We start from the raw sequence: 69,658 nt of genomic DNA on the forward strand, positions 1-69,658 counted from the left end.
AGCCACAGAATTACAAGGTATAGGGCAGAGTAAATCCCCTCAACAAAGTTCTAGTTTTTTACAATGGGAAGATAAAGAAGGTCATTCTGGATTTTTTCAGCCTTATGTGCTCCCTGGATTGCCAGTTAATTTGTGGGGTAGAGATGTTTTGAAAAATATGGGGGCATTGCTTGTCAGTCCTAATAGTTTAGTTAGCACTCAAATGCTTGATCAGGGATTTTTGCCCACTAAGGGTCTAGGGAAAGAACAGCGAGGAATTCTCACCCCCATAGAAGTGGCACCCAATACCAGAAGGCATGGATTAGGATATCAAAATTTTGCATAGGGGCCTTGGTAGCTCCTGCTACCCCAATAATGCACTGTGCAGACCCAATTACTTGGAAATCAGATAATCCTGTATGGGTAGACCAATGGACCCTTTCTCAGGAGAAACTTAGGGCAGCTGCTCAATTGGTACAGGAACAGCTACAGCTTGGGCACATTGAACCATCTAATAGTCCATGGAATACGCCTATATTTGTCATTAAAAAGAAATCAGGAAACTGGAGGCTATTACAAGATTTGAGAGCAATAAATAAGACTATGGAAATTATGGGTCCTCTCCAGCTAGGACTTCCTTCTCCTACTGCCATTCCATGGAACTATCACCTTATAGTTGTTGATTTGAAGGATTGCTTTTTTACTATTCCTTTAAGCCCTCATGATTGCAAGTGTTTTGCATTCAGTGTTCCTTCACTTAATTTTCAGGCTCCCATGGAGCGATACCAGTGGAGAGTTTTGCCTCAAGGTATGGCTAATAGTCCTACCTTGTGCCAAAAATATGTTGCTCAAGCCATCTCTCCAGTACGAAGGCAACACCCTAAGGCATACATAATTCATTATATGGATGATATTCTTATTGCTCATCCAGATAAAGACACTGTGTTGACCATTTTGCAACAACTAGAATATTCTCTGAAAAAATCAGGACTTTATATAGCTCCTGAAAAGGTACAGCAATCTTTACCTTTTTCTTATTTAGGACAAATTATTGAGGGACAACAAATTCGCCCACAGAAAATAGAAATCAGGACAGATCATTTGCAAACTTTAAACGATTTCCAGAAACTGTTAGGAGACATTAATTGGCTTAGACCTTCCTTGAAATTAACTACTGGAGAACTGAAGCCACTTTTTGATATTCTTAGAGGCTCAGCTGAACCAGCTTCTCCTCGGCTACTTACACCTGCGGGACAACAAGCTTTAAAGCTTGTAGAAAAGGCCTTGCAGCAAGCACAACTAAAACGCATAAATCCTGAGGAATCAATTGCCCTACTAATATGTCCCTCAAGTTACACTCCAACAGGACTACTGTGGCAAGCTTCAGGTCCTATTGAATGGATTCATTTAGCTGTTACTCCTAAGAAAGTTTTATCTCCATATTTTGATCTTGTTGCCTCCTTGATTATCAAGGGGCGTAGGCGACTCTTGCAGCTTATAGGTTTTGAGCCACAGACTATTGTTGTTCCTTTTTCAAAGGATCAACAACAATGGCTCTGGGAAACTTCCGCAAAATGGCAAATGGCTTTTGCAAATTTTACAGGCCAAATTGATTCTCACTACCCAGCTGATAAAATAGTTCGATTTTCATTAATTACTACCTTTATATTTCCTAAGACAATTGTTAATGAGCCCATTCCTGAAGCACCTACAATCTTTACTGACGGATCCAGCTCAGGAATAGCAGGCTTAATAATCAATGGACAGCTTTATACTGAAACAGTCACCTTAAAATCAGCCCAAAGAGTAGAATTACACGCCATTATCATGGCTTTTCAGCATTTGCCATACTCCTCCTTTAATTTATATACAGACAGCAGATATTTACTTATGGTTGTTTCCACTATAGAGACTGCTGTCTTAGGGACAACTGCTGATGAGGAACTATTTCAGCAGTTCCTCCTTCTTCAAAGACTTGTACGTCAACATACAGCTCCGTGTTTTATAGGACATATTCGAGCTCACTCCATGCTCCCTAGAGCTTTAGCGCAAGGGAATGCCCTTGTTGATCAAGCTACCCAAAAGAAAATTATTGGAGCAACCATGACAGATCAAGCAATTCAGTCTCATACTATCCATCACCAGAACGCTGCAGCCCTGCGTAAACAGTTTCAACTTTCTTGGGAAGCAGCACGGCAGATTGTTAAATCTTGTCCAAGGTGCCCTATATTACAATCTGTCCCTTCGTTTGGAATTAACCCTCGAGGACTCCTACCGGGACAACTTTGGCAAATGGATGTTACTCATATACCTTCATTTGGCAAACAATCCTTTGTCCATGTTACAGTAGATACTTATTCTGGATTTATAGTAGCCTCTGCCAGAACAGGAGAGGCTGCTAAACATGTTATAGCTCATTGCTTATATGCATTTTCTATTATTGGACTTCCTAAACTGATTAAAACTGACAACGCTCCTGCATATGTAGGAAAAGCATTTACTACATTTTGTCAGACTTTTGGACTTGACCTAAGGATGGGAATTCCTTACAATCCCCAGGGTCAAGGCATTGTAGAGCGTGCACATCAAACACTTAAAAACCAATTGGAAAAAATTAAAAAAGGGGAATTATACCCTCAAACTCCTGCAAATCTTCTTTGTCATGCTCTTTTCACTTTAAATTTTTTGAATACTGATGTACAGGGTCATTCAGCAGCAGAGAGACTCTGGAACCCTGCAAGGAAAGCCTTCCCTGAAGTGCGATGGAGGGACCCACTCACAGGAATCTGGCAAGGGCCAGACTCTGTTCTCTTATGGGGCCGAGGATATGTGTGTGTTTTTCCTAGGTCTGCTGAAGCTCCTCGGTGGATCCCTGAACGACTGGTGAGAGACACCATGAGTCTAGATGAGAGACTCACTTTACAAGAGCAGTTGCATAAGACTTACTATGCTCTCTTCCCTTTCTCAATTATTATCTAATTTTTTTAATGTTTTAGATCATTTTATTTTCCTGCTCCATTGCTTGAAAAGAGGGGGAAAGGGGGGCCTGATTTGGGTATTGCTGAATAGAAATCTCATACGGCCGTCTTGAGATTTTTCGAGAGAGATCTCTGTTTAGTATATATCCTCATTACATTCCTATTAAGGTAGCCCTACTTAAGATCAAGCAGGCCATAGTTCAATCTCTAAAACCCCGGGTTTCACTCTTGATTTGTGTGATTGTATGTGAAGTCTTTGTATAATGTCTAAGTGCTTTTGTTTATAAGGCCTGAATTAAGTCCTTACATGAAAAGTAATGATGATAATAGTTTTGGAAGTGCCGGCTGTAGTATTGAAAACAAAATGGGAATAATTTCATTTCCCTATATAAATATAATTTTGTTTGGAATAAGTAGAGCATGCTCATTTTGGATCCAAAAGACTTGCTGGTTTGGCCAGGCTGCTCCAGGCCACAAGTGAAAGGCTTGAAGCAGCATAGATTTACATAATAAAGGTGTAAAGATTTTTTTGCTGTAAAAGAATAATGAAGATCACAATGGGATTTTTCAGTTTTGATATGTACTCTCTAAAGTGCCTGTTAATTAATGTTAAGGGGGTGTTTTGATAAGTGTGGGAATGTTGTTTGGAGGTGCTTTTACTCTATTTTTGTTAAAAGTTAACAAAGTCAAGAATTTCTTGCAATATTAGAAGTCAAAATATTGTAAAGTGTGATTCAATTATAAATAATATAAAAAGAAAGGGGGGGGGGAGTCATGTCCTGGAGCTCCTGCAGGTCTACCCTGTTATGCTTTTTACTTCAAACAGTTTATCTTGAATGCTGATGTACAAGAGATGCCCAAATTTTTGTCCTGCAAACTACTACCCTTTTTTTTTACTTTTATTTGATTCCAGCTAATGACACTGTTTTGTTCTATTCTGAATAGCTCCAGATATATAGGCAGATAGGGACCCTCAAGCCCCTCAGCGAGATCTTCTGAGCATGGCTTTTAAGGTACCAAGAGGCCGAAAAAGCCCAAAGGAGATCAGGTAAAATACTAGCTCTTGGCATACGCCCTCAGAGGCTCCAACGCTCCAACTGGAACTTCATCAGGGCCCTGCTTCAATAGTGGAAAGGATGGTCATTTAAGCCAAAGCCTGCCAGGCTTACATGCCTTTGCTGTGAGGAAGAAGGGACACACTGGAAGGTAGGCTTCCCCCTCACTCCTCTAAGGGAGGGTTCAGTCTCTTCCAGCCCTGCTCCAGCCACCTGTGACCTAACCTTGCCCAGAATACTGGGATTTGCCACTGAAGGCTAAAAGGTGCCCAGGGCCGTCAGCCCCATCTACGACACTGTGGACGAGCCTGGGGTATTTCTTCCAAGTAGCTGGTAGACTGGTCTCATTTACACAAGGGTCATTTAACTAGGTCTTGCCTGAATATTCAGGTTTTTTATTCTTCCCTCGAAGATCTCTGTTGTGGGTATTGATAGTCCTGTTTTCTGCTGCTTTGATTAATATACAGTCTTTCTTTTATTCCTCCTGCCTCAATGCCCCACTCATAGTTTAGGCTAGGACCTACTCCTAATTCAGAGCTCCTTTTTTCCTTTTTTGCCAATTTACAAAATTACCTCTGCCACCCAGCTTAGTGTATCCCAAGGTTCTCCTCACCACTCCATGGCTGTAAAGCTCCAGTATAGGATCCCTGGGTTCATCTTTCCAGTTTAAAGAAAACGGAAGCTCCGTCTTCATGCGTGCTGCAGATGGCTTTTCCAGTCTACCTGGGTCATTGCCAGCTGGGAAGCAGCGGTCATTGGGACTTTGATGCTAGCTGCAGAGTGTGGAAGTGTGACAGCAATTCCAGTGCCATGTGGACTTCTCCTGAAAGTGGACTTTTCCTGGACTCCTGCTCCTGTGACAGTTTTTGATGGACTGAACTGGGGTTGGGTTGCATTTGCAGAGATTTGGAATGGTGTTGGTGCCAACTTGGACTTGGTGAACACTTTAAGGACATTACTCTTTTATAGATTCTTATTGTATTATTAGCTTAAAGAGTTTGCTTAAAGGCTTTAATTACTGTGATGTATTAGTATACTTGTTTTGGGTATCTGTTAGCATTGGCTATACTAATTTTGTGTTTATTCTGTATTTTCTCCATCTGCCTCCAAATTAGAAAATCAGATGAGTGCAAATCTCCGCACACAAATTAAAAAGAAAAGGGGGATATGTTGTGGACCGGTAATGGCAAAAAGCCATTATAGATTCAAGGCTTGGCAGGGGGCTTAAGTTCTACCCCCTCCATCTCCATATTTGGCTTTGATGCTCTGTGTTTGCACCCACTCCACTTCCTTCCTTGGGTTGCAGGAAGCAATATACATACCCTTCCTCTGACTCTTTGTTTTCAGATGTTTGTAAAATTCACTAATGTATACTGTTTTTGCCTTGGGAGAGTTCCTGTCTTAGCCTTTGATGTGCAACTTTGTATCAGGGTCCTTGATATGCATAGGTCCATATAATAAAGCGAACTGAGGCTGTGAGGCACTCAGATACTGCCAGGCAGTTTGAAGAGTCCTCCCGGTCCCATCGGTTTTGTTCTGACAAAGTGTGTTTCCTTAATTCCGCACCGTTATTTGGAAGCTGCGCTGGTCCGCGGCACAAATGGCCAACAGATATATGAAAAGATGCTCATCTTCTTTAGCTATTAGAGAAATGCAAATCAAAACGGCAATGAGATACCACCTCACACCTGTTCGATTAGCTATTATTAGCAAGACAGGTAATAGCAAATGTTGGAGAGGCTGTGGAGAAAAAGGAACCCTCATACACTGTTGGTGGGAATGTAAAGTAGTACAACCATTATGGAAGAAAGTATGGTGGTTCCTCAAAAAACTGAAAATAGAACTACCTTATGACCCAGCAATCCCTCTACTGGGTATATATCCCAAAAACTCAGAAACATTGATACGTAAAGACACATGCAGCCCCATGTTTATTGCAGCATTGTTCACAGTGGCCAGGACATGGAAACAACCAAAAATCCCATCAATAGATGACTGGATAAAGAAGATGTGGCACATATACACTATGGAATACTACTCAGCCATAAGAAATGATGACATCGGAACATTTACAGCAAAATGGTGGGATCTTGATAACATGATATGAAGCGAAATAAGTAAATCAGAAAAAACCAGGAACTGTATTATTCCATACGTAGGTGGGACATAAAAGTGAAACTAAGAGACATTGATAAGAGTGTGGTGGTTACGGGGGGGAGGGGGGAATGGGAGAGGGAAAGGGGCTGGGGAGGGGCACAAAGAAAACAAGATAGAAGGTGGCAGAGGACAATCTGACTTTGGGTGGTGGGTATGCAACATAATTGAACGACAAGATAACCTAGACTTGTTATCTTTGGATATATGTATCCTGATTTATTGATGTCACCCCATTAAAAAATAAAATTATTAAAAAAAAAAAGAAAAAAAAAAAAAAAAAGAATACAGTGTCCTGACCTGTGGTGGCGCAGTGTATAAAGCAGCAACCTGGAACGCTGAAGTCGCCAGTTCAAAAGGGTTTGCCCAAACAAGGAACACATGAGAAGCAACTACTCCTAGGAGTTGATGCTTCCTGCTCCTCTTACATGTTCTCTTTCTCTCTCCCTCCCCCACTCCTCTCTTTAAAATCAATAAATAAAATGTTAAAAAAAAAATCACATCTTTCCATGTATTTAAGTTTATTTTCTGATGATTTTTCATTTTCTTTCTGAGCAGCCTCATTATCATGGTTACTCATGGAATTTGTTGGATTCCTTCTCTCTCTGAGCCTCTATGGGAAAGATCTTTCCATTTTAATAAATAAGGGTGGCACATCACTACCTAGTTAATGACAACTCTACATTTTGTTTTCCAGTAGATGTCGTTGAGCATAGGTTTTTGAAAAAATTTCCCTTGCATTGCTCTGCCCCCTGGAATCTCTTCCTGGCAGTGGAAATTGCTCTGTATTCCCTGGGAAGGTGTTGTCGTCTCCTCTGTGACCAGGTCACCTCATTCTAAGTGCATCGCTCCCATGGGGGAATGTGGTGAAGTGAGGAGCCCATGAAATCCCAGCCTTGTCCCCTGCAACCAGACACTACCTGCAGTGCAGCTTTGATGTGTGGGGTCCAGGTCACCTGGGAGAAGCCAGCTGGTGCTTTTGTGACTATTCTTCCCCCAAACATGGCGACCACCAGGTCTGTGCTGTCTCAGCTCTGTATCCCCACCCCATCACCAGATCAGCTGCAGTAAGCCTTCTGCTCAGAGGAAAAATGCATACATTGCTCTGCCTTTCAGGGTTACAGACAGTGGTGGGATTCAGCTGGTTCACACTGGTTTGGCAGAACCGATACCTTTTTCTTGTTGAGTTTGGCGAACTGGTTGATAAAATGGCGCTTGTAATCGGGGTTCTCTCTAAGGTGGGCACCTAGGCAGCCGCCCAATGTGAAAATGACAAATTTATGTTCCTTATTCTTTATTATCATTCATCTGTGTAAGAGCGTATTCTAAGCACCCGTAGTAATGTTCATTTCGTCCATACGTAAAAAAAATTGCAAGTGAGGACACCAATCGAAGCAATATGAAAATATACTACGTAACAGTTTTATTGTTTTTTGTCAGGTATTATTTAATATTTTTTGTTAATATTTTAAAAGTCCTTTTTATAACAATCTAGTTTTGTGTACCTCTTTTAGATTGTTCTTATTTAAGTATTAAATGCATGAAGTAATAAGCTACCTTTCAGTATATTGTATTTTTTACTCTTAGAATGGTCATTAGGGCAGAGAATCGGTTGTTAAATTATTTGAATCCCACCGCTGGTTACAGATTACCTGTGCTGTAGCCGGCACTCACTACTACCGCCTCTTTTGTTGATCACTGCCAGCTCTCCCAGGCTGAGGGGAGGAGGCCAGGTTCCATGGCTTTTGTCTTCCTGCCTGCTGGTAGTGGCTGTGCGACAACTGAGGCTGCATCTTCGAGCGCCTTCTCTGCCCTGGTCACTGGGTTCCGCCGCAGCACGCAGGGACCACTTCAGCAGGAGTGCCCACCATGTCTCCCTGCTCCTCCTGTCTGCAGGGAGCGCGGGTGGCAACCTGACTGGCAGTGGATCACAGAGACATGCTTGTGTGTTTCGCAGGAAGTCCTTTGTTGACTGCTACTCTTCAAAGGGGAAGACCAGGAAAACTTCTAATGCTTCTTCCATTCCTCTCTTTCTTGCAATAGTTTAAAGATGTTTCTCCTCTTTTAAAAAATATTTTCTTTATTGATTTAACAGAGAGAGGAGGGGTGGGAGTGAGAAGTATCACCTCATAGCTGCTTCACTTTAGTTGTTCATTGATTGCTTGTTGTATGTGCCTTGACAGGACAAGCCCAGGGTTTCAAACCAGCGACCTCAGCACTCCAGGCTGACGCCCTATCCCCTGCACCTCCACAGGCCAGGCTGATATCATCTCTAGCTTCATTCTTTTGTGCTGAACTTTTCTCTTTGATCATTTTTAAGATGATTTTTATCATTGGTTTTCAGCAATTTGATCATGATTATGAAGTAAATCAGGACTCATGGAGTTAAAACTCACAATAAAAAAGACAAATAAATCAACTTGAAAATGGGCAAAGCATTTGAATTGACGTTTCTCTGAAGATATCCAAAGAGCCAATAACCCATGAAAAGATGCTCAACATCATTAGTTATGAGGGAACCACAACTCAAAACCAAAATGCCATACCACTTCACATTCACTAGAATGGCTCCAGTTTAAAAAGAAAGACAATAGATTTCAAGAAATTGAGCCTGACCAGGCAATGGTGCAGAGGATAGAACATCAGACTGGGGTGCAGAGGACCCAAGTTCGAAATGCCGAGGTCGCTGGCTTGAGCACAGGTTCATCCGGATTGAACGTGGGCTCATCACCTTGAGTGTGGGGTCACTGCCTTGAGCGTGGGATCATAGACATGACCCATGGTCACTGGCTTGAACCCACAGGTCGCTGGCTTTAACCCAAGGTACTAGCTTAAACAAGGGGTCACTCGCTCTGCTGTAGCCCCCCCAGTCAAGGCACATATGAGAAAGTAATCAACGAACAACCAAGGAGTCGCAACGAAGAATTTAAGCTTCTCATCTCTCTCCCTTCCTCTCTGTCCCTCTCTCTGTCTCTGTCACACACACACACACACACACACACACACACCCAGAAAAAGAAATTGAAACCCACATACACTGCTGGTGGGAATGTGAAATTGTGCAGCTACTTTGAAAAATAGTTTTGCTGTTATCAGAATGTTAAATTTAGTTACTATATGATCCAACAATTCCATTCCCAGGTACATACCCAAGGAAAATGAATGTATGATGTCTACATAAAATCTTGTACATGAATGTTCATAGCAGTGTCGTTCATAGTAGACAAAACAGAGAACCCACATGTCTATCAGTTGATGGATAAACAAAATATATACACACACATATATACACACATATACACACATATATATGTATAGCTTCATAAAGAAGATACCCACTAAGAGGGTTTCCTGCTGGTGACTGAAGCTCAAATTAAAATAAATAAAAATCCAGAACCTAGCAGCCTTTTTTTTAGACACAGGAGATTCTCAGGCAAACTGTGCTTCGGGAAGACACATGCACTGAACTGCCAGCCTGCGTCTGAGGCAGCCCTTATAAAGCATTTTCTGGAATTGTAATTCAACCAGTAAGACTGAAACTTTCCTGTCCCACAGAGTGGTGCAGCTACATCCCAATCACCATCTTCCCCTACCAATCAGGTCAGCACCATTCTGACCAATCAGGACAATGCCTTTTGTGCCATTCAGACAGGGAGAGGATTTGGAGTCCTCCTTTTTTTTTTTTTTTTCTTCCATAGACAGAGAGTCAGAGAGAGGGATAGATAGGGACAGACAGACAGGAATGGAGAGAGATGAGAAGCATCAATCATTAGTTTTTCCTTGCGACACCTTAGTTGTTCATTGATTGCTTTCTAATATGTGCCTTGACCGTGGGGCTACAGCAGACCGAGTAACCCCTTGCTCAAGCCAGTGACCTTGGGTCCGAGCTGGTGAGCTTTGCTCAAATCAGATGAGCCCACGCTCAAGCTGGCAACCTCGGGGTCTCGAACCTGGGTCCTCCGCATCCCAGTCTGATGCTCTATCCACTGCGCCACCGCCTGGTCAGGCTGGAGTCCTCCTTTGCATGAGGATGGGAACAATCAGGGACCAGGTGTGGGTACTTCTCAGGTGTAGGTACCTCTCTCTATATAAGCCAGGAATGCACTTCCACTTTCCGCCAATGACTGGGGACTGCATATCTCTGGCTGAGGCTGAAACACAAGACATCCTGCCCCAGCACAGCTAGCAGATCAATTCAAGGCAGAAAGGAGTGGAGCTGTCTGGAGCATGTGGAGCTGAGCAGAACAGAGAAGAGCTGTCTAGCCAGAGGGACACTGCACCGGGGCCTCCTTGCCCCGTGGCCTCCTTAGAGCTTTGTTGTGGAACAGCAGTGCTACTTCATAAATTAGCTGTAACACTGTTCAGCTGTTGCACAGGCGTGTAGTTCTGGCACAACTGAACTGTTTGCACTGAATGAAGTTTCCTTCTTTACCTGACCCCGAACTGAATATTTCTATTGGCATTAAATCGGCATCCAGTTACCACTGGTTGACATACCCAATATTATTATAATTATCATTTAGCCATAAAAAGAAAGGAGCACAGATAAACGTCACCTGGAACCATCAAGGGCAAACTCTGAAAACATTATGCCAAGTGAAAGAAAGCAGTCACATAATACTACCTAACATATTGTACGATTTCATCTACAGGAAATGCCCATAATGGCAAACCCTTAGAGAAAATGGATCAGTGGTTGTTGGGGACTGGGGGAAAGAGGAAATGGAGAATAATTACCAAGAGGCATTATGTTTCTTTTGGAGGTGATCAAAATGTTCTGGATTGAGGCAGTTGCAATAGTTGTGAACTTTGTGAACAGACTAAAAAGCACCCATCCACATGCTCACAGGATGACTATTAAGGCATGTATGTGCATTGTATCTAACAAAGCTGATATTTTTAAAAGGGGCGGCATCTAGGTTGAAGATTTAAGGAGGCAGTCAACTTTCAGGGTCACACAAGTGCAGGGATTGGCACCTAAGAGCGCATGCCTCCTTAACTCTTGTGCCCTAGCCACCCTGCTTGCCTCGCCCTGCTCCACAAGCTAGAAGCCACCCCAGCTGTGACTGCAAGTCCTGGATCAGACTGACTTAGTGCTGTTTCTGTCACTTTGTTGGCACAAGGTAGAGCTGCCGACACATGAGCTCCAGGGTCCGGGCACCAGTAGTGGCCATGACTCTGGTACTAGAAGTTGGGACACCTGGCTTCTGTCTCTGGGTTCAGGACGTCAGAGGCATGTCTTTTATTTGTGTGATTATCTTGTCTTTATTCGAAAAGTCGTCAAAAAGTTCATTAGCAACATCAAGCATGAATGTTTTGGCATACTCCCCATCTGTGAATGGCTTTCCATTTCTCACAATGGCTATTTCAGCACCTGAGGTGAGGCCATGGAGGCATCCTCAGTGTCTGGGAATACTTGCTCCAACTGAGCCATGGCTGTGTGAGGGAAAGAGAGAGAAAGAGAGAAGGGAGAGGAGGAGGAATGGAGAAGCAAATGGTTGCTTCTCCTGTGTGCCCTCACTGGGAATCAAACCTGGGTCATCCACACACTGGGCCGAGTGGCCTGGGACCCTCTTGCTCCAGCCTCCACCTCTAGCCTCCTTGAACTCCTTTCAGTTCTGCAGAGTCTCCTGGAGACTTTGAGGACATTTGACCCCACGCCCCACCCCTCCCTTTCCCCAGGTTAACTGCTCCAGCATCTTCAGCAGGCTACTGATTCCTCCCTTGAAGAGATTTCCCTTCCCTTCCCCGCCCCAGCATGTCCCCCAGTCTTCACTGTGATTCCTCCCTCCATGATTGGGCCCCAATTAGGTGGGAGCTCATTGGGCAGAGGCTGTTTGGGAGCACTGAGCCCTCAGGAACAAGAAAGGGCTGGATAAGTTTCAGTTGCATTAATGAAAGATTAGGATAGATTAGACGCGCTTGGATTTGCAGCAGGAGACTGGTGATATTAGCAGGACAGACAAGAGGTAGGGCAGACGTCATTTTTGGGATCCCCGACACAGAGGAGAGGTGAGGAAACGGGGGGAGGGGGGTCAGGTGGGGAGGGGCTATCCATAGGGCGACAACCCGAGAAGGGGTAGGGGGACCACGCAGGGAAGAGGCACCGAGAGAGCGGACAGAAGACCCTGGAGGAGGAAGGGCAGCATCTGAGGTGTGCTCTGGAACCACGAGCGCAAGCCCTGGGACCAGTCACACCAGAGCCCGGCTGTGCCACTAACCAGCTGCGACCCAAAGAGCCTGGATTTCTGCAAACAAGGGTTCGCTTGTGCCAGGACAGCTCTCTGGTCCTCGCCCCAGTCTCTAAGTGGCTGTCGGGGCATTCTTGTGGCTCCAAAAGCCCGCCCCGCCCAGCCCCACGATGCCCGCACCTGCCACTGGCCGCACAGCCGCACTGCTCCTGTCTCCGCCCGTGGAACCTGGATCCCACGTCCCGAGGCACAGAGCGGGTCTCCGTCATGCACCGCTGGCCCCGCTGGACGGGGGCGGGGGACATTTCCACACACCCCTCTCACAGCGCTGGCCGGCGGGGGGCTGGGCGGAGTCCGAACCTTTTTTGGCCAGAGTCAGGGGCCCGCAGACCACGCCCTCCGGCGACAGCGCAGTGGACGCTCTTTCCTGGCCCCGCCTCACTCGGGGGCGGCCTGCTGGACCACAGAGACGCCCAGGTGGTCCCTGGTCCCCGAGACGCTGGCCCTGGCCCCTGTCAAAAGCGATTCTGGAACTGGAATCTGAAAAGGAAACGTTTTCAAGCTGACAGCCCCGCGCAGCTGAGCTCCAGGTGCCTCTGGTGCAACCGTTCTGCTGTCTGCTACTGAAGAACGACAAGCGGGCGGTGAGCGGTGGGCGAAGGGCTGGCCGGAGAACGTGGAAGCCTGGGACCGCTCTCTACTCCCAGGAAGCTGGGGAAATGGAGTGGCAGCCTCCTGTGTAGGGCTGCTGGGTCCTGTGCATCTTTATTCCTCCCCTTCTCGTCCCACAACTAGTGAGACGTCCTGAACCCAGAGACAGAAGCCAGGTGTCCCAACTTCTAGTACCAGAGTCATGGCCACTACTGGTGCCCGGACCCTGGAGCTCATGTGTCGGCAGCTCTACCTTGTGCCAACAAAGTGACAGAAACAGCACTAAGTCAGTCTGATCCAGGACTTGCAGTCACAGCTGGGGTGGCTTCTAGCTTGTGGAGCAGGGCGAGGCAAGCAGGGTGGCTAGGGCACAAGAGTTAAGGAGGCATGCGCTCTTAGGTGCCAATCCCTGCACTTGTGTGACCCTGAAAGTTGACTGCCTCCTTAAATCTTCAACCTAGATGCCGCCCCTTTTAAAAATATCAGCTTTGTTAGATACAATGCACATACATGCCTTAATAGTCATCCTGTGAGCATGTGGATGGGTGCTTTTTAGTCTGTTCACAAAGTTCACAACTATTGCAACTGCCTCAATCCAGAACATTTTGATCACCTCCAAAAGAAACATAATGCCTCTTGGTAATTATTCTCCATTTCCTCTTTCCCCCAGTCCCCAACAACCACTGATCCATTTTCTCTAAGGGTTTGCCATTATGGGCATTTCCTGTAGATGAAATCGTACAATATGTTAGGTAGTATTATGTGACTGCTTTCTTTCACTTGGCATAATGTTTTCAGAGTTTGCCCTTGATGGTTCCAGGTGACGTTTATCTGTGCTCCTTTCTTTTTATGGCTAAATGATAATTATAATAATATTGGGTATGTCAACCAGTGGTAACTGGATGCCGATTTAATGCCAACAGAAATATTCAGTTCGGGGTCAGGTAAAGAAGGAAACTTCATTCAGTGCAAACAGTTCAGTTGTGCCAGAACTACACGCCTGTGCAACAGCTGAACAGTGTTACAGCTAATTTATGAAGTAGCACTGCTGTTCCACAACAAAGCTCTAAGGAGGCCACGGGGCAAGGAGGCCCCGGTGCAGTGTCCCTCTGGCTAGACAGCTCTTCTCTGTTCTGCTCAGCTCCACATGCTCCAGACAGCTCCACTCCTTTCTGCCTTGAATTGATCTGCTAGCTGTGCTGGGGCAGGATGTCTTGTGTTTCAGCCTCAGCCAGAGATATGCAGTCCCCAGTCATTGGCGGAAAGTGGAAGTGCATTCCTGGCTTATATAGAGAGAGGTACCTACACCTGAGAAGTACCCACACCTGGTCCCTGATTGTTCCCATCCTCATGCAAAGGAGGACTCCAGCCTGACCAGGCGGTGGCGCAGTGGATAGAGCATCAGACTGGGATGCGGAGGACCCAGGTTCGAGACCCCGAGGTTGCCAGCTTGAGCGTGGGCTCATCTGATTTGAGCAAAGCTCACCAGCTCGGACCCAAGGTCACTGGCTTGAGCAAGGGGTTACTCGGTCTGCTGTAGCCCCACGGTCAAGGCACATATTAGAAAGCAATCAATGAACAACTAAGGTGTCGCAAGGAAAAACTAATGATTGATGCTTCTCATCTCTCTCCATTCCTGTCTGTCTGTCCCTATCTATCCCTCTCTCTGACTCTCTGTCTATGGAAGAAAAAAAAAAAAAAAAAGGAGGACTCCAAATCCTCTCCCTGTCTGAATGGCACAAAAGGCATTGTCCTGATTGGTCAGAATGGTGCTGACCTGATTGGTAGGGGAAGATGGTGATTGGGATGTAGCTGCACCACTCTGTGGGACAGGAAAGTTTCAGTCTTACTGGTTGAATTACAATTCCAGAAAATGCTTTATAAGGGCTGCCTCAGACGCAGGCTGGCAGTTCAGTGCATGTGTCTTCCCGAAGCACAGTTTGCCTGAGAATCTCCTGTGTCTAAAAAAAAGGCTGCTAGGTTCTGGATTTTTATTTATTTTAATTTGAGCTTCAGTCACCAGCAGGAAACCCTCTTAGTGGGTATCTTCTTTATGAAGCTATACATATATATGTGTGTATATGTGTGTATATATGTGTGTGTATATATTTTGTTTATCCATCAACTGATAGACATGTGGGTTCTCTGTTTTGTCTACTATGAACGACACTGCTATGAACATTCATGTACAAGATTTTATGTAGACATCATACATTCATTTTCCTTGGGTATGTACCTGGGAATGGAATTGTTGGATCATATAGTAACTAAATTTAACATTCTGATAACAGCAAAACTATTTTTCAAAGTAGCTGCACAATTTCACATTCCCACCAGCAGTGTATGTGGGTTTCAATTTCTTTTTCTGGGTGTGTGTGTGTGTGTGTGTGTGTGTGTGTGACAGAGACAGAGAGAGGGACAGAGAGGAAGGGAGAGAGATGAGAAGCTTAAATTCTTCGTTGCGACTCCTTGGTTGTTCGTTGATTACTTTCTCATATGTGCCTTGACTGGGGGGGCTACAGCAGAGCGAGTGACCCCTTGTTTAAGCTAGTACCTTGGGTTAAAGCCAGCGACCTGTGGGTTCAAGCCAGTGACCATGGGTCATGTCTATGATCCCACGCTCAAGGCAGTGACCCCACACTCAAGGTGATGAGCCCACGTTCAATCCGGATGAACCTGTGCTCAAGCCAGCGACCTCGGCATTTCGAACTTGGGTCCTCTGCACCCCAGTCTGATGTTCTATCCTCTGCACCATTGCCTGGTCAGGCTCAATTTCTTGAAATCTATTGTCTTTCTTTTTAAACTGGAGCCATTCTAGTGAATGTGAAGTGGTATGGCATTTTGGTTTTGAGTTGTGGTTCCCTCATAACTAATGATGTTGAGCATCTTTTCATGGGTTATTGGCTCTTTGGATATCTTCAGAGAAACGTCAATTCAAATGCTTTGCCCATTTTCAAGTTGATTTATTTGTCTTTTTTATTGTGAGTTTTAACTCCATGAGTCCTGATTTACTTCATAATCATGATCAAATTGCTGAAAACCAATGATAAAAATCATCTTAAAAATGATCAAAGAGAAAAGTTCAGCACAAAAGAATGAAGCTAGAGATGATATCAGCCTGGCCTGTGGAGGTGCAGGGGATAGGGCGTCAGCCTGGAGTGCTGAGGTCGCTGGTTTGAAACCCTGGGCTTGTCCTGTCAAGGCACATACAACAAGCAATCAATGAACAACTAAAGTGAAGCAGCTATGAGGTGATACTTCTCACTCCCACCCCTCCTCTCTCTGTTAAATCAATAAAGAAAATATTTTTTAAAAGAGGAGAAACATCTTTAAACTATTGCAAGAAAGAGAGGAATGGAAGAAGCATTAGAAGTTTTCCTGGTCTTCCCCTTTGAAGAGTAGCAGTCAACAAAGGACTTCCTGCGAAACACACAAGCATGTCTCTGTGATCCACTGCCAGTCAGGTTGCCACCCGCGCTCCCTGCAGACAGGAGGAGCAGGGAGACATGGTGGGCACTCCTGCTGAAGTGGTCCCTGCGTGCTGCGGCGGAACCCAGTGACCAGGGCAGAGAAGGCGCTCGAAGATGCAGCCTCAGTTGTCGCACAGCCACTACCAGCAGGCAGGAAGACAAAAGCCATGGAACCTGGCCTCCTCCCCTCAGCCTGGGAGAGCTGGCAGTGATCAACAAAAGAGGCGGTAGTAGTGAGTGCCGGCTACAGCACAGGTAATCTGTAACCAGCGGTGGGATTCAAATAATTTAACAACCGATTCTCTGCCCTAATGACCATTCTAAGAGTAAAAAATACAATATACTGAAAGGTAGCTTATTACTTCATGCATTTAATACTTAAATAAGAACAATCTAAAAGAGGTACACAAAACTAGATTGTTATAAAAAGGACTTTTAAAATATTAACAAAAAATATTAAATAATACCTGACAAAAAACAATAAAACTGTTACGTAGTATATTTTCATATTGCTTCGATTGGTGTCCTCACTTGCAATTTTTTTTACGTATGGACGAAATGAACATTACTACGGGTGCTTAGAATACGCTCTTACACAGATGAATGATAATAAAGAATAAGGAACATAAATTTGTCATTTTCACATTGGGCGGCTGCCTAGGTGCCCACCTTAGAGAGAACCCCGATTACAAGCGCCATTTTATCAACCAGTTCGCCAAACTCAACAAGAAAAAGGTATCGGTTCTGCCAAACCAGTGTGAACCAGCTGAATCCCACCACTGTCTGTAACCCTGAAAGGCAGAGCAATGTATGCATTTTTCCTCTGAGCAGAAGGCTTACTGCAGCTGATCTGGTGATGGGGTGGGGATACAGAGCTGAGACAGCACAGACCTGGTGGTCGCCATGTTTGGGGGAAGAATAGTCACAAAAGCACCAGCTGGCTTCTCCCAGGTGACCTGGACCCCACACATCAAAGCTGCACTGCAGGTAGTGTCTGGTTGCAGGGGACAAGGCTGGGATTTCATGGGCTCCTCACTTCACCACATTCCCCCATGGGAGCGATGCACTTAGAATGAGGTGACCTGGTCACAGAGGAGACGACAACACCTTCCCAGGGAATACAGAGCAATTTCCACTGCCAGGAAGAGATTCCAGGGGGGAGAGCAATGCAAGGGAAATTTTTTTAAAAAACCTGTGCTTCCAGCTTGACCTGTGGTGGTTCAGTGGAGACTGGCATCGACCTGGAATGCTGAGGTTGCAGGTTTGAAACCCTGGGCTTGCCTGATCAAGGCACATATGAGAGTTGATGCTTTCTGTCCTCCCCCTCCTCTCTCTCTCTCTCTCTCTCTCTCTGTCTCTCCCTCCCCCCCTAAAGTGAATAAAAAGGAAACAAAAAGAGAGAGAGATTAAAATAAAAAATAATAATCTGTGCTTCTGGGTCACCTACTAGAAAACAAAATAAAGACTTGTTATCAACAACATAGTGATGTGCCACCCTTATTTAAAAAAAAGAAAAAGATCTTTCCCATAGAGGCTCAGAAAGAGAAGGAAGCCATCAAATACCATGACTAACCGTGGTAATGAGGCTGCTCAGAAAGAAAATGAAAACTCCAGAAAATAAGCCTAAATATATAGAAATATGTAATTTTTTTAAAAAGATTTTATTTATTGATTTTAAAGAGGGAGCAGGGGTGGGAAGAGAAAGAGAAATGTAGGAGGAGCAGGAAGCATCAACTCCTAGTAGTAGTTGCTTCTCATGTGTGCCTTGTCTGGGCAAGCCTGGGGTTTTGAACCAGTGTCCTCAGTGTTCCAGGTCAACATTTTATCCACTGCACCACCACAGGTCAGGTCGATTTTCATTTTTTAAAATATAAGTCCCACGTAGATTTTGTTTTTCTTGTTATGGAGATTTCTACATTTTATCAACAAGTTTTAACAAGAGCATTTCTTGCACTTGTTTGTGAATGTAAGATATGTTCACACCTGAAGGGATATTTTATGGGTTTATTTGGGTCAAACCGACAATTCCTGGAAGTAAAATCTCAACGGATTGAGAAAATGCTCTAGAGAATAGCAGTTTTCCAGCTTGTCATACATCAGAATCAAAGGAGGAAACTCAAGACGGGGTTATTGAAGTCCGTGGGTGATAAATTAGGGAGGCAGGAGCAAACAAAGCAGAGACATTTCTGGGATTGGATAAAGAATGAAATGGAGAGACTCAGCCTTCTGCAGTGGCGGGTATGAGACAGTGAACAGTCACAGCGGATGGAGATGGTGTTCTGGGAACGAGACACCCTGTGAGGGCCCTGTTGCCTTGTGCTCTGTCGCAGAGGCTGTGCCCTGAGAGGCATGGAAAAGATTACTCTGACACTTCAGAGCTATGTTATCTTAGATGCAAAAAAGGCTTACATAAAGTAAAGATCTTTGTCAAGAAAGCTACAAGTCTGGGATGTGACTATTGTCCATGACCCTTTTCAGGTAGCAATTTCTATGCTTAGAGCAGCGGTTCTCAACCTGTGGGTCGTGACCCCGAAATTTTCCGATGGCTTTAGGCGACCCTGTGTTTTGGTCATTCGACCCCTGCCGGGGTTGTGACCCACAGGTTGAGAACCGCTGGCTTAGAGCATCCTCTGTGGTTTCGTTCAGTCTCTGTATGTAAAGGGCTCTTTTTGAGAGCTTTGCCTGAGTTTGTCAGTTTTAGTATGTGGCCCCTTTCTTGTCTGCACTAGCATTGTAGTGTGTTACTCCATACCAGGTAATTTCCAGCTATCAGGGCACCTACTAGCGTTATACAGTTTAAGTCACTTCTGATAATATATACTTGGAGTTAGCTCAGACACTACCGACTAGGAGCTCAGTCCTGTGAGACTTTCCCCATTTAGATGCCAACTGCAAGTCCCAGGCTGCCACGTGTACTTAGGACTGATTGGCTATGGACGGGGTTCCTAGAACTCCCTACATAGGTTCAATGCTTTGTTAGAATGGTTCACAAAACTCAGAAAAGTACTTGTTTTCTACTGGCGGTTTATTTTAAAGTACAAACTCAGAAACAGCACGCTGACAGACACGTAGGGCTGGAGGAAGGTTGCACGGAGCTTCCACCCCTCTCCAGGGTGCATCACCTTCCCAGCACATTGATGTGCTCACCAACTGGTAAGCCCTCCACACCCTGTCGTTTTGAAGTTTTCATGACGGTTTCATTTTGTGGGCATGACTGATTATTAATTTAATCTCTGGCCCCTCTCTGCTTCTTGGAGGATGGTGGGGATTTTCTAGTGATCGACTCCCATTTTGAAACTATCTAGAAGCCCACCAGCAGTGGCCCCATTGAAACAAAATGCTCCTATCGTGGGTATCAGTTGGGAAATTTCAAGGAAATTAGTACCCCTATTTCATGCACTGGGGTCAAGGACCAAATATCAGGTCAAACTATGCTACTATTAATACCTATAATTCAGGAGATTACAATAGTTTTAAGAGCTCTATGTTAAATACTGGATCAGAGAGCAAATATAAGTTTTTCATCAGGTTAGAATACTTACCATTCACACAGCCAATTTGGTAAACTATTTTAGCAATTTACAAGGTTTTGGATACATTCTCTTGGGTTTTCTTCTCTATGATAATATAAAAGGCAAATGAGTTTGAGAGGGAGCACATGTTTCTCAGTACTGCACACCTTGTGTTTTCTTTGCATTATATAATTTTTTTCTTTTTCCCTTCCTTCCTTCTTTTGTTCCTTCCCTCTTTCCTTCCTTCCTTCCTTCCTTCCTTTCTCCTTCCTTCCTTCCTTCCTTCCCTCCCTCCCTCCCTCCCTCCCTTCCTTCCTTCCTTCCTTCCTTCCTTCCTTCCTTCCTTCCTTCCTTCCTTCCTTCCTTCCTCTCTCCCTCCTTCTCTTCCTCCCTTCCTTTCTTCTTTCTTTTCTTTTTTTATGTGATAGGAGGGGAGAGAGTGAGACAGACTCCTACATGCACCACTCCCGCAATCCATCCAGCAACCCGTCTGGGGCTGATGCTCAAATCAACCAAGCACCTGGGGCCAACACTCAAACCAACTGAGCCACTGGCTGTGGGAGATGAAGGAGACAGAGAGGGAGAGAAGCAGATGGTTGCTTCCCCTGTGTGCCCTGACTGGGGATCAAACCCGGGATGTTCATACACCAAGCCTATCCACTGAACCAACCTGACAGGGCCTGCATTATCTAACATTAGTGGGAATCCTCGTGCTGCCTTTTGTTGTAATATTGAAGGAGAAAATAACCAGCATTGATGAGAATATGACAAAATGGCACTTCTGTACGTGTGTAGGACTGCAGCAGGAAATGGCCCACAAATGGAGGATAATAGACGTCTAGACAACTTGATGGAGGAAGAAGAATTTATTAGTAGCCAGCAGAGCATGTGGGACGAGTAGCACCAAAGCACGAACTCCTCAAAGTTAGTTTTTCTGAATCTTATATATCTTTACAGCTTTAGTTTTCACGTGACAAGTGCCTGATTTTTTTTATTTCTTTGTCTGCAGATCTACATGACTTTTGTGTCTCCAGAAGGGGCAGGGGTAAGAGGGGAGGTTTGGACTGTCTGTCCTTGACTATTCACATACCCATTTTTCTTGCTGGTGCTGCAAGTTTATTTCAGAAAACTGATAAAGGGGCTACAGCTGTCATTTGTTACTTTTCAAACTGTCTCAGCCAGCCCTTCCTTCCTCAGTCTGGAACCCTGAGGTCACTGGCTTGAGCATAAGATCACAGACATTGCAGGCCCCCTCTCCTGCGTTCTTATGGTTTCTCCCTTTTCAGGAGTGTGGTTTAAAGTTTTTGGAGGGAATATAACAAAATCTTTTCATTTTAAATGAATAATGTCTTTGAATTAGCATTTTCACTTTTGGGTATCTGTCCTACAGAAATATTGGTATACATGCTCAGATACCTTGTAGGGTTTTTTCAGCATTATTTTTTTAAAACTTCAAATACACATGGGTTTTATTTATTATTTTTAAATGTAGTAACACACCCATACTATATAATTTATTATCTTAATAAGTTGAAAGGGTGCAGGTAGCATTATTATTTGATAGCAACAAAGGGCTGTAAAGGAAAGACAGAGCCGGGTGTCAGCATTTGGTCTCCGCAGGCCCCTAGGAATCTGGTCAGCCTTTTCTTCGGCAGAGCTAGAGGAGCTGTCCTTGGCCGAAAGTACAGAAGAATGCAGAAATGCCTGGAGACTGGCGGGGTGGCATGTCATCCTCAGAGGACTTAGCCTTAGGAAGTGGAGGGGCTGAGCAAGGCTGGTGTGATCTCGTGGGGGCTGGCTGTGTGACCTGGTTACTGAGGCCACTTTGTGTGTGCACTTGCCAGGTTTTCAGGTCAGCACACAATTTTGCTTTTTCTCTTGGGCCGCTCAGATCATGAAGTAGTAGTTTTTTTTAAACAGTTTAAAAAACTTTTTAGTTACAGTGGACATATAATAATGTATGAGTCTCAGGTGTACAACTCAGTGATCAGACATTTATATAACTTGCAAAGTGACCACCTGGTATAACTGGTACCCATCTGATGCCATACATAGGCTGTACAGTATTATTGACAATATTTCCTGTGCTATACTCCACGTTTTATATATGGTACTATTCTGTAATGACCACGTTGTGTTTCTTAGTCCCTTCACCATTTTCACCCCTTTCCCCAAGACCCCTTTCAACTGGCAACATTCAAAACATTTGCCATTTTCATGAATCTGATTCTTTTCTGCTGATTGTTGACTTTGTGTTTTCAGTTGTCACATGTAAGTACAATCAACCGGCATTTGTCTTTCCCTGTTTCACTTATTTACTCAACACAGCATCCTAGGTCCATCCACGCTGTTGCACATGGCAAGGTTTCATTCTTTTTTATGGCTGAGTCATGAAATAATAATGTTTAAAAAATTCTTAAATCACCATCCCCCCCATATACTTTGCTGGAAAGTCCTGGAAAAATGCTTCCTTTTTGAAGGTTTGTTTATTTGTTATCTGAAAGTATCCTGAAAAAATAAATCAACCATATAAAAAAACACTTTTTTCAGATATACTTCTACTCTTCAAGTAATATGTAGCAAAGACTTTGTTGGGAAAATTAGGGAACTTATTTCATCATCTCTTCATTGGCCGTGGGTCTTTCCTGGAGGGTAGGAGGAAAAAAGCACTACAGCCATTTTCATAATAAGAGTTCTGTTTTTTTGTCTTGGTCAAATCCATCTCGTACAGTGGTGGGTACAGGGTAGTTAATGGTTTCAGCACATAGAGATGATATTCGGGGAAGAAGGTAACAGGGAGGGTCCTGTGTTCTGCTCTCATGCAGTAAGGGCGCACTGTGGTGTCTGGAAAAGATTACTCTGACATTTCAAAGGTAAAAAGGTATGTTATCTTACATGCAAAAAAGACAATACATAGGCTTAGTAAAGGTAGAGACTGACCTTTGTCAAGGAAGCTGCAGGCCCAGGATGTGACTATTGGCCATGACCAACTTTTAGTCAGCAATTTTTAAGGTTACTCTTGGTCTCTGAGTTTGTAAGGCTCTCCATGTTGGCCTCACCTGAGCTTGTCAAAATTAGTAGGTCATTTCTTTTTTCTATACACTATAGATGGCTTCTAAATAAACAATTGAAGTTTACATGTACCAAAGGTGTGCTAACACTGCTAAACAACAATTTTGACACAAGTTGGTGGGTTTTCCTGCACCAAGTAATTTTCCAATTTTCAAGACACTGACTGGTTGTTCTATAATCTAACTTAGTTTTAACAATAACTTCCTGGAGTTGGCTCAGCCCCCTCAAATTAAGGACTCAATCTCATGAGACTGTTTCAAATTTAAATTGCCAATTATATGTCTCAGGTTGTTGACATTTACTTCTGATTGACCATATAAATTGAATTTCTACAACCCCATCTATAGGCTCAGTAATTTGCTAAAATGGCTCACAAAGCTCAGGAATACAATTCACTTTCTTCCTTTTTTTTTTTTAAGGTTAGAGGAGGGGAGATAGAGAGACAGACTCCCTCATGTACCCATACCAGGATCTACCCAGCAACCCCTAACTGGGACTGATTGTCTGCCCATCTGGGGCCATGCTCACAACTGAGCTACTTTTAGTGTCTGAGGTGGAGGCTCCACGAAGCCATCCTCAGTGCCAGGGCCCAACATACTCAAATCAGTAGAGCCATGGCTGCAGGGGAGGAAGAGAGAGAAGGGGAAGGGGAGGCGAAGCAGATAATCACTTCTCCTGTGTGCCTTGACTGGGAATCCCACCTGGAACTTCCACAGCTGGGTAGATGCTCTATCACTAACCTAACCGTACAGGGCTGCCAAAGCAATCTTGAGAAAGAAGAACAATGTTAGAAGTATCATGTTCACTAACTGATACCAAACTATAGTACAAATCTATAGCAATCAAAACAGCATGGTACTGTTTAAAATCAGACATCTAGATCATGACGGATTGTTTAATAAATGGTGTTGGGAAAACTGGACAGACATATTCAAAAGAATAAAACTGGATCACTTTTTATACCGTATACAGGAATAAACTCAAAAGACTTAAATGTAAACCCTAAAAGCATTAAGTTCTCAGAAAAATTATAGGCATAAACTCTTTAACATCATTAGTAGTAGTGTTTTTTTGGATGTATCTCCTGAGACAAGGGAAACAAACAAACAAAAGTAAACAAAAGGGACTATTTAAATTGAACTAAAGAGTTTTTGTACAGCAAGGAAAACCATGAACAAAATTAAAAGCCAACCTACTGAATGGAAGGAAGTAAATTGCCAATGATCTACATATCTGATAAGGGGGTAATACCAAATACACAAGGAATCTTACAATTTAACACCAAGCGAACAAACAAAAACAATCCAATTAAAAAATGGGCAGAGGACCTGACTAGACATTTCTCCAAAATGGACATAGAGATGGCCAACAGACATATGAAAAGATGCACAACATCACTAATTTTCAGGGAAATGCAAACTAAAACCATAATGAGCTATCACTTTGCACCTGTCAGAATGGCTAGTATCAATTAATCAACAAACAACAAGTGCTGTTGAGGATGTGGAGAAAAAGGAACCTTTTTTTTTTCCACTGTTGGTTGGGATTGTAAATTGGTGCAGTCATTATGGAAAACAGTATGGAGGTTCCTCAAAGAATTAGAAATAGAACTACCTCATGATCTAGCAATTCCATTTCTAGGTGTTCATTGGAAGTACCCAAAACACTAATTCAAAGGACATACGCATTTTTATGTTCATGGTAGCATTATTTACAATAGCCAAGATGTGGAAGCAACCTACATGTCCATCATTAGATGAGTGGATGTAGAAGAGGTAGTACATATCTACAACACATTATTACTCAGCCATAAAAAGAATAATATCTTGTTGTTTGACACAACATGGATGGACCTATAGATATTATGCTAAGTAAAATAAGTCGGACAGAGAAAGACACAAACAATATTATTTCACATATATATGGAATCTAAAAATCAAAATATATTAACAAAGAAAACAGAAACAAACTCATAAATGGGAGGAGGCTTGAGGAGATGGATAAAAAGGGGATGAGATTTAGTACAAACTGTTAGTTGCAAATATTCGTGGGTATATAAGGTACAGCATATAGGATAAGTTAATAATATTGTAGTAATTATGAATAATGTCAGGTAGGCACTAGTCTTATTAGGGTGATCAGTTCATAAGGTTTATAAATGGCTAATCATTATCTTGTAAACCTGAGCCTAATATATTACCTTCAATGTAATTGAAAAAATATAAAAAGTAAACAAATCTACTACATCAAATTGAGAAAAACAGGTATTTTTACAATATCCAGTTTCTCAATAAATATGATACAGTCCTTCATTTAGTTTTTTAAAGAACTTCTCTTAATGTTTAATTTTTTTTCTGTATAGAAGTTTTGACTGTTTTTTAAAATATATATATTTCCAGGACTTGACTTTTTGATGCAATTTTAAGTGGTAGCTTTCTTTTAATTTCATGTTCTGTTGCTAATCAATAGAAATACTGATACTGAGGCATTGCCTTGCTAAACATGCTTATTAAATCTAAGTATAGAGCTGAATAAAATAGTGCACTTATTCTAATGGCCACATATAGAATGTTGCCCCTTTCAGATTTAGTACATTTTTTATTCTGGTACAAAGTATATACAAAAATTGACTGTATTTGGGGCTATTAATTAAGTCTCAATACATTTCTGAACAGTAAAATAATATAGAGATCAAGATCTCGAACCACAATACAGTTAACCTAGAGGCCAATAACACAGACAATTAGTTCTCAAACATTTATCTACTGGTGCCTGCTTGGTATTTTCTCCTTGCCATGGGTTTTATGAATCTAGCTGTGGATCTTAGACAAATTAATACTACATCTTCTTTATTCTGCACCTTGAACCAGTGTTTGATGTGTCATCACAAGTGAGAGGAGATGGGAAAGGCTTTGTGTACAAGCCTCTGACTATAATTTGGGTGGTAGACATGCTGGATGACACAAAGGGCCCCACAGCTTTAAACTTATTAATACTGTTGGATGTGTGTGGAAGGAGACAGGGGAGAGACAGGAAATAAAATAATCACTAACATTCTATCTTTTTTGTTGCTACTATTTAATAATTACGGAAAAGTACATAAATTATGTATACAACTCAATGCATTATCACAAAATTAATATACTTGTGTAACTGCACATCAAAAAATGGCATGTTATCAGTACCCCAGAAGCTGTCCCACTTACAACTCTAGGACCCGAGACTTGTTCTAATTAGATATGCTAAGACATCTGACATGGAAATGATTGTCACAAAGGAGAATTTATATCCACAGTTTCCTAGAAATAAGAGCATTAGACGCCACGCCACATAGGACCTGGGAAGCACCCAGGTCAGCCAGGAGGCAAGAAGTGGAGAAGGCAGAGCATGGCCCAGAGCTCTTACTGGGGTTCCTGCAGAAAGGAATGGGCAAGGCAGGGTAGGTATGTGAAGGTTAGGATTAGATGGTTTATGTAATTTTGGTGGACTGTGGGCTATACCAGTGGTCTCTAGATGCTTAGTACTTGGCACTGGGGTAGTTTAGAGCAGAGGGAATATTGGTTTGGCATGGAGGAGTTTGATAAAGGACATATTTGAGAGTGTGATCATCAAATCTGCATCAAGGTGCACTTGCCAGGGTGCCAAGGAAGTCTTTATCTGTTTCTAGGAACTAGTTAGCACTGGTAGAAGCAGTCTCTCCAGCATCAAGGCCCTAATTACCAGAGCACCAAGAATACAGTAAATAAAACAATACAGTTAATGTACTCCCCCTTCTTCTCTGAAGAGAACCTTTCCCCTGGCTTCAAATGCTGTGGATTAGTTCTGCCTGTTTTTGAACTTTCTATAACCAGAACCACACAACTCTATGTTCTTTCATTCAACAGTGTATTTGTGAGATTCAGCCATGATGCTGTTGTGGACGAAAAAGGGACCACATGCTGAACCTGACAAGCTAGGGGAGGCGTGCATGGTGGCCTTGCAAACTCAGAGACCTAAAGTAACCAACCACACAGGATGGTCTCAAATGAAAACTTTCTAACTCAAAGCAGATTGTGCCAGGTAGTCATGTCTTGAGCCCGCATTTCCCCCTAAAAAAGGTCAATCTTTACCTTAACTGAAAAATACCTGATAGAGGTAACTTTGGAATATCAAAGTAACTTCCTTTCTTCCAGACCCCTCAAAGCACAACCACTGCACCAGGCCAGAGACCTCATCAGCATTTTCACCAATCAGTAAGAACAGCTCCATTCTAATCAATCAGGACTGTGATTTTTAGACCAAATTGTGAGGATTTGAAGTCCTCATTTGCATGATGGTGGAGCAATCAGAATAAGAGGTGGAGACTTCTGGCTCTTGATAAATCAGTTTCTTTCCAGCTCTAAGAGCTCATTCTCCCTCTCAACCCAAGGCTGTGTTTCCCGGGCTGGAGCGGGTGGAGCAGACCAGAGCAAAGCCGGTCAGCCAGAGAGGCCACCGTGCTGCCACGCTGTTAATAATTGAGATGTCCCACCCCACTGCTGCTCTCACAGCCCTACCGTTATCACAGTTGGGTTGTGCACACTGAAGAGTTTCCTGGCTCGCCACACCCCAAATCCGGGGCTCCTGTTGCCGCTGAATTGCTGCTGATGACCATCAGTTGACAGAACTGATTCTGTCTCATCTTATCCTGGAGGTCCTCAGCCCACCCCCGCCACCGCGAACAAACAAGACAAAAACAGAATTTGTAGTATATAGATGAAATTCAGAAGGGGCTGGTTGGCCCTCTAAAAGATGGCACATTATGTCATCTCAGTCATTCACATCTCGGTAAGAAATAGGCCGTCAGGTCCTTGCCAGGGATCCGAGTTTGCCCAGACTCAAAAGGAGCTGATCCCCTGAATAGGGTACTACTGCATGGAGTCCACCCTCACCTAGGCTTCCGCATGGCAATGCGCAGACTCCCAAGAAGAGATCTAGAGGGAAGGGTCAATGCTGCCCTCGCCCCGCCTGCCCCCCGCCAGCCACGCCCAGCACCTTCCACACCCTGGCCACCCGCATCCGCCTTCCAGCCTTCTGCAACGATATAAGGGCGATACCTGTGCTGGACTCATTGCCAGATCCCCCAGTTCCGCCCAGCCCACGCAGCGATCAGCGGGTAAGGCTGTGGCCAGAGGCCCATCAGGGAAGGAAGCAGGACTGGGCCGGGAGGGCAGGAGACGGCTGCACGGGCTGGAATCTGCGAGCTGCCTCGGCCCAGCACCGCCCTGGACTCAGGGCAGCCCTGCTTGTTCTCCCAGACTGCTTCCTGCGCCGCCCACCCGCGCCCGAGGCGTGCAGTCCCAACTGTGCGCCTCGCCCCACCGGCGACCTCCCGTGCTCTGCGGGGGGAACGAGGGGCGGAGGTCCAGGCCTTGTGGCTGGAAGCCAGAGATGAAGCCTGATATCGGAATTTATTTTCCTTTTCAAAACTCCTTCCTCCCTGTGCTGTTTGTGACCGTTTCTATGCAGAGCGGGCCCAACCCGCTTCTCATTGCTGGGATGGCGGGAGGGAGGGAGGCAGAGGGGGCCCAAGCGATCCTGGAGATTAGCCAACAACAATAAAAACTAAGTCTCTAATTTACCCGCGAAGCAGCCAGCACAACGATTGTGGGGCAACTACAGCTCAGAGGGAAGTCACGATTGGTAAACAGGCGGTTGAGCTGAGGTAGAAGACCGGGTCTCCCACACTGTGAGGGAGTGTCAGAGAGGATACTTGTCACCGTCTTCCTGGTGTGCTGAGCCATCTGACCCCGGGACCTGTGTTGGGTTTTCAAACTCTCATATCCATTACCAGCTATGGGACTTGGGCTACTGAAATTCTCTAAACTTTAGCAACTGAATCTTGAAAATGAGAATCATATCACTTCGCTGGAATTTGCTTTAATGTGTAGTAGGTGGCTATGATTTTCTAACAGAAACATTCTTATATCAGGTAAAGGGTGGGAAATGTGTGTGCTCCCAAAGGTAGTGGGAAAGGCCCAGTCCTGGCTGCTGTGTCTGCAAGGCCAGAGTCCCTGGGATACCCTGGGTCCTAAACCTGGGTCGCTGATGGATCCTTGGCCAGTTACTCCTAGTTCCCACATTTGTGCCCCTGAGACAGAGTTACTGCCCTCTTGAAAAAGAACAAAAGAAGAGAAAGTTCAAGTTTCAGGGTGTTTCAGGGAGGAAGACATGGAGAAATGTCATTGCCTAATTCACTGGGTTCTTGGGCCTCTGTTGTGTGTTGTAGCCTTCACCATGGAGCAGCTGAGCACGGCAAACACCCGCTTTGCAGTGGACCTCTTCCGCACCCTGAGTGAGAATGAGCCTACTGGAAACATCTTCATCTCTCCCATAAGCATTTCTTCAGCGCTGGCCATGGTCTCTCTGGGGGCCAGAGGCACTACTGCGGCACAGATGTCCAAGGTCAGCAGAAACAAACACACACAGTCTGGTTTCCTTGCAAGCCTGTACTAGAATGTGCCTCTGAGCTCTTTCAGCGTGTTTAAAAACCGCCCTTCTGTGTTCTACAACTATTCGTTATGAGGCCACACTTTCAGAAAAGCCCCAAGAACAATTCATTTTTATGCAGGTTTTCATTCACCATCGAGTTTTTACTGCGCATATACTGTGTGCCAGGCCATGTTTTCCGTTAGGCTGAGGATATAGCAGTGAAGAAAGCTACAAAAACCCGTGTATGGTGCTGCTTCTGTTCTAGTGGGCAAATCTTTGACAGCATTTCCTTCCTGACTAGATTTTCCAGTTTCTGCTTTGCATGTGACCCCACTACTTATAAATAATGCCTGTTATATACTGCTACTTGTAAGCACAAATGATACATAGGAAACCCACCAACATGGAGAAGTCAGTGCTCTTGCCTTTTTGAGGGAACAGGGGACCTTGTGATTCTGTTCGCCTGTTGCCTGGCACCAAGTGCCTGTGCGTGAGCAGGAGGGCCCTTCAAGGGGAGGAGAGAGGTGAGGTGTGGCTGCTGCATAGAAAGAACCAAGCCCTGGGTGGTATGGCTAGTCACTCTCACAACAGGAGAAGAAGCAGTAATGCCCTTCCTTCCACTTGGCATCAGTGGGTGTGGAGGGCATTTCTGTGCTACGTGTTCTTTAATTCTGAGAGGGGAACTCGGGTTCTCTTTGAAATGTAGGGGAAAGGAGTGGCCAAAGTGAAGGTCTTTCTAAAGTACCAGTTTTCTAACTACTGGTTTTATGAAAAACCAACCGTCTTTATCACTGCAGATATGACAGCATTTTAAAGGTTTCCAAACTCCACTTTTTATTTTAACCCCTGGTACCAACTGTTAGTTGCTTCTTGCAGGGTAATATCAGCTTCTATTTTAAGGTTTTCCAAGGACTTTATTACCTTAGCAAAGAGTATTTTTAAAGGTTCCCCCGCATTTTCATTAAAAGATTGATCGTAGCAACTATTCAAACATTCCATAACTCGCTGAGTAATTGGACTTTGTACATTGTATAGGTTTGTTCTTTGTGTGTTAAAATAAGGAACCAGTCCAGTCCTCATAAAACCATAAATGGATGCTTGATTTATAACATGAGAATTAAACTTTTGCTAAATATGAAGTTTATAGACATTATTTTTTAATGACTTACCAATGCTGATAGTGTAATTTTAAAAATCCCTCCGTCTGTAATATATTTGTGTTCCTGCATAGATGATGAGTCATTTTTAAAGGTACAAATGTGTTTATTCACAATCCTTAAGAAGTTACCGTTCCTTTAAAAGTTCTTTATGAACAAAATGCCAAAAAATTTAGAAGAGTAGCTATGCCAAACCAAAAATATACATCTGATGTACACAAACTTTCAAAAGCATAACACAGGCAATGTAAATATAGATTACCTTTAAACTATTATCCATGACATAGCAACAATTCAAATTATGTTGACAGACATAAATAATAACATTACCTAATATGTTTACATATTTAAAGCATCATATTGCTATCAGATAAAAAAAAGAGAGATAAAACTGTAGATGTCATTTCCTAGCAGTTCAAATATTGAAAGGACCACAAGATTTTTTTTTAAGTATAGCAAGAACTTTAAGTTACTATTTACATCTGGACCTTCCTATATTTTTAGGAACATGCACTGTCATTGTCACAAGAAAAAGAAAAGCACAAAAAAGTAACACTAAGGAAAAAAATCAAAAGTCCGCTTACTAAAATCATATCAATCCTCAGCAAAATCAAGACAAGCAATTAGGGCCTGACCAGGCCATGGCGCAGTGGATAGAGCGTTGGACTGGGACACAGAGGACCTAGGTTCGAAATTCAGAAGTTTTGGCAACCTCAGGGTATGGCAACCTCAGGGTCTTGAACCTGGGTCCTCCACATCCCAGTCCAATGCTCTATCCACTGCACCACCACCTGGTCAGACTGAAATACCTGTATTAACTTTTTAGGTTTTCTTTTCTTACGAAATCATGAACAGAGAGTATAGTGTGTAAAAAGCTTTCTAAAACTAGCCATTGGAAATATAAAATTTTTAAAAATGACACCTGGTTATTTAATATATCGATTAACTGAAAGTCAACATTCATTTACAGTGCACATAAAAGGAAAGGAAATACCTAAGTATATTTATTTTCTTTCATTTTACTTTTGAATACCAACAGTAAGTGTCCAAACTGAAAGCTTATTTTTTCATATCATGTCCTTTGTTTCAGACTGAATTGACATTATCATACTTGGATATGCAGTAAGTGTAAAAAGAAAATGATACTTGAGCATTTCTTCAGGGTCATCTAGTAAAATTAATTGTGCTTACTACTAGATAGGAAAGGTTAAGTAAGTTGTAGGAATATTAACGCTGGGAAGAGAATATTGTTCTAAATCTGAATGTGGTGGTCCATCCTCAGGTTCTTTCATGCCTCCTGAGCATTAACACAAACACCTTAGTATTTTCATAGGTAGCTAATGAAATAAACTTGCAAAAAAATGTGCTAAGTAAAACTAATAAACTATTTTAAAAAGAAAAATCTACAAATAGTAAACAGGAATTCCACAAAGGAGTTAAGATAAATGTAATGGATAACACGACAAAACCATTAAATTGTTTTTGAAAAAACAGAAGGCAGATGAGACTTAAAAAAACAGAAGGAAATGGCACTTAAAATTCTGAAGCAATTCAGATACACCCTTCATCGTTTCTAATACCATTTACAACATGGTTTCTGCCTCGTTAGGGAAAAGGCTCAGCACAGCAACATATACATTCTGGTTGGTTTTTAGCATTTGGTGGTGACTGCTGAGCAGGGTCGCAAAATTTTACCCTTTTCTTTCTATTGATCTCTACCATCGGACTGCTTCATGCCAGAACCAGACAGTTTAGTATAGGGCTTACAAATCCAGAGTACTCAGAATTGTAATTATCATCCAGGGCCACACTCGCGAAATCGCTCTCCCACTCCTGCCCTTAAGGGTCCCCAGAAGCGGATGCAGGGTGACTCCGGGCCTCTTTGCTGCTACAGGGGGGCAGGCGCTGCCGGGAAAATGTCTTGCCCGTCTTAGAACGCTCTCTCACTGGAAGCATTCGAATGCCTTCCTTCTTCATTCTCCCACGCCAGATCTAAAGATGTGCTGATCCTTGCCACTAGTTGATGTAGTAGTTGTAGTCATTAAATCATGACAGCTTTCTGGATTTGGTGTCAACACTGTGGCATCTGATGAGGCTCTACTACTTGGAAACACTTTACACACTGGGACTTTCTATTTCAGAAGACCAGAGCCGTCTTCTGGTCCTAATCGTTGGGCACCGTTGGGCACCGTGGAGGGGCATCCTGCACCTGCGCTCAGCCTTCCTCCCGGGCCTTTCACTACTTTGCTCCCTGGCTGCTTCCCACTGCAGCGAAGAGAGCTTCTCCCCAGTCTGAGCTTCTCTTCCTGTAATGCTAACTCTTTGAATTTTCATATCAAGACCTGTCTGTTTTTCTTTTCTTTTTTTAAATTTTATTTATTCATTTTAGAGGGGGGGAGAGAGATTGAAAAGGGGGGAGCAGAAAGCATCAACTCCCATATGTGCCTTGACCAGGCAAGGGTTTTCAACCGGCCACCTCAGCATTCCAGGTCCACGCTTTGTAAGACCTTCCTGTTTTTCGGCAATAGAATCATAATGCCTCTCTCTGAAGTCAACTGTTTCTTCTTCCCCAGTAAGAGGCCTAGGACAGCTCCCCCTACGCGTGGTTCTCACGCTCTGTGGTTAAATGCGTGACCACCCCTGGGGCGTGTTCTAAAGCCTGTGGATCCTCTGTCGGCTTTCCCAGGGCCGTCAGCAGCAGTGTGCCGGGCAGCCGTTCTCTGCCGCAGCCGCCCCGCTCCACTGCTCTGCCCGGTCCGGCTGGCTGCCAGCGGCGTCTGAGCCGTGCAGGACTACTGGCGCGGGAACCCACTGTGGATGGGCGGCCGGAGCCGGCAGGCGGCGTGGGGTAAGCGGCTGGAGCAAAGGCGGCGCCTCTCCCGCCGCCGCGCAGTGGCTGCCCTGCGAGGAAAGGGAGGGAGCCCGGGCTGCGGGCTCTGGGCCCTCCCGCCGTGCGCAGGGCGCTGCGCCCGTGCCAGGGCCTTTCCGGGCGATGATCCTTATTTTCCTGTTTATTTCTGAGTACTTTTCAGTAAAACTGTATTTGTTACAGAGTTTACGTATGAACGACCATTTATAATTTTCTTTGGGGAAAAAAGAAAAAGCAGGCATGTATGTATAACTATTTAGCTTATTAACCACTCATATTTAAGGAACTATAATTTGTAACAGAAAGTGATGTGAAAACAGCTTCTAATGGAATTATCGTCTCGCTGTTAGGCTAGCCAAAGGAGACAGGAGAGGCCTGGTAAGTTTTTAAAGAACTCTATCCATGCACCTGACAACAGACAGATGGGCTGAGGCTCAAGTGGCATCAGCCCTCAGCAAGAGAGAAGGCTGTTGGTGTTACAGGCATTTGCTGACCTGGGGGTTGGTGCACCTGGTAGGTTCAGATTAGCATATTCTGATCTCTGGCCTCCTCACAGACTGTCTCCTTTTCTCAACCCTTGGGCTCCTCTCCAGTGCCTTGCCCGAGGACACTTCCCAGATCTACCATATTTCCCATGTATAAAATGCACCTTTTCCCGAAAAATTTGGGGTCTAAAATTGGGTGCATCTTAAATAGTGGTTGTAGTGTTTTTTACTCACATTTCCTTTTTTTTGCGCTTGTTTTTGCACTCACTGTTGTGGACTGAATCGTCATCAAACACAGATGAGGACAAGCTACTAATAGATGGGAGTTTTGAAAGTGATGAGTTGTATACATTTTATGATGAATAAAACTTGAGTTTCAATACTTTATGTAATAATTTTTTTTTTCAAATTACGGGCCCCAAAATTAAGGTGTGCCTTATACATGGTATTTTCTTATACATGGGGAAATACGGTATCTAGGGTTAAGGGATTTGCTTAAAGGAGGGGGGGGGGCTTCAGATGTGGGAGCTCCTTTAAGGAGGAAGTTGCCCAGCTGGAGTTGGGGTGAGAGGAGTTCGAGTTTTTAGGGGCCTTGGACCCAAACCTAACACTCACAGAGCACAGAGCCTACACTTTAGATTCCCTGCTATTTGTTCTCCAGTGAGAAATTAATAAAAGATTGGGCTAGGAATTATCAATAATTAGTAATAAAAACACATTATCTTAATTTGGTGGAAGCAAATGCCAAGAAATCAGTTGCAAAATATGTAAATGGTTATAAAAAGAATGTTTTCTTCATTTTAGGGTCTGTATTTCGATACAGTTGAGGAAATTCATTCAAGATTTCAGAGTCTGAATGCTGATATCAACAAGCATGGAGCTCCCTATATTCTGAAACTTGCTAATAGGTTATATGGAGAGAAAACCTATAATTTCCTTCCTGTAAGTACTTTACATTCATGTGCTAAGACTCACTGCAGACCTTTTTTTCAGCACAAATCAAGTCACAGAAGTCAGTCTTAATTTCTATAAGTATTCAGAAAAATGATACAAAATAAGAACATATGATATGATTTTTAATTTTATAGTTTTCACAGTGAAAAGATGGTGGTTTTACTAAAGCAAGAATGAATTCCATAATGCACTTCCAAAAACAACCAGTATACACTTATCTATGAAAACGTTAGTCAAAGTTGGAAAAGAATTGGGAAATTTTATGCAACACCAAAACTACTGAACTATACAATTAAAAATGGTTAAGATGGTATATTTAATGTTAAGGTTTTTTTGTTTACCAAAATGCAAAAAGTACAAGAGTTAGAATTTTTTGTTACAATGAAATTTATGCGTTAAAGGACAATTTATTATATTCCTTTTAAGGATTTTAGAAAACCATTTTTGTATGTAGTAGGAGTTATTCAGGATGTTTTCTTTCTTTCCTTTTCTAAATAGGAGTTCTTAGCTTCAACTCAGAAAATGTATGGTGCTGAGTTGGCCAGTGTGGATTTTCAGCATACCTCTGAAGATGCAAGAAAGGTGATAAATGAGTGGGTCAAAGGACAGACAGAAGGTAAGAGAATGGGCCCAATGCAGTCCTTAACACACTCATCTTTCTCTCCCTCGTTCCACTTTCTCAACCTGCAAACGATTTCCGGCGCTTTTCCTCTGTCCTGATCCTGACCTTGGAGGTAAACTCTGCCCCTGCCTAGTGCCAGACAACTTTCAAATGTAAAAATTCCTCGAAGTGGAAAATTCAACATGATTGCACTGAAGCAACTAATTATTTTCTCCTCCAGTAAGTTCCTAAAACTACATTTTAAAGTTATAACTAACATTGAATGTAGAATAAAATGATAAAGTTTTGAAGAAAACCCATCCTGGCTCAAATTATGGAAAAGAGTATTTTTGACACAAACTGCTATGGCCACAGATATCTTGGCCAACATCTTGTCCAAGGAATCAGGGTGGTAGGTGGGACTGACTCTCTGTCAGCTGTTTCTCCACAGCAGTTCCCTCTAACTAGTCATGGAATGAGTCCAGGCACCTACTGAACACCTGTCTCCCATATAAGAAATTATTCATGGCCACGCTGTGGTCACAGGGGAAGCTTGTGTTTCGGTGGGGAAACTGTCCTGCCTACCCTTTGGATATTTGTTAAAATCTTTTTTGTGAGAGTAGCTTCTGCTTGGAGGAATTGAAGAAGTTATTTATTCACTAGTGCCTAAAATCATTTTTGATAAGGAGTATTTTTTAATGCCTGGAACAGAGTGGCCATTCACAAAATAAGGCTCATTATTTTTTCATACACTCCAGAAAAGAATTTTCCTGTTTTTAGCCCTTGAGCCCTTTAGTTGGTAGGGCTTTCCTAACTTAATATGTTAAAGAAAATTAAGTAAAAAGTATAGCTTTGAATTGCATTTCAGTGCTGATCAAATGTCAGTTCAAATTAGAATTCAGGGCCATGGCTGGTTTGCTTAGTGGATAGAGCGTCGGCCTGGTGTATGGATTCCTGGGTTTCATCCCCAGTCTGGGCACACATGAGAAATGACCATCTGCTTCTCTTCCCCTCCCTCTCTCCCTTCTCTCTCCTCCCTCAACCAGTGGCTCCATTGGTCCAAGCTTTGGCCTCAGGCACTGAGGATAGCTGGGTTGATTCCAGTATCTGCCTGGGGGAGTGGGGGGGGGGGGTTGCTGGATGAATCCTGGTCAGGGCACATACAGGAGTTTGTCTGTCTCCCCTCCTCTCACTTAAAAAAGGGGGGATGAAAAGAAATGGAATAGTTGTATGTGAATTTTAAAAAAAATTTACTTTATCTCTTTAGGGAAAATTCCAGAATTGTTGGCCGCAGGTGTGGTTGATAATATGACTAAACTTGTGCTAGTTAATGCCATCTATTTCAAAGGAAACTGGCAGGAGAAATTCATCAAAGAAGCCACTACTGATGCACCATTCAGATTGAATAAGGTGAGGTTGAACCTACCAGGCGGTGGTGCAGTGGATAGAGTGTCAGACTGGGATTTGGAGGACCCAGGTTCAAGACCCCGAGGTTGCCATCTTGAGCGCGGGTTTATCTAGTTTAAGTAAGGCTCACCAGCGTGAACCCAAGGCCGCTGGCTCGAGCAAGGGGTCACTCGGCGTGCTGTAGCCCCCGGTCAAGGCACATATGAGAAATCAATCAATGAACAACTAAGGAACCGCTCAAAGAATTGATGTTTCTCATCTCTCTCCCTTCCTGTCTGTCTGTCCCTATTTGTCCCTCTCTCTGACACTCTCTGTCTCTGCCACACACACACACACACACACACACACACACACAAAGAATAAATAAGGTGAGGTTGAGGTAATGTAATTATAAAACTGCTCTTTGCTCCCAAAGAATGTGATAATGATGTGCATAACTTGTGGTTTGGGTTTTTTTTTTTAAACTGTTCAGAAAGACACAAAAACAGTAAAAATGATGTATCAGAAGAAGAAATTTCCTTTTGGCTACATCAAAGACCTTAAGTGCCGTGTTCTGGAACTGCCTTACCAAGGCAAGGAGCTCAGCATGGTTATCCTGCTGCCAGATGACATTGAGGATGAGGCCACAGGTCTGAAGCAGGTAACGGCTCTGTGCTCTCATGCTTCATGTTTCCTCCTGATTTGTTCTGCCTTGGTGGATGTTGTGTGCTAGGTGCTTGTTATGTGACTACTGATGTTAGTTGACTTTCCTTTCCAATTCATCGTCATTCCTTTGTGAGTTAGCCTATTGGTGTTTGCTACTCTGAAGGCCTAAGTTTAACTTTTCCATTTAGTACTAACAGTAATAATATAGCTGACATTTATGTAGCACTTATTGTATGCGGGTGCTTTATATGCATTAACTTATTTAATCATGCAGCAACAGTGCTATAAGGAAGGTACCCCCACCCATTTTAGAGGAGGAATTAGGTCCTTTTCTATTTTTACTTAGGAGCTAAATTTATTAGAGATTACTTCAGCACTGTGAATTCACAGAAAACCACAGTGATCACTAGAATTCAGAATAAATAGAAGAAAACTTTAAAACTTTCCCTTGCACCACTCAAGCAATTAAAGTAATAATAGCCATCATGGCCTATCACAGTAATCCAGTGTGGCAGAGGTTGAAGAAAGCTGGATGGATGAGTGGATGGAAGACAGTTGGTGGATCTGATGTCCAAAGTTCCTGTCACTTGGACCCTTGTTGGTCGGAACATAGTTCTGTTTTATTATCACTGGTTGCTGAAAAGAAATGAAATCCTGCAAGTGGAATCTGTTTTGGCACAAAACATGAAGGAAGCTAAGTAGCAACTAATCCTATGAGTTTGTTTATTTAAATAGTTCTTTATTACCTTGCTTATGTGACATTGTTCCCACACCTCTTCTTTTTGCCCATTCTAATTACAGATTGAGGCACAACTGACTTTGGAAAAACTGCATGAGTGGACAAACCCTGAGAATCTGGATCTTATTGACGTCAATGTCCACTTGCCCAAGTTCAAGCTGGAAAAGAGCTACAATCTTAACTCCTACCTAGCCCGCCTGGGTATAGAGGATCTCTTTACTAGCAAGGCCGATCTGTCAGGCATGTCAGGATCCAGAGATCTTTCTATATCAAAAATTGTCCACAAATCTTTTGTGGAAGTGAATGAGGAGGGCACTGAGGCGGCTGCTGCCACAGCAGGTATCGCTGTCTTCTGCATGCTGATGCCAGAGGAAAATTTTATGGTCGACCATCCATTCATTTTCTTCATTCGACACAATCCCTCAAATAACATCCTGTTTTTAGGCAGGCTTTCTTCCCCTTAGAGACCGTGGAAATAAATGCAAAGCCATGCTCAGAGCTTTATTACCTGCACTTTCAATGGTGATAGTTTTCATCTATCTTTAGCAATAAAACTACCATCCCAGAACAGATGTTTTATTTTCTTCATTTGGTCAGCACTGTTGGCTGTTTATACGTATTACCTTTGGAATGGGTATCGATTTTCCTCTTTTTATATGGAATGCTTTCAGTGATTGTTTTGAATGCATCCATAAGATGTGGAGATTCTTGACAATATAATACTCTATGAAATTGCTAAACTCTTTTGATAGCCATGGGAAAATATATAATACTATAGTTTCACAGATAGACTTCTGGAAGCATTGAGAGACACTGTGACTGTTGAAGGGAGGGGCTTAGAATATTGAAATACAGAAGAACAGCTCAACTAAGGGTCCCGGTTATGAAGATAAATTTGCCTTGGTCAATGTTTCCGGTCCTTTGTTTACAGAATTAGTATTTTATTACAGCCCTACAGTTTTCAACTTACTGAAGATCCGCCTAGTGAAAATCTGCCTTCCCTTTTTTATTCTTTATCCTGCCCGATGTGTAGATTGTGTGTGATCAGGAGTCGAGAAGTAGGTGTCTTATCATAAAAGATGTCAAGAAACTGCAAAGAGAATAATAGAGTAGGAGAGACTGTTAAGCAGAGAGGGGGTGCAAAGATCTTACTGTTAACCAGCTTTTTGTGTGTTTCCTGATAAAGGCTCCTGACCTCCATCAAGTTTTCTTCTTCACCACTAAAAATAGATATGGAAGGCAGCCAGATTTTGTGAAGTCACAGTTTGGGAGGACTGGCTTCCAAATAGCTTCAGAATTTTGATATACCAGAAACACTGCCTTAGAGAAAGTGATAGCCCATCTGGAGGATAGATAGGAGAATCTGGTTGGATATCACAAAATCACAAAATTGAGTGCTTATAAAATCACCAAAGTTAAATCAAATGTGGTTTCCACATTGGTCTGTTTCTTTAAACAGATTACTGCCATGTTCTTGCCATATCAAATTCTTCCTTACTCAGAAATAAGCCGTTACATGGTAATCCCGAATTCTCATCTGACCATAGCTACTCTTCCAGCTTAGGGCAGGAAAGGACTCGCTGAAGCTTAATGAGGACTGACACTGAGCAAGCCCTGGAGCTCTAAACATGACATTTGTATTAACACCAGGCTCATAAAATAGGTGGTGTTGTCTTCATTCTAGAGATGAGAACGAGTAATCAGCCTTGGATCTCAAGAACAAGGAGTCATGCCTCAAAACCCTGATTTGTCATAAGCTGAAGTCATTGAGTTTCACCATTGAGTTTCATGCAGAGGGCTGAGAAATGCTTTCCAAGCCATTCTAAGACATTCTTGTCTTTCACTGTTAGTATTCTGTTGTCACCTTCAGCTGTGAATCTCAGCCAGTTTTTCTTACCTAGGAAGTTAAATTTAATGGGATGACATTGATCAACAGGAGTACATAGGTTTCAGGTAAACATTTCTATAGCATTTGAACTGTTGATTTTGTTGTGTGCCCATCACCCAATGTCAAATCCTTTTCTGTCACTATATTCTCTCTACTCCTTCTCCCACTTATCCCCACAGGCCCCTCCCCCTGATAACCACTTCACTTTTAACTATGTCCATGAGTCTCAGTTTTATATCCCACCTATGTGTGAAATCATATAGTTCTTTAGCTTTTTCTGATTTACTTATTTCACTCAGTATAATGTTCTCAAGGTCCATGCATGGTGCCATAAATGACAATATGTCATCTTTTCTTATGGCTGAGTAGTATTCTATTGTGTATATGTATATGTACGACATCTTCTTTATCTAATCCTTAACCGAGGAACACTTTGGTTGTTTCAAACATGGTGTATAGCTCCAAAGTCTGTGCACTGAGCCACCACACTGCACTCAGTATAATTGTGAGATGGGGATGTGTTCAAGACAACTCGGTAAGGTTTACTCTACGTCTTGAACATCATTGCTGAGGTTGATGCCTTAATGCTCCTGGGAACCACTGTATTAATGTCTTATACTAGTGGCAGAGTCTTTGTTGTCGGGGAGTCTTTTAACAAAGGAAATGACAGGATGAGCTCAGCTGCACAGGACTTTCAACATAGGGTCAGGTTTTATTTAGAATAGACGTGAGGGGCAAAAGGAGATGAGCACTGGTATGTCAACTGTAGAAACCACATTCCTCATTGGGGGAAAAAGAGAATGTGAGCTCAGTGTTCTGTAAGCATCTTCAAATCCTGGTATCTTGTAGCCTTTGCACCTGAGTATGGTCCTGTTTATGAATGGGATTCACTCGCTGTGTCATCAAGCCAGCAAAACTCTTTCAAGCTTGCAAAGCAAGATATTGGGTACAATTTGGGTAATTCCTGTGACCGCAGTTGATCATTCTGCGTGAAAATATTATGTACAGCTTGAGGTACAACTGTTGCAGGAGCGACCCCATAGAGGATAAGACACTCAGACAACTTAATTAATGAAGGGAGGAGAATTTGTTAGTAGCCAGCGCAACTCATGAGACTAGTAGCTCCAAAATGCGAGCTCCCCGAATTAGTGTTTTCTCACAGGTTATATTCCTTTACAGTATCTAAGTAATGGGCACGTGATTTCTATGTTTAAGGTTTCCCGGGGGTTTCCAGATCACAGATTATAGCTACATACAGATCCTGCTTTTCTTACTTTGTATTGCAAGTGGCTCTAAGCAACTATTTAGAGAATGTAGTTAATTTATAACTGGCAGACTCAGTTATCCCTGCTGGCCCCTTTTCCTTGTATTCTTCTGGTTTCTCTGCTCTCAAAACAAGAGGGAGGCTTGCTCCCTCCTCACAACCATAAAAAAAGCCACAAAATGTTCCAGTTAGCAAAAATGCTACACTCCTCAATTATGCAGAACCCTGGGGCCTTATGTTTATAGGATGGTTCATATTTATGGAATGAACTGCGAGAGCTGCATCCTTTGGTTCTTTGGAAAAGCATTTGCCTTAACCCACTTATGACATAGATATTTTCTAGTGCAGACATTTATGAACTATTATCAACTATTGCTCAAGGCTTATTATTGAATATGGCTCTATCTCTTTGACAACCAAACATGTTGCCTGGCAACAATTTCTTTGCTGACTTCATATCTCTTTCTTTTCCTTATTTCTATAACTTCAGCAAAGCTCTCTGTATTCTGTTTCTCCTACACAGAATAAAATCCCTTTTTTATGTTCTTAAATTATCAGGCAGTAGCAATTGTGATAGACTCATCAGGCTTAATTATAAGATAAGAAGTTGACGTTTCACTGCCATTATTGCATTTCAACTTTGATTTAAATTGAAGCATTATGGGACAAATACCTGTTGATTTTTTAAAATGTCACCTGCGAAGCCTGTGGCCAAATATGCATTTATACTGGGGGAAAGCAATGGTGGTGAAATTTCACATTTCAGGTTCAGGGTTGTGTGCTGTCAGGAATTTGGTTGGAACTGATTTTTTTTGGAGAGCAGAAAGAGTACATAGCCTTTTAGATTTCCAACACAAAGCAATAAGGCATGTTTTATTTTTCTAGTGGCAAAAAACAATGGGAGGTTCTTAAATAGTTCTTACTAGTGCAAACTTGGAAGACACTGAGCGCTTGTCCTGAACCCAGGCTGGTTGAGACCAAGTAGAAATGCTGATTGTGTTCCTGGAGGAGTCCAGCTCCTTTGCCGCTGGAGACACTGCATGTCCTTGGCTAATGCCTGAAATCCCATGGCTAAACTGCATCCTCTTACCTTATTATTCTTTAAAAGAACAATGTTTACTACAGAATAATAGTTTTGGGTTACCATTTATATCTCAGGGAAGATTAGTCACTCAATCTTTGCAGGATTAACGATCTGAGAACAATACGAGTGGAAGAAAGACCATGAGAACTCTGGGCTCTGTGGAAAATGACAAAATAATGGGCCCTAAACACAGACTTAGTCTGGAAAACCATTAGCCTGAGGCTGGTCCCGACTATAGCATCCTGGCCCAACAACTCACATAAACACCGGAAGGTGCAGAGAGCCACTGCATTTGAATGGGTCCGGCCTAGGTGCAGCTGGGAGCAGAGGAAGGGCCCTGCTGGGCCTGGAGTGACCTGACAGGGCAAGGTCACTGAAACAACTTGAAGGCTGTTCGTGGTATTGACACCAGAGCAGGGCGGCAAGCACACAGTGCTACCACAGGCTCAGGATGTCCTGATGTGCTTGTAGGACAGAGCGTTACATAGTTATCACCTCTACCCCCAGCACAATCCCTTCTTGTTTAAGCCTATAAAATAGACGAGTCTTCCAGGGTCAGGCCATTGTGTCTCCATTAGAGCACACTGTCCCATCTGGCCGAAATCTATCTATGTCTCTGTGTTTTTCTTAATCCCCCATCACCCCCACTCAGGTCCTCACTTCCCTGTGCTGGTCACGGCATGAAGGCACAGACACCAGACAGGTGCAGACTGATTCTTATTCTTCCTTCTACATCACCAGCCCTCCCATCCTCGCCAACACAGAGTTGTAAAGAATTATAGATTTTGTCCAAAACCCATTTCTGTTTATTTACGAACATAACAGAGGGTCAAAACACATTGAGCAAAACCGATGAAACTGAAAGGAGAAGTAGATAAACCCAGCATTACAGTCAGAGGTGATAACGTGGATCAGTCAATAAGTGACAGAACAAGTAGACAGAAAATCAGCAAATATAGAATAGAGCAACACTAGAAATCAAATCCACCTAAATGACCTTTATGGGACACTTTACCCAACAATAGTAGAATACACATTCTTTCTTTCTTTTTTCTAGATTTTATTTTACTGATTTAGAGAGAAGAGAGAGGAAGAGAATGAGAAAGGCAGAAAGAAGGAGGAACAGGAAGCACTAACTAGCAGTTGCTTCCCACATGTGCCTTGACTGGGCAAACCAGGGGCTTTGAACCGGTGACCTCTGTGTTCCAAACTGATGCCTTACCCGCTGCGCCACTGCAAGTCAGGCACACATTCTTTTCAAGACACAGGCCAGTTTTCAAGACACATATTCTTTTATGGCCACAAGATAGACCATATGTAGAGCCATTAAGTCTCAATACATTTAAAATGATATAAATCATACAAAATTTTTATTCTGACCTCAATTGAATTAAATTAGAAAACACTAATATAATGATATCTGGAAAAATCTCCAAGTATTATATTTAGAAACTAAGCAATGCACTCGAAAGTTATCTATGGGCTATAGTAAAAATAAAAAAAGAAATAAAAGAGCTTGTTGAATTGGATTTATTTATTCACTTACTTAGAATTTCATTTTTTTAAATGAAAAATAACAAAATTTGTGGTATGAAGCTAAGTAGTGCTTAGAGAAAAATTAATAACATCGGATGCCTTTTTTTAAAAAGTCTTAAATTGATGACCTAAGCTTTCACCCTAAGGCACAAGACAGATAGAAGAAAACAATCCCAAATTAAGCAAAAGAAAAAAATATGCTGACAAAAGGTCAAATGTTGTTGTGAGTGGGGGGCACAGAGAGAGAGATCAGCAGACAAAATCATCAAGGACTAGCTAAGGACCACCGCTCGCTCAGGCAAATGGTGCCGAGTTCGCGCTGTGTCCTATTTTTATTCACAAGACTTCAAAAAGCTTGTTTACTGAGAAATTGGCATAACATCAAGCGTAACTTTCACTTAAAGATACATGGAGTGCACCTGCATAATAGCTTAATAACAACATAATATCAAAAGGCATTAATTGCTATTGCTTCTATGGATCCCACAACATTCCTCTCTTTATCTCAAGGGATAACCTTGGAAGTACAGAAATCTTATGAGAATGTTTTACTGAGAAAAAGCCCAGCAACTGCCTTCAGTCACATAGACCTGTTTCCGTGACCCGCCTTCAAGTCACAAAACAATACTATTGGCAAAACATTCCTTTCTTGTTGGCTGTGTTCCCATCCAAGGCCATGCAATGGGTTATTCCACTACATTTCCCCCTTTTTTGTTTATGCTGAATGTTATGAAGCACTACAGAAAACACAGCCTTCTGTCATTCATCCCTTATTTCTCTTGCTTTGATTTGTCGACATTATATATAAAAGAAAACATAGAATTAATATTATTATAAAAAGTCTTACAGTGGATCCCCAAAATCCTTTAATATATTCAATAGGATTTAATTGTGATAAATTATCCATTAATCCCTTCAATATAGGTTGACATGTTAGAATTTCTAATTTTCTTTGAAAAGCTTCATGAATATGTCTTTGTAATTTAATGATTTCTTTAGTTACATTATAATGATTTAATAAATGCTTTTTAACATTTTCCTAATGGAAATAAGTACAATTTTAAGAAATAGGTGTAACACAAAAAGTAGTTACATTCTAATCACATCTTAGCTTAATTTGTCTTTGCAGGCTAATAATTTGATCTCTTAACATAATCATAGTCTGTTCTAAATCATTAACTTTAGTATAAATGTTACTATTTATACATTACTGAGAAGTCCACAGTTGTTCAAAATCTTCATGCCATTTTTGCACAAAGTCCACAGTCTGTATTTTGATGTAATGTAACTCCAGATACAGCAGCCATGGTGGTTACAGCTATTAGTCCTACAATGATGGCAATGATCAGTACAACCAGTTTCTTGGTTTGCTTCAAGGACTTAATAAGATGTTGTAACAGTATCATGGAAGGGGAACCCTGCCACATCTGATGCATCTGTACTGGGATCTAGACTCCTGTTCAGGTTCTTAAAATGTAAAGACTTTGACTATTTTTATTAGAAAGAATAGAAGAATTAATACATGTATAAAAAGCACACTTATTGCAAGTTATTGAAAAATTTTCAGCTGTCTATTTGGTTTCACCTATAACAAATATATAAAGCAATCTAACACAAGCAGATATGAAATGTGTTTCATTTTTCTTAAAGATTAACATAATATGATTAGGATAATTTTTCTGGATTTTTCCTTTCTACACTGACATATGTTTAAGTGCCATGGCTATTTTCCACAAATGATATTGTATAGGACCAAATTTTATATGAGGAGCTCGAGGTGACATCCCTCCTCTATGCTATATGATAGTATGATTACTTTGATCACCAGCTGTAATTAAACCATTGTTCTTATGCCACCTTAAATCAGCACCCTGCCTTATAACTTGGGTGGAGCTATGAGGGCTTTAATCTATAATGTTTTATATACAGATGTATTACTTTTAAATCTATATCCTTGTAACAAATGTGTTTTTTTCCTTCTCCTTTACTGTTATTTTTGATAATAGAGAGCCAAGCTTGAGCTTCTATTTTTAAACAATGTGGCTCATGTCCTATACATATAGGTAATCCCTCAACTCCTTCCTGTTCTATACTTTTCTAATTTCATGCCTTCTTCTGAAGGTGTTAAGGGACCTCTATCATTAAAAGGTCCTGGAAGCCAATTAGAGTCATTAACAAAAATAAGAAAGGCACTATTTTCCTAATGAATAGCTTTACTTAATGGAGGATTAGGGACATATGCCTAATAACTAAAATTTTCAGCTCTACTTACCGGAATTGTTACCAAAGCAATCATTGCTAAAAACAGGTTAGTAGCATTTTCTTCTTTTTTAGTAGTTTGTAGCATTTTTTTTTACCATTAAAGGTCAGTTTTTTAAGTTGACCCCACCTTGGTATTTAAGCTTTTTCAATATAAAGCACTAGTACCTTTAAGATTCTTCTTTGAAATTCACTTTATCCATCTCAGCAATGGGTGGATATGGAAAGAATCTATTGTTCTTATTCATGTTGTTAGTTTAATTCTGTGAGCAGGACACCAAAGGACTTCACCGGATTCTACAATGACACAAGCAAACCCTCTTCCCCGATGTTGCACTGCACTAGGTACCTATTGATTCAACTCACTTTTATAATGTATGGGTTGATTAATCTTAGAACTGTTATTTTTTGTCGAATGTCTGTCTGCAGCAGTCAAATTATCTTCTCTTGTATTTAAGAGATTTAAAGTAAATAAAACTTTGTGTAACATAATTCTAGGGGATAATCTCCTTTCTTCTCCCCCCTTTTGTTTAAGTAACATATTTTTCAGAGTGCAATTACTGCATTCAATAATTGCTTGTTATTGTGGATTATATGGAATTCTGGTAGTATGTTTAATATTCTAAAATGCTAAGAATTGTTGAAATTTAGTAGATGTATAGACAGGACTATTGTCAGTTTTAATTGCTTTAAGAGTACCTATAACATTAAAAACTTCAATAAGATGTTGAATGACATAATTAGCCTTTTCTTTAGGCAAAGCTGTGGCCTATCGAAAGGAAGAATAAATATTAATAAAACCGTACATAAGATAGTTTTTTTTAAAAGAAGAAATATGAGTAATATTTATTTGTTATAGGTTATTACTGTATTGTCCTCTAGGATTCATTCTTCTTGGTAATAAAGGAGTATTTATAATACTATACTGAGGACAGTTTTTAACAATATTCCAAGCTTCTTGCTAGGTTATTTTAAATTTTTGCATAAAATCTTTTTTATTTGTATGAGTCTTTGTATAAAACTTAGTAGCTATTTTTATTGATTTAATGAGTAATTGATCAACTTCATTATTTGTAGTAGACATAGGTCCTGGTAAAGCTGTATGAGAACAAATATGAGTTATATAGGTAGGCAAATTTCATTCCTACAATAAAAGTTGTAACTCTTGAAACAATTTGTGTAATTCAGAATTATCATTTGAAATGTAAACAGTTTCTATAAGTTTAATTGTATGTTCTACATATTGTGAATCAGTAACAATGTTAATAGGACAGGATGTTTGAATTTTGTCTTTAACTACAATCAAACTACACTGATTTAAGGTTTCAGAAGCATTTTTAAGGATGACTGAAAGTTCAGCATTATTTTTATAAGCTATTAATATGTCATTTATATAATGGATTATTAAAGATTGAGGATATTTTTAACAAATTTTTTCTAAAGGTTGATTTACATAATGTTGATACAGTGTCTGACTATTCAACATTGCTTATTTAAGTAATATAAACTTAGTAAGAATAGTTAGTTATGCTTATTGTTATAGACACAACAGCTAGCATTGCTAGAAACAGAGTCAATGATGTTTTTTGAAGTCTTAGTCTTAATTAAAAATTTTTTTACCTCCTAGATAAGTTTATTTAATGGTCAAATTTCCCTTTTTACTATTTCCAACTTATGCCAAGGCTTCAATTTTCTGGAAGGTATCTACTGGTCTCCGTATCTGTGGTAAGAGCAAATCCTCACCCCTACATTTTGCCTACATTGCTGTTGTAAATTAGCAAACTGTCCATCTAAAAAGTTCATCTTCTGTAATATTAATAAGAAGGTTAGCATTAGCTTTTTTTTTCCTGAAGCTGGAAACGGGGAGGCAGTCAGACAGACTCCCGCATGCGCCCGTCAGGGATCCACCCGGCACGCCCACCAGGGCGCGACGCTCTGCCCCTCCGGGGCGTCGCTCTGTTGCAACCAGAGCCACTCCAGTGCCTGGGGCAGAGGCCAAGGAGCCATCCCCAGCGTCCGGGCCATCTTTTGCTCCAATGGAGCCTTGGCTGCGGGAGGGGAAGAGAGAGACAGAGAGGAAGGAGAGGGGGAGGGGTGGAGAAGCAGATGGGCGCCTCTCCTGTGTGCCCTGGCCGGGAATCGAACCCGGGACTTCTACATGCCAGGCCGACGCTCTACCACTGAGCCAGCTGGCCAGAGCCTAGCATTAGCATTTTGATTAGCTTGAATACAAGCCTGATTCTCCTACTAAGTCATAAATTGTAACTCTTTCACTTTTGAAAGAACAGTCCAAGCTAACATTTCTACATTTTTTGAAATAAAACATTCAGAGTCTATGAAGGAGGATAGCAGTTCCTGCATATAAAGACAGTTTTATACTGGGAGCAAGCCATTTTTAACTCTTTAAGAGCTTTGACAGAAATTTGGTCATAGTGAGTATAAAAAACTCCTTGTCAGAAAGTTTAGACTGTAATTTAAAAAGTTGCTCTTTTAATTATTTATAAGATAAATGTTTTTCTTTATCAGAGGCCAAATGACCCTTGTTATTTTCCTATTGTAAAAGAAATCTTAGAGCTTTGTTAGGGATTTTCCCTAAGCTATACAGCTTAGTGACTACTGCCTAAGTGGGCTAAAAAGAAAACTAATGTTGCTTAGCAATAAGAGATGCATCAACTTCTATATCTAAAAGTCTCTTGTATAGTTAAGTCTGTTATAGGGCATTAGAGGAACTAAATTCCCGCTTTCCTCAGTGCCTCCTTTTTCAGGATGTGGCCTTACAAGCAGCCAACTGAAGCAGTTTGAGATAAATTCTTAAAATGAGTTAATTTTATTTAATTCCTTAGTTTTACAAATTTGAGTATATTTTACACACAAACAAGACCATTTTCAACACAGAAACACAAGTATAACATATAATTTTAATTAATCCTAATACTTGAATTCTTACTTGATTTCAAACTTTAAATATACCTTACAATGTATTAACCAAATTAGCAAGTCTTAAGGATCTATATTCTATTCAATTTAAATTTAAATGAGCGCTCCATATAATTTCTAATTTTAAAGCAAAAAATATATGGATGAAATTTTTTTCAATATAAAAGCCAGCATTTTTAATTTTTGTATGTAAACACAATTCAGGCCTTAAAAATCACATTTTAGACAACATCAAACAAAAACTAAACAGAAATTAGAATCAGACAAACCAGACCAGACAAACCAAAGAGAAACCCAGGATTTCAGAGCACAGTCAGACTAGAAAGATGCCTGCCTGATTTTAATCAGGGCATTTTCTGACAGAGAGACTGACGATGGATGAGACTAAACAAAATTTCCCCAAGAAAATTCTCTTGGCAGCTGCTGGGATATTTTCTATAGTCAGATCCAACACATGTCCCCTGCCTCAGTTTCCAGGCAAAGAATAAGAAAGAAACAAAATGATAGTTCAGAGGATTGTAGCTAAAACACCAAAGAAAATTAGTATTTATTTATTTTATTATTACAAAGACTAGAGAATTCTAAGGACTTCATGATTCTTCTATATGTCCTAATTCTAATTGAATTTGTACCAACTGATGTAAAGCTGCAAGCTTTTCTTCCTTGTCTCCATCTCCAGTGATTTGCATCCAGGCTTTAAGACAAGCGATCTAATCTGAGCTATAACAGCATCAGTATAACCAGTTTGTTGTCCCACGGCTGCATAAGCGCCAACCCTGATGAGCACTTCAAAAGTAGCTCCAGGGGGATTATTTCTGGCATTCATGAGAGATGTTAGAAGAGCCTCCTCTCTCCACCAAGATTTGAATTGTAAATATTGTCCTGGTTCCAAAACCATACTAGCAAGTAAATCCCAATGTAAAGGAATCATTAAATGATCATTACAATAGGAAGAGAAAAGACCTTGAACATATGAGGACTGAGGTCCATACGTAGCAACAGATTGTTTGAGCTTTAAGAAAGTAAATTCAGCCTGACCTGTGGTGGCACAGTGGATAAAGCGTCGACCTGGAAATGCTGAGTTTGCCGGTTCAAAACCCTGGGCTTGCCTGGTCAAGGCACATATGGGAGTTGATGCTTCCAGCTCCTCCCCCACTTCTCTCTCTCTGTCTCTCTTCTCTCTCTCTCTCTGTCTCTCCCTCCCTCTCCTCTCTAAAATGAATGAATAAATAAATAAAATTAAAAAAAAAAAGAAAGTAAATTCAGTTTGGTCAAATTAAATATTATGCCCTCCCCCAGGATCAGGAGCATTAAGAGGAAAAGTCTGTTGAATAATTGGAAAAATAGATGCAGAAAAATTACTAGAATTAGATTCTAAATCATCATGACGCATAAGCATCTGTTGCATTTCGGAGATTTTAGGGAATTGAAAAATCCTTCCCCTGCCAGTACCAATTAATTTTTTACCTTGAATTGGAGGAGCTGTAGGCTCACATATATCTTGCTTTTGAACAGGATAAGCAGCATACTGATTTTCAATCTCCTGTTGTTCCAGTGTAAATTGTAATTTATTTAATAAATGTTTTACACAGGCAACATCATCCATAGGGGCTCCCTCATTTTTAAGAAAGAGGGATGAAAGCCTGTGGACGGCTGAATTTCATTAACATTATCAGTAACTTCAGAAGCAGAGACAGTATTGTCCAAGTCAATATTCTGTTCATTCTGTGCTGAATCAAATTCTTCAGGTTCATTATAAATAACCTCACTCAAGTCTTTAACAGAATCTCCATCTGATTACAAAGGGCCAAGGGCTGTAGCAATGAGAGTATAAGCAGCCCGCATTTCAGCATCAAGTGGATCTCCATCCATGCTGATGAGCACAGTGTAAAGATTTTCCTACTTGTTGCCAAACATTCAAATACAATCGATTACAATGCTCAGGAGTATACCAATAACAATGTTTCTGAATAGCATTTAAAAGACGTAACAAAACCTTTTTATCTGAATTCCTGATCCTCTTGAGAGAGATTTTAAAACTTGTACATAATTGTCCAATAATGAATGGGAATTACCCATGACTTTGCTAGTTACCCGAAAGTTTTGCATACACAGCGCATCCAACTTATCCTTTCGGGGTTCCGCCTGTTTCCAATCTCCTCTTAAGGCCCCACGGTAGGTGCCAAATGTTGTTGTGAATCGGTGGCACAGAGAGAGAGATCAGCAGACAAAATCATCAAGGACTAGCTAAGGACCACCGCTCGCTCAGGCAAATGGTGCCGAGTTCGCGCTGTGTCCTATTTTTATTCACAAGACTTCAAAAAGCTTGTTTACTGAGAAATTGGCATAACATCAAGCGTAACTTTCACTTAAAGATACATGGAGTGCACCTGCATAATAGCTTAATAACAACATAATATCAAAAGGCATTAATTGCTATTGCTTCTATGGATCCCACAACATTCCTCTCTTTATCTCAAGGGATAACCTTGGAAGTACAGAAATCTTATGAGAATGTTTTACTGAGAAAAAGCCCAGCAACTGCCTTCAGTCACATAGACCTGTTTCCGTGACCCGCCTTCAAGTCACAAAACAATTCTCTTGGCAAAACATTCTTTTCTTGTTGGCTGTGTTCCCATCCAAGGCCATGCAATGGATTATTCCACTACAGTCAAATAATAAGAAAAGAATGAATAAAGAAATTAAAAGCCAGAAGCTGGTTCTCTGAGAATATAAGTAAAATTGATAAATCTCTAGCCAGACTGATCAGGAAAAAAAGAATATGCAAATTACAAATATCAAGAATGAAAAAGATATTACAACAGACTCTACAGACTATAAAGAAATATAAAAAACTTTATGTTAAAACATTTAACAGAGGCCCTGGCCAGTTGGCTCAGTGGTAGAGCACCGGCCTGGTGTGCGGAAGTCCCGGGTTTGATTCCCGGCCAGGGCGCATAGGAGAAGCACCCATCTGCTTCTCCACCCCTCCCCTTCTCCTTCCTCTCTGTCTCTCTCTTACCCTCCCACAGCCGAGGATCCATTGGAGCAAAAGATGGCCCGGGCGCTGGAGATGGCTCCTTGGCCTCTGCCCCAGACGCTAGAGTGGCTCTGGTCACGACAGAGCAACGTCCCGGATGGGCAGAGCATTGCCCCCTGGTGGGCGTGCCGGGTGGATCCTCGTCAGGTGCATGCGGGAGTCTGTCTGACTGCCTCCCCGTTTCCAGCTTTGGAAAAATACAAAAAAAAAAACAAACCCCAAAAACCCCAACATTTAACAGGGTCACAAAGAAAACCAGATAGAAGGTGACAGAAGACAATTTGACTTTGGGTGAGGGGTATGCAGCATAATCAAATGTCAAAATAATCTAGAGATGTTTTCTTGGGACATATGTACCCTGATTTATCGATGTCACTGCATTAAAATTAATAAAAATAAGATAAAAAAACAAAAAAAATCATTTAACAACTTTGATGAGATAAATGTATTTATTGAAATAGTTTATCAAAAATAAATTAATATCCTGACTATATCAATAAAAGTAATTCAGTTTATAGTTAAACACCATCTCCCTGAGAAAACTCCAGGTCCGGATGACTTTCATTGTTGGATTCCATCAAACATTTAAGGAATAAATAATATTAATTCTATACAAACTCCTTCAGATTGCAAAACTAGATAAAGCCTGAGAAACTCTTGTGAATACTGAAGCAGAACTCTTCATGCCTTTCGTCTTTTTAGAAAGCTGATTTCTACCATCTGCACCTGTTGAAATACCACTTAGCCTTCAAGTCCCTTATCACGTGTGCCTCCCCCACCTGAGTCTTTTCCTGATGCAGCGAGCTTCTTGCTGGCGTCCTTGACCCTCCATTGCCCTTGCTCACACCTCCTTTACCACTTACCAAATACTTCTTTGAATTATCACTGGTATCTCTGTTTTAAAGCTGCTAATAGGTTATAAGCTCCTTGAGGACAAAATTCATTGCTTACTTATTTTTGTACCTTCTTCAGATCCTAGTAATTTAAGTAAAATATAAAATCGACCATAAAAAAGTACTAGAATACTAATGATTCTGTCCCAGCCCTGTTGGAGTACAAAGGACAGGAAGAGAAACTCTGATTAAGAGACTTCTCTTTGGAGATGGCATTGAACCAAGCCTGCCTGTTATTACTAAATTTATTATCTGACCAAATCTTTTATAATTCTATGTGAAAGTATTTTAAGTATGTATATATTTATTCTAAATTGGGAAATTCTCTTACAGAGTTTTATATTCCCAACACTTACATGTTGCATTGAATGAATGAAGGATGGATGAGTGAATGCATACAATTAGGTAACCATGTCCAGTGACCAAACTGGGATTTAAATTGAGGTGTTGTACTGTGAGGTAGAAACTCTAAAATGACATGCTGACCTCCTACTTCTATTTCTACACTCAGCTAAAATCTTTCTCCAGTGAGCTGGAAACAGCCACAGAAACTCTGAGGGAACCAAATTATGTCGTGGGAATCTGATCAAGTGTGCAGAGCTAGTAGAGGTGTTAACTTTTTCTGTTAATCACATACTTACTGGATGGAGCCAGGTCTCAAGAACTGTGCATAGCCCTAAGCTGTTATTTTTAGTGTGTCATTTTGTTGTTGCTGTGATAATGTGCCAAGGAACTGCAAAATTGTTAACATTAATATTTTAAAGGAAGAGTCAGGCCCTTTACCCCTCCTTTCTGAGGAAGAAAAAAGAAGAAGAGGTTGCAGGGGCAAAAGTCAGCTAGTCTTAGTTTAACTATTTCCTATAGTTCTCTGGAAGGACTGACGCCACTTGCTAGACAAAGCAAAGAAGATAGAGCCTATCTGAAAACCCCTTCCTCTTCTCCTTTCTTAAAAACCTTTAGGAGACAATGTTTACGTACCTTAATTAATAATTCCTACACTAATCCTGACTCTTCCTCCCCTCCTGGAGTCAAGAGAGTGACGTACACCTCTAGACCAGTGGTAGTCAACCTGGTCCCCACCACCCACAAGTGGGCATTCCAGCTTTCATGGTGGGCAGTAGCGGAGCAACCAAAGTATAAATAAAAAGATAGATTGAACTATAGCAAGTTGTTTTATAAAGATTTATTCTGCCAAACTTAGTGAAAATCTGACATAAAGTACTTGGTAAGTAATTATTATTATATGCTTTAACTTGCTGTAACTCCGCTGTATAAATTTTATAAAGTAAAGTTACTTCCCTACTGTATAAGTCACCATTACTGTGGAACCAGTGGGCGGTTAGAAATTTTACTACTAACAGAGATACAAAAGTGGGTGGTAGGTATAAAAAGGTTGACTACTCCTGGTCTAGACAAAGGGATACAATGGTCTAGACAAGCCCCCCACCTTGCTTGAAAAACTTGTATTCTGTAACATTTTATATGCTTTCTAATAATCATCATTTTGAAATTTTTTGTGTGTACAAAAGTTGTAAACTAAGCAAGTGGGGACTAGCTTTAGACTTCCTAATAAGCTAACCCCAACACTCTTAGCAAAAGTAACTTCATTTAGCTTCTCTCCTTATTATAAACTAAACATTTCCCACTACTCTGGCAACAGGGATAGGTTGTAAATCCTAGAAGGTTTAGGAATGTCTTTGTCAGATGTGTAAAACATTCATCACTACTGTGTTATCTTGTGGTCCTAATGTGTAGGAATGTTTTTTCCTTTTGATAGATCCTATAGGTAAACATTGTAACAAGACAGCAAAAACTCAATAAACTTGTTAGTAAATGACTTTTGTCCCATGCTCCCCCTCCTTTTCCCCCCAACCAGTATGTGATTATGTCTATAAAACCAGCCTCAGAGCTACATTCTGGACTGCATGATTTGGGATTATGCCCCATGCATGTTGCCGGCTTAATAATAAAACTCCTAAGATTTTTTCTGTAACCTGCCTTGTTGTCTCTGTGGAACTCGTGAATTAAATTACATTACAGCATTGCAGGCAGTATTATCAAGATGCTTAAACTAAGGAATGGTGTTTACAAGCTACGTTAATGAAAAAACTTATGACTAAACATATGTTTATAAAATAACTATGATTTTGATCTTTTCCTCTCCCACCATGGTCAAGTTTCTGTCATATGGGCAATGGCTGATACACGATTACTGTAAGAACTATATTACATGACTCAGAAATTCCATTCCAGGCCTATGATGCTAGGTGAGACAACATTGGTTATCTATAAGTGATTTGATCTTAGTGTTGAAACAGAGATTGTCACCCAGCTCTACTATTTACTTATTTATTTTTTTAGCAACACAAGGAAAAGAATTCCCAGAAGTAAATCACGAGAAGTTTAGCACACCTGGCTTCACAGGTTGAAGGAAAAAAAATCACTGGTCCCAGCACATCAAAACAATGTTGGCCAAGGATTAGAAAAAAGAAAAATTAATTTCAATAGAAGGGGGTATTACACAGGGGTCTTTCAAGATCTATAACAGAATACCTTCTGTGAGCTAAGCATTTTTATAGAATTATTTTGACTCATTTCTGGACCTACAAGCAGGTGTCATTAGCTTCGTTTTGCCTGTGAAGAGGCTGAGGCTCAGAGTGTAGATATAATAAACTGAGACTTGGACCAGGCTTGAATCCAAGCTTCATGGTATCATTGCCATCTCTCTGCCCCCTTGGAGAGCAGTTGTGGTATCAGGGAAAGGGTTGGGGATGGTTGGATAGGCCTGTGGGGAAGAAGGACAGATGTTAAGAAGGGGCAGCCACCAGTGGCCACTTTTGTTGAGATCTCAAAAAATTATAAAGTTTGTTTGTTCCTACCAGGCCTTTCCAATTCTTGGAGACAGATCCTCTCGTTTGCCTGTTACTGACTATCGGGGTCCATTTGCCTACACACATCAAAGCCCAATAAGATGCAAACAAGAAAATAAAAATTTATTTCAGGAAAAGCCACCAAGCCTGAGACACAGATGAATGAATGCTCTGAAACTTGGCTCCCAGTAGCTTCCAGGAGATGGGTCATATAGGGAGAAACATCATTAACCATAATGACTAAGGGAGTTAGGGTTGTGGGCTCTACTGATTGGTTGGGGACAAGGTCGGGGGTAGTTGATCATTGTATCAGGCCCTGATGTCAGCCATGGCCTTGTTCTGTTTAGTGTCATGAGGGTGTGGCCAGTAGGGTCATTAGGCTTTGGTGGGTCTGGAGCTGAAACATAGCTGAGGTCAAGATGTTACCTTTAGTTTGCTTTTGTGGTCAACAGACCTGAGGCTTTGTTCTCGAGACTGACACTAAACAGAATCTGGTGTGGAGTTCATGTGTGATTACACACCTGCATTTCAAAATAAATTTGGAACATTTCTAATAGGATACCCCAAATTATCAGTAAAGAATTGTGTGAGGTGTTGAGAGCACCTCCACCTGCCCTTTGTTCTCTACACTCTGACAGCTACTGAGTCATGGCTGAGTAAAGGCCCCCACTCCTGGCTGCACCCCACCCCACCCAGCCCAGCCCAGCCCTACTTAGCACTTGCTATTTGCAAGTTGTCAAAACCTGATTTAAACTGGATTAAGAGGAAAAAAAGGGGAATTACTGGAAGTTTGACACTGCCACAGAGATGGTGGATGTGTGGTTCGTCCCAGAAATTCTGCACTGAGACCTCGCACAAGCCCAGGCTCCTCTTCATGCTTTCTCCCCGTGTCAGGCTTATTCCATCCCACGGGCTTTCTTCACAAACTAGGAACACAGTTTTACATCTCTGATCATCATGACCACAGAGGAACAGGGCTTGCTCTTTCTAGACCCAGGAGAGAACTTGGTCCAAAATTCGGTGCCTGAGTTGGTGCACAGAACAAAGTTGACTGCATGAATTTTCCCTCCCAGACCCAGGGCTGGGGGCTAACGGGACCTGTGAGAAGTTCAGGGCTTCCCCTGGCAACTCAGACTTAGAGCAGAGGGAGCATAATTTCCCTGAGAAAGAGACTGTTGTAAACGTATACACAAAAACCCAGACTGTCCAAGATAACCTCTGCTACATTCCTGCCCACGGGAGGGGGGGGGCATTGCTGCAGGCTCAGCCATGACTCTCTACGCCGCAGCATTACATGCAAGGGTTACAAAACAGTGGAGGCCTTTACATGAATTTTATGTAAAAATATTTTTTAACAGGTGTCTCAAACTCGCGGCCCATGGGCCGCATGCGGCCCGCCGAACAATTTTGTGCAGCCCGCAGACGAATCCACGAAGTTCAAAATATTTTGGATAAAATTAAGTAAGCCCGTGGATTAGTCTGCGGGCCGCACAAAATTGTTCGGCGGGCCGCAAGTTTGAGACCCCTGATTTAAAAGTTATAACCAGTATCTCACTAGTATCTCTTTAAGTCTTAACAAACATTTATTTAAAAGATGCTGAAAAAATGGTAAAATGATGACATTTAAATTTGAACATAAAAGAGAAAATCATTTGCAGAAAGTGGGATGAATTAGCTTGAAGTTACAGTGGAACCTAATTTTAAAGTGAAAACCAAAAACAAAAATAGCTCCCACTCCCTCTCCTCCGGGAAATTGCCCAAAGCAGCCTGGGGCCTGAGAACTAGAAGACACATCCACCTTCCATAGAACCATGCATGCACCTGTGTTCCAGCTGGCAGCTGCCCGGGTAGTATACATTTCAGTGAATTAGTTCCTGGCTGTCCATCCCTGCTTCCTGTGGATTGTCTTCTTGTGGCCCTTCGGTATACGCTGGGCTGGAAGTTGTGCCGCAGGGTTTGGTGCTCACGTGAACTTCGTTGGTGCTCTGCCCTGGCCGGAGGACTTGGGATGAGGGGGGCAGCGGCAGGAAGGAAAGAACTGCTGCTCAGTACTGCTGAAGACACAGTCATCCTTGGTCCAACCTACAGTTCAGGGACAGCATTTATCTCATGCCATCCCTGGGGCTACTCCTTTCTTGCCCACCCTCACAGCCTTGGGGAGCCTTGGGGCCTTCTTTCACCTAGAATTCCAATTCCTGGATGAAAGGAGTAGGGAAGGAGTAAAATGAGTTTTGAAAGCTGCAGGAATGGATCTGGTGCTGTGCTTCTGAGCCGTGGAGCCTGGGGCCAGCCTCCTCCCACCATTTTTCCTCTGTGAGGTCTGGACTTCTCCGCTCAGGAATACCACTACTTGCTCCAGCGAGGCTCCCTCTGTCCTTGCAGACACAGCACAACCTGCACCAGGCTGTGAGGCCCTGCCTGCAGAGTTGCCGCACACGCTTCCCTCCACCAGGGCCCTGCCAGTATCCTTCCACCTAAATCCAGAAGAAATGTGTTGGGCAGATAAAATATATTATGCTCACTTTGTTAAAGATGGAGCTGCCCATGTGGAGGCCCGTCGCCCACGTGATTTCTTGGGATGGGCGTGATTATGTTAATATGTGTTGGGGGAGGGCTTTCCCACCAAAAGGTCTTAAAAGGAAGAGAGATCACGTTGTTCCCTGAGAAGTGATTACATTCTAGGAGGAGCCCATGCTAGAGAAGAGCAGAGAAAGACCATGTGGAGGAGAGAAGTAGCCAAGATGGTAGAGTGCTGAAGGAGAAGCCAGTTTGTGCAGAGAGAAGGAGATGGGGAACAGAAGTGAATAAGGCTAGTGAGCTAGAAACCCTTGATTCTAGGAAACGGATAAGTCAGTAGCTTTTGATAGATACGTGAATTCCAAACTGCCCTCTTGATGTTCCGCTTATCTGTCAGACCTCACCCTTACTGGACTATCGCCCCTGAGGCAGAGGAATTCCAAGAAGCTGACAAGCCGCCCCAAGGAGGGGCTCCGGACATACCAGGACTATTGATTCAACACTCACATGCTCGAAGCCCCCCAAGGAGAAGCATTCCGGACATACCAGGACTTTTGCCTCAGTATCCCCTCAGGCTCTCCCAAACACTATATAACTCACCCCCTAGTCTGTAACCGGTGCTTTTCTCCCCCAGGAGAAGTGCCCGGCAGGGTTCCTTTCTTCCTTTTAATAAAGCCTGTTACTCTGGTCTTTCGGACTCCCATGGATTCCAACAGCTTTATGAGCACTAAATGAGTGGGTTTTGAAGCCCAGTGTGTTTTTACTTGCCCGCTGGGTGCAAACTAGGATTAAAGCTGATGGCCCACCAGTTCTTGGCTCCATTGTTTCATTACTGTCTGTCCGAATCAAATGCAAACCTTCATGGGCCAGGTGGCTGTGATGGTGGCTGTGGCTACTGGCTTTACAGAATGGGTGAACATATATAAACAACTGAGTTAAGTCAGTTAGCTCTCTGTTGAGGGACATCCAGTCTTAGGATGATGTGGATATTTCCTTATAGGAAGAGATTTGAAGTTGAGAAGGAGAGCCTGGGAAGGGGTGGATTTGCTCTCTAGAGACCAGGTTTTTGATTGGTGGCTGGAGGTGGACACCAGGCAGGCAAAAAAGAGGTCTGCTCTGTCCTCCTCCTCATACTCTAAGGGCCATCCAGTGCAACCCCATTATCTCTCTGGAGCTGTGGGGAGATGAGCCAGGTTTGCAGGTAAAAGGGAAGGGAAGCCCCTGGGAGGGCCTTGAGCTAGAAGAGAATCTGGGGACCTGAGAGCTGAATCTGGGGTCATGGGCTCTACTGATTGGTTGGGGCCATGGTAAGGAGTAGCTGATCATTGTATCAGGTCCTGATGTCAGCCATGGCCTTGCTCTGTCTGGTTTCATGAGGGACAGTTGCTAGGTGCTTCCACTTTCCTGGGTCTGGGGTTGTAACACACTGGGGTCAAGATGTTACCTTATGCTAGTTTGACCAAAACTCTTTCTGTGGTCAACAGATTTGAGGGTTTGTTCCTAAGACTGCCTGATGCTAGCTAGGATCTGACGTCTTAGAGGCTTAATAATTAAGGAAGGGAGTGGACATGCAGGAAGAGGAAGGCAGGTGAGTCATGGTGCTATCAGACTGGACAGGCCAGTTTGCATCAGGAGGACAGAAAAAGAGTGAAGGTCTCATCAAAGAACTGAAACCACATTAAAGAAATGCAGTCTTTGTGGTTACTTGACTTGAGATAACGTTTGCAAAGATTTCCTAAACCTGGATGTTGTGACACTGTAAAGCCAGTAGCCAGGGCCACCATCACAGCTGCCTGGCCCATGCAGGTTCGCATTGGATTCGGACCGTAGGTAAAGAAACAATGGAGCCAAGAACTGATGGGCCATCATCTTTAATCCTAGCTTGCACCCGGCGGGCAAGTAAAAACACACACTGGGCTCCAAAACCCACTCACATTCAGTGCTCACAAAGCTACTGACTTATCCGAGTTTCCTACAATCAAAGGTTTCTAGCTCACCAGACTTATTCACCTCTGTACCCCATCTCCTTCCTTCTTCCTGCACAAACTCTGCACTAACTGGCTTCTCACTCAACACTCCACTATATTGGCTGCTTCTCCAGGCCTCCTCCACTTGGCCTTTCTTTCCTCTCTGCTCTCTGCTGTCTCCTCTAATGATAATCTCAGGAACTAAGAGAGCAAGCTCCAGTTCTGCCCCGTTTTATAGTGTAGAAATCCAAACCTTTAATCCAATATACAAAATAGGGAAGTCTTTAATACAAAGTCACTTATCTGAGTCATGATAGGATTGTACCACCCCAAATCAAAAAGGGTGGGATAGGCTTAGTCCTAAAACCAAGCCCCAGGCTACAAGGATCCTGCCTGTCCACACCCCGCCCCCAACACACATTAATATCACCTGGGCAATGGCTTCCACGTGGGCAGCGCCATCTTTAACAAAGTGAGCATAATACATTTTATCTGCCCAACAGACACCTTCTCTAGTCTTCCCAGTTCTGCCCTTCATGTCACTGTGACATCCACAGGACAGAAGAAACTAGAAAAGAGGTTTCTTCCTCTTTTCATTTCTTTGAAGAGGTTTCTTATGGGAACTGCCCTGAAGCGTTATCTCCTTTGATCTTGATTGCAATGCCATCACCAGTTTCCTGTTCTGGAAATAGGAGGCAGAAAAGGGATCAGCTAAAACTGCCAGAGGCAGACAAAACAAAGGGCAGAGACTCACCTAAATCTGGCTGCTCCAGGCTGTTCTCCCTCACAGCAGAACCAGCTAAATCTGCAGGGGGAAGGCGTGAGGACGAGAGAGTGGAGGACAGTGTCAGTTTCCCACCAGAGTTCTTTCCATTGCTGCGTGGCTATCAAGCAATCTAATGGGAAAAAAATCTGAGTTCCATACCATTAAGTCTTTTTTTTTTTCTTTTTTCTTTTTTTTTTTTTACAGAGGCAGAGATAGACAGGGATAGACAGACAGGAACAGAGAGAGATGAGAAGCATCAATCATCAGTTTCTCGTTGCGCGTTGCGACTTCTTAGTTGTTCATTGATTGCTTTCTCACATGTGCCCTGACCGCGGGCCTTCAGCAGACTGAGCAACCCCCTGCTGGAGCCAGCGACCTTGGGTCCAAGCCGGCGAGCTCCTTGCTCAAGCCAGATGAGCCCGCGCGCGACCTTGGGGTCTTGAACCTGGGTACTTCCGCATCCCAGTGTGACACTCTATCCACTGCGCCACCGCCTGGTCAGGCCCATTAAGTCTTCTTAAATTGCTAATGTTTCTTAACACTTTCATATAGAAATGGCCCCCCAAAACATAATAATAGTCCCTTACTTTTAGATAACACTGAATGGTTGATAAAGTATTTTTGCCTTTGTTATCTTACTTGGTTTTCATAAGAAATTTCCAGTGTAAATGTGGGCCTGGCAGCCACTGCTATTCTCGCTTCATTTATTTATTTATTTTTTTAGGGAGAGCAAGAGAGAGAGACAAGGACAGAGAGACAGGAAGGGAGAGAGATGAGAAGCATCAGTTCTTCATTGTGACACCTTAGTTGTTCATTGATTGCTTTCTCATATGTGCCTTGACTGTGTGTGTGTGTGGGGGGGGGGGCTCCAGATGAGCCACTGACTCCTTTCTTAAGCAAGCAACTTTGGGCTCAAGCTAAGAGGGGAGAAACCAGAAGAATGCAGGAGAAGGGGCCTGCAGGAATAACTGGCTTAGCCAGTTAAAGATTATGCACATCCTATAGATCTCTAACTGATCTCCTGGAGACTCACAACATGCACAAGAAAAACAGGATCTGTAAATCAGTAGGGCCAGGCTTCCAGAAACCCCTTCCACCTTGCTGCCCGGCTGAAAATACCCCCTCCCACCTTGAGTCATGAGGTGCACGTAGGATCTCAAAGGAATCACGCACCCCTTGCATGGACACTGTAAAAGGCATATAAGATGTAAGAAATCTAACTTCGGGAGCTCGTGCTTTGGTGTTTGTAAACCCAGCAGCCACGGCCGGGGCCACTATCACAGCAGCCCGGCCCATGCAGGTTCGCATTAGATTCGGACAGTCGGTAAAGAAACAACGGAGCCAAAAACTGGTGGGCCATTATATTTAATCCTAGCTTGCACCCTGCGGTGCAAAAAAACACACACTGGGCTCCAAAACCCACTCACATTCAGTGCTCACAAAGCTACTGACTTATCCGAGTTTCCTAGAATCAAAGGTTTCTAGCTCACCAGACTTATTCACCTATGTTCCCCATCTCCTTCTTCTCTCTGCACAAACTCTGCACAAACTAGCTTCTCACTCAACACTCCGCCATGTTGGCTGCCTCTCCTGGCCTCCTCCACGTGGCCTTTCTCTGCTCTCCTTTCTGCTCTCTCCTCTAATGATAATCTCAGGAACCAAGAGCAAGCTCCCGTTCTGCCCCTATTTTATAGTGTAGCTTCCAGGCATCCCCAAACTACGGCCCGCGGGGCCACATGAGGCCCCCTGAGGCCATTTATCTGGCCCCCCGTCGCACTTCCAGAAGGGGCACCTCTTTCATTGGTGGTCAGTGAGAGGAGCACTGTATGTGGCGGCCCTCCAATGGTTTGAGGGCCAGTGAACTGGCCCTCTGTGTAAAAAGTTTGGGGACCCCTGCAGGAAGTCTCTAATACAAAGTCACTTTCTGAGGCATGATGGGATTGTACCATCCCACATCAAAAAGGGTAGGAAAGGCTTAATCCCAAAACCAAGCCCCAGGCTACAATGATCCTGCCTGCCCACAGCCTGCCCCCAACACACATTAATATCACCTGGGCAACGGCCTCCACGTGGGCAGCGCCATCTTTAACAAAGTGAGCATAATACATTTTATCCGCCCAACAATGTTATTATCCCCATGTGCTCCGCCGGCTACTAGTAAATTCCTCTTCCTCTATTAAGCTGTCTGGATGTCTATTATCCTACATTTGGGTGACATTTTCCTGCAACAAAGCCAGTGACCTTTGGGCTCAAGCCAGTGACCATAGGGTCATGTCTATGATCCTGAGCTCAAGGTGGTGAGCCCGTGCTCAAGCCAGCGACCTCAGGGTTTTGAACTGGGTCCTCAGCATCCCTGGTTGACGCTCTATCCACTGTGCTACTGTCTGGTCGGGCTATTCTCACTTTGAAGCAGAGAAACACTGAGGCTGACGAATGAAATGACTTGTCAGAGACTAACCAGTGGCTTTGTCTCAAAATGTAATTTTCTCAATGTAAGGACAGGGGCCACCACCATGGCCATGCAGGTTCACATTGCACTTGGCAGCTGGTAAAGGAACTGTGGAGCCAGAAGATGGTGGGCTATTTTGTTTATTAAAGACTTGTAACAGGGCCTGACCTGTGGTGGCGCATTGGATAAAGCGTCAACCTAGAAATGCTGAGGTCGCCAGTTTGAAACCCTGGGCTTGCCTGGTCAAGGCACATATGGGAGTTGATGCTTCCTGCTCCTCCTCCCCTTCTTTCTCTGTCTCTCTCTTCTCTCTCTCCCTCTCTGTCTCTCTTTCCTCTCTAAAAATGAATAAATAAAAATAATAATAAAGACTTGTAACAGTGGACAAGCAAACAGGCAGGGAAAACTGCTTCCCTTTCACTCAGGGTTCCCAAAGCCCGGATTCATTCTCTGGATTCTCCTGAACTCACAGGCCTCCACAAGCAAAACAGCACTCCCAGCCAAACAAGGCGGGCCCAAATTCAAGCTCTCCAATCCCCTCAGCTCCCCCCACTCCTCTCCCCAGTCTCTCCACTCTCCTGCCAAACAGGCTGGGGAAAAAAAACCCTTCTCCAGCAAACAATAGCAAATAATGGCCCCTCCGAAACAGGAAGGCAATCCACAATTTGCAATCTGCCACCCTGAGGACAAGCACTGGCAGCCTTCCATAGACTATACACTCATGTGCTGCCCCAATACAAGTGAGCAAACTTAAAAAACATTTGTTTACTCAACACCCAACATTGATGAAGGCTAGGAGGATGTGAAATGTACACTTTAATTGAATGACTCATCAGCAAAATGGGGAGTTTCCTTTAAGTGGTTTTATGATATGTGTAATAATCATGTATCTTCAAACTGTATTAATCTTTATGGATTATTGTAGTCCAATGTCCTTTAAGAGATAAGGGTAAGGAAGGAGAAGTCAGACCCCCCCTACCCCTCCTCCACTGAGGAGGAAGAAACAAGAAGAATGCATGGGAAAGGAGCCAGCAAGGGTAGCTGAGTCAACCAGTTATGGATTAACTACTTTCTATAGTTCTCTGAAACGGTGCAGAAAGGAAGATAGAACATATCTGAAAACCCCTTCCTCTTTTCTTAAGTTTTTAAGACCTTAATTTACAAGTTCCAATGCTTATTCTCTGACCTCACCTAAACTCACCCTCCCATCCTAGAGTCATGTGAGTGACGTACACCTCTAGACCAGTGGTCAGCAAACTCAGTAGTCAACAGAGCCAAATATCAAGAGTACAACGATTGAAATTTGAGAGCCAAATTTTTAAAACTGAAACTATATAGGTAGGTACATTCCTTATTGAGGTAGCGCCTGAATATGGTATTTTGTGGAAGAGCCACACTCAAGGGGCCAAAGAGCCGCATGTGGCTCGCCAGTTCACTGCCGATCAAGGCTCTAGACAAAGGGATCATGAGACCCTTGCATGAAAAGTTGTTTTCTGTAAAAGGTATAAAAGATGTAAGAAATCTAACTTCAGGGAGCATGTGTTCTTTTGACTCTGTTGGGGTCACGCAGCTCCGCTGGCTAAATAAATCCTACTTTCTTCATCAAATTGTCTGGGCATTTTGTCCTCCTTTGATTCTTGCAATAAGGGGACTGAAGCTTACAGGGGCTATTTAATAATCTGTGATCATGTAAATTGCATGTTTTTTTACTCTATTATGACACCATGGAAAGGTAAAGAACCCCTGACCTTACAATCAGATTAATGCCTGAGTGAAGATATTGTAAAGCAGGGATCCTGTTTTTAGTACAGGGGCAGAATATTTGTGTCAAATCCTATACTACTTGGTCATTCCCATTTCATTCTACAAGAGCACAGCAAGCTAGAACGGGAACATAAAGTTAGGATGTGACTGATCCATTGTCCCGAACCAGGGAAAGGTCGGGACAACGCACCAGTCGAGACAGGGAGATGTCTGCTCTAAATATCACCACTTTCTCTAGCAAGTAAAGTCAACCAAATAAGTGCTGGCCAAAAACCTGCCAGAAGCCAGGCATTGTGAGGTTAACATGGTTATTATGAGTGTCCCCAGAAGGCTTATAAACCCGTGTAAGATCCAAACAGACAGAGTCTGTGCGATGTTAGCGGCCAGGTATGATGTGGGCAAAAGAGCACTTTCTTCGAGCTGGGTAGTTAAATGAAAACTTCACATTTTTGACAGCTCTTGGGGTAGGGTTTTGAAAAAATAGATAATGGAGGAAATGTGGGATTCCAACCCCAATAGTTAAAAATAGTTGAGTGGTGACATGAAATGGTTGAGCTGCCAGTTACATAACTTCCTCTCGCAGTAAAGAAACACCAGACCCAGCGCTGCAGCAGGTTAGCAGGTTGTGGGACCAGATGGGCACATGGACTCCAGCTTCCTCAGAGCTGGTTTTAACCAGAGCAGAATCCCTTTTGAGTAACCTTCCCCCTAGGCACTTGTGACTCAAGCTTTCCGTATGCACTGTCAGGCATGAGCAGATTCTCCAGACTGCTCAAGAATAGACGTTTTGTTTCTCCTGTACTTGTTTGCCAAGAGGAAGTGACTAGGCTGGTGAATTTGCAGGCTGCAACATGAAGTTTGTATATTTCATTCCTCAGTGAGGAGATAAGGAACTCAAAAGGGGTGCTTTCAATGGAAGCCGAAAGTTCATCAAAATAGGCCAGAAGCACAGAGATCAACTTACCTAAATCTCTCTTTTCTTAGGGTGCAGCCAGCCCTGGGTGCCTTTGTGAGAATAAGAAAGAGATGCCATTTCCTCTGGTGTGCTGACAACCCCTGGATATACTTGGCTAGCAAACACACCACACCCTGCTTCCCTGCTCCTATGTCAGTTTCAAGTGTGGCTGACTCAGACCAGTGACACTCCGATAGAACTAGTAGCTGCTAATTGAGATGCCAAAGGACAAAAATGGGGCAAAGGGAGGCAGACCTGGGTGGCCTGGGGACTTTGGACAGGACTCATGGCCTTATGGCTTCATAAGTCAATGAGTATGTTTGCAGGAGCAAAGAAAAGATTCATGATGCACATACAGTCTTCAGACAGGGAGGGGCAGGGGTGGGAGGAAGGCAAACATTGCAGTTTTAACCTGGGTCTGGAGAGAGCCCATGCGCCCCAGAAGACTTCTTTCTAGGGTGCCTGTGAGTAGCAAACTGTAGTGCAGCAGCTATAAGTGTGGTCTGCATGGACCAGCAGCAGTGCCTGGGAAATGATTAGAAACACAAATCTTGGGCCCTACTACAGACTGACTGGACTAGATATTCTGAGGTTTTAGCAAGGCCTCCAGAAACTCCTGATGTACTCCTGATGTATTCTCAGGGGTGTCTGAGAATCCCTGGTAAGGTGGTGAGCAGGTCAGACTGCATGGGTTTCAAGCCTAGCTCTGTGACCCTGGGGAAGTTACTTAAGTACTCTTTGTCCCAAAGCCCTTTTCTATATATAATATAGATGTAACAACAGTACTATCTCAGACAGTTATTTTGGAAATTGAGAATGAACATAGCTGTTCTTTGCTGATACGTAGCAAGCAGCACACACATTGCTGCCAGCTAGAATTAAGCATTAAGTGCCCTGGGAGGGACTGCAACCCTCCACCGTCTCCAGGCTATTCCTCAGAGGAGCAAATGAGAGGGGTGCAGGCCAGTTGTGCCTGCTCACACCGCCCAGTCCAGAGTGAGAGAGCAAATGATTCAGCCAATGACCTGTAGCCCTGGAAAACCCCAAGCGCACGCAAAGCTCAGAGTGGAAGCACAAGGGTGGTGGGAGCACAGGCTGGGCTGGGTGCTCGCTAGGGTGGGGACCTGACTTGGCCTGAGGGAGCAGGGGAGGCTCCCTAAGAAGGTTGTTTGAGCTGATTGAGGAAGACTGAGCAGTAATCACAGCTAGGTCTTCAGGAACACCTGCTAGATGCCAGACATTATTCTCAGCAATTACACATTTCAATCAGGTAATCCTCGTTTGTGATTAGGTAATACTTTCATTTCCATTTTTCAGATGTGGGGGGCAAGGAAGAAGATTATAACTTGATCAAAGTTACATCATGGAGAAATGGCCCAGATGGGATTTGACCCAAGCAGACAAGTCCCTAGGCCCAAGCTCTTCATTGTGCATAGTTGGGAAGAGCTGAAAGAAGCGGGGGGGGGGGGGGGGGGGGGGGGGGGGCGGGTAGAGGTGGGGTGGAGGGCTGAAGGCTAGGGGTGGAGGGGAGTGCTGTGAGATGATGCTCTAGAGGGGCGGGGCCAGACCAGCAGCCTCAGGACTAAATTATGGATCTTTTGACTCAGAATAGTGTGAAACTTCACTTATGGAGTTTAATTAAGTTGGGGAAGGAGGGGCTGCCAGTATAGATCACACAGGTGTCCAGGTGAGAGATGAGGGCAGGACAGACCAGCAGGCTGGCAAAGTAGAGGGAAGGAAGTGGATTGAGGCCTTTAGAATGGCTTCTGTTTCTCTGACGGTTGCTACACTCAGTTCTTAGGCGCCACCTGGCAGCCTGTGTGGATGGGACATTTGTGCAGCACATGGAATCAGCCCTGTCTCCTCTGCCCACCAGTGGCTAAGTCAGACAGTAAGAGATGAATTTCAGGATGTAGAAGTCATGAGGTGAAGGTGAGAAAAAGCCAGCTGTGAAAAAGATAATGAATGTATTGGGCAAACAAGTTTGTAACAGGTTTGCACGTTTATAGTTTGCCTAATTGTGCTTATAGTTTGCTTAATTGCTGCATCCACGAGGGGCAGCGCCATGTGCATGTAGTCTGTAAAAGGCTGCTGAGCTTGCCCTCGGGGCAGCAGACTGCAAATTGTGGACTGCCTTCCTGCTTGGCAGGGGCCATTGTTTGCTGGAGAAGGGGTTTTCTCCTCCAGCCTGTTGTCTTGGCTGGAAAATCCAGAGAAAGAGAGAAAGGGAGAAAGGGAGAAAGGGAGAGAGAGAGAGAGAGAGAGAGAGAGAAAGAAATGGAGAGGGAGTGCTGAGGGGCTTGGAAACCCTGACAGTTTAGCCCAGGGGTCCCCAAACTACGGCATGCCAGCTGCATGCGGACCCCTGAGGCCATTTATCCGGCCCCCACCGCACTTCCAGAAGAGGCACCTCTTTCATTGGTGGTCAGTGAGAGGAGCATAGTTCCCATTGAAATACTGGTCAGTTTGTTGATTTAAATTTACTTGTTCTTTATTTTAAATATTGTATTTGTTCCCGTTTTGTTTTTTTACTTTAAAATAAGATATGTGCAGTGTGCGTAGGGATTTGTTCATAGTTTTTTTTATAGTCTGGCCCTCCAATGGTCTGAGGGACAGTGAACTGGCCCCCTGTGTAAAAAGTTTGGGGACCCCTGGTTTAGCCGGCTTGTTTGGCTGGGGAGTGCTGAGGCTGGCTGGTGGAGGCCTATGAGTCCGGGAGAGTCCAGAAAAAGAAAGGGAAGCAGTCTTCCCTGCCTGTTTGCTCGTCCGCTATAACGAGACTTTAATAAACGGAATGGCCCACCTTTTTCTGGCTCCACTGTTCTTTTACCATCTATCTGCCTGAATCCAATGGGAACCTGCATGGCCATGGCGGCAGCCACTGGCCTTACAGCGTGCTTTAAATTTTTACATAGATACATTATAAAAACACCTAAAGGACATATACAAAAAATAGTAACAGTGGTTACCACTGAGAAGAAATATTAACATTGATTTTGTTTTTTGGCATACCCTTCCATACTTTTTTTTTGCATTGATAGCATAGTATTTTTGTAATCAAATAAATATACTTAAAATAACGGTGTATTAGTCTATGAAG

At 42.8% G+C, this 69,658-nt stretch overlaps 1 protein-coding gene and 1 pseudogene across 2 annotated transcripts; one reads left to right on the plus strand and one right to left on the minus strand.

The window, feature by feature from the left end:
• Positions 1 to 28,047: 28,047 nt before the first annotated feature.
• SERPINB1 (serpin family B member 1) lies at positions 28,048 to 38,937 on the plus strand. Of its 2 annotated transcripts, none has more exons than XM_066268521.1 (7): positions 28,048 to 28,196; positions 29,310 to 29,485; positions 34,828 to 34,965; positions 35,476 to 35,593; positions 36,846 to 36,988; positions 37,458 to 37,625; positions 38,432 to 38,937. In XM_066268521.1, the coding sequence occupies exons 2-7, from the start codon at positions 29,318 to 29,320 to the stop codon at positions 38,831 to 38,833; spliced, it is 1,137 nt and encodes a 378-aa protein (XP_066124618.1). In that variant the 5' UTR covers positions 28,048 to 28,196; positions 29,310 to 29,317; the 3' UTR covers positions 38,834 to 38,937. The 2 variants fall into 2 exon arrangements, with proteins under 2 accessions (XP_066124618.1, XP_066124619.1); XM_066268522.1 differs by lacking the exon at positions 28,048 to 28,196 and adding an exon at positions 28,835 to 28,970.
• Positions 32,401 to 34,312, minus strand: LOC136328696 (AP-1 complex-associated regulatory protein-like; annotated as a pseudogene).
• Positions 38,938 to 69,658: the final 30,721 nt, after the last annotated feature.

Source organism: Saccopteryx bilineata, chromosome 3, assembly GCF_036850765.1.
Source record: "Saccopteryx bilineata isolate mSacBil1 chromosome 3, mSacBil1_pri_phased_curated, whole genome shotgun sequence".
NCBI lineage: Eukaryota > Metazoa > Chordata > Mammalia > Chiroptera > Emballonuridae > Saccopteryx > Saccopteryx bilineata.

Bases quoted from the DNA above. Each gene is read 5' to 3' on its own strand.
- SERPINB1 (XM_066268522.1), top strand. The intron at 34,966-35,475 runs GTAAGTACTTTA...TTTTCTAAATAG, and splicing joins AAACCTATAATTTCCTTCCT to GAGTTCTTAGCTTCAACTCA. The intron at 36,989-37,457 runs GTGAGGTTGAAC...TAAACTGTTCAG, and splicing joins CACCATTCAGATTGAATAAG to AAAGACACAAAAACAGTAAA.